The sequence below is a fragment of the Sminthopsis crassicaudata genome, chromosome 4 (genome assembly GCF_048593235.1).
Source record: "Sminthopsis crassicaudata isolate SCR6 chromosome 4, ASM4859323v1, whole genome shotgun sequence".
Classification (NCBI taxonomy): domain Eukaryota; kingdom Metazoa; phylum Chordata; class Mammalia; order Dasyuromorphia; family Dasyuridae; genus Sminthopsis; species Sminthopsis crassicaudata.
In genome coordinates this window covers 17074024-17143964 of record NC_133620.1, presented here as the reverse complement: position 1 = coordinate 17143964, position 69941 = coordinate 17074024, and the positions used below count along the sequence as shown (strand labels likewise).

General features: G+C 40.1%; 1 long non-coding RNA gene across 1 annotated transcript; it reads left to right on the top strand.

The window, feature by feature from the left end:
* Positions 1–10089: 10089 nt before the first annotated feature.
* Positions 10090–46743, top strand: LOC141540499 (uncharacterized). The gene is made up of 3 exons (XR_012481552.1): positions 10090–10167; positions 45181–45389; positions 46284–46743. It is a non-coding gene; the product is annotated as an uncharacterized LOC141540499 (long non-coding RNA).
* Positions 46744–69941: the final 23198 nt, after the last annotated feature.

Sequence of the window (69941 nt, the reverse complement as noted above, 5' to 3'; positions counted from 1 at the left end):
GAGCTGGATTTAAACCTGGAAGGCACTTTCCAATTAGACTTGTTCCACTTAGTCTTATAAAGCAGCACTAAAAAACAGTGTTTACCAAGGAGGATTCTGGTCCGATAGAAGGAATTGGGTTTTAATAAGCAGAATGACCTCAAGGGGGAACAAGCTCCCAACTCTGGGGGTCTTCAGGCGGGATTTGGATGACCCCCATAAGGGAGGAACAAGGTCCCTATCAACTCTGTATTCTGATTTCCCTCACCAGCCCCTTTCACAGATGAGGCAACTGAACTCCAGAGAGGCTGATGGGATTAACTGGGACCATTAAGGGAGTCACTAGGGGATCAAGGTCTTTAGTTTCTGGCTAGAATGTTGTCACTTCTAAATCTCTCATTTTTCACAGGTCATCATAAAAATCTTAGAGAAGGAAAGTACATTTCTATAAGTGACCCGGTTCTTTGGATCTGAAAGCCAACTCAGGCTCTATGTTCCATGCCAGTCAGCTGTTTCTGGATCACGTTGTTCATTGACTCACAGAGCTCAGGGGGACCTCTAGTCTAATCTACTTAAATCACTCTCCTGTGGGTGGTCATCCTTAACACTGCCTGAAGACCTCTCGGGGTGCTGTTAGAGGGGGCTGTTAGAGTGGATAGAATGCTTGACCTAGACACACTTATCAGCTCTGTGAACCGAAGTAACAACTCTCCTAGCTTCAGTTTTCTTTTCTCCAAAATGGGGATAATAATAGCATCTATCTCACAACTAAGGACCAAATGAGAGAGCATATTTAAAGTGCCTGAGGAACCTCAAAGAGTTAGATAAATACTGGATGCTATTGTTACTGCCCAGAGAATACATTTGTTTCTTCCCAGTAATGTGAATTTTATTGTTATTGTTCTTCATTGTTTGAGATTTGGTCTTATTTCTTCCAAGTTGGAAATACAGGGTCCACTCATAGGTCTGACCACACTGGAAATTTTGACCCTGTTCTATTTCCGGCTGCTTTGCCTTAACTCATGAAGACCACTCCTTCACTCATGAAGATTTACCATTTTGCTGGCAGACTCTGTTTTTCTTTTGTTTTTAGTCCTTCTGCTAAAAACTCCTGAGCTCAAGCCTTCCCCCAGCCGGGACCCCCCAACTGTGTGCCGCCATGTTGGGATAGCAGCATGAATCCTGCTGGAAGGGTTGGGGTTTGCAGGTAGTTGTCTAACTTAAGACTAAAATGGTGGATAGAACAATAAAGAAAAGATCCCTTTCTTCTCCCAGAACATCATTTTATCCCTTTTCACAGGGGCCACTTTCCAATGAACTCATAGCTCTCTGTGACCTTTACAAACTATGAAGCTCCTTTCCACAAGTGCTGGGTGGACTCTGAGCTCCAACAGTATTTGATTAAATAGTAATTAGTGAGGAGAGTGACTGTCATTAACATTTTCAAAGCTGCCTATTTGTAAATCATCCATGACTCTTCCAGCTGCTCCGGGTGGGCAGGGACCAGCTGTTTCCGGGGATGTTCGAGTGGGGAATAAACTCATCAGTTGGTCTTCTGAGGGGGCTCCTGTCTCCAAATGGTCCCGCTGGGACTTCCTGGGATCAGAAACTGATCTTGTGCTGACTGCATCCCTTGGAATAGGTCAACCTGTGGAGTTTGCTCCCTTTCCTTCCCTCTGCCACTCCCAGATTTGATTTTGGTACTCCTACATGAGGTAGCCACACAATTCAGAGGGTTTGGGATTAACAATCCAATGTGGCAAAGGGGATAGAGTCAGAGAGATGGGGATTGGAGTCTTGCCTATGTCACATAATAACAGAGATTTACCTAATGCCAAAATACCTTATAGATCTTATTTGAATCCTTCGAAGCCTGGTGAGGAAGGGAGCTTTTATCATCTCCATTTCATGGATGTGGAAACAGAGATAGGATTTAAAAGAATTGCCCAGGCCACTTGTCTGAAGCAAGATTTGTGCTTAGTCTGCCTTGTGGAGAAGATTTGGAACTTTCCTTTAGAGAATAATTCAATCAAATGGGTTCATCTGTTGATGGTTCATCATCAACATGGCAAGAGATGCTCAGTGTACCACCCCAGCACCTGTACTTGGCCCTAAGTTATTTAACATTTTTATTAATGGCCTGAATAAAGACATAGAAGCAAAGCTCCTCATATTTGCAGATAACACAAAACTGGGAGGCAGAATTGACCACTCAATTATAATCAAGGTCCAAAGGGATCTCTACAATCTAGAGCACTGGATCCATTCTAATAAACTTGGAAGGAAAATACCCAGGATTTTCAGTTCCACTCCTGATACTTCAGATTTCATTCTCCACCATAATTCAGTTGTTTTCTCAACCTGGAAGATATCCTTGTCCCTCCAGCCCCTTCCTCTGATGAGTTAGCTCTTTCTAGAATCTTCATTTTAAGAAACATGAGAAGACCTTTCACTTTCCCTCTTTCACCCTTTCCAAGCCACTGTTTGTAATTCTCCAGACTTATTTCTCCATGGTGCGCCATCTCAGTTACTTTCTCTCACCCAACTCACAAGTCACTTTCCTTTAAGTCATGTTTTACTCCATTAGAATGGAAGCTCCTTGAGGATGGGTCACATTGTATTCCATGGCTTAGCACAATGACTGGCATATAATAAATGTTTAATAATATTTGTTGTATGTGATTTGAAAGTGAAATTCAACGGAGATAAATGTAAAAGCTTACATTTGGAAACAAAAATCTCCCTCTACAAATACCAAATGGGAGAGTGGGGAGAAGAGATGATCATTGTTCTGAAGATCGCTGGAGGCTTGGGTGGATTCCAGGCTCTGGATGAATCATCTGGGTGCTGGAGCAGACAAAAGAGCTAAAGCCATCTCAGGATGTATAATAATACATTAGGAAGGACATGGCTTTTAGGAATAGAAATTTGATCGCTCTCTTTTTTCTGCCCTCGGCAGACCTCCTCTGAGGTTCTCCACTAGAAGGCCAGGGAACGTCCAAGGGAAGACCATAAAGGTCGTAGGCAATTGGAATTCATGGCATGGAAATATCTGTTAAAGAAACTGGACATGTATAGTCTGAAAAAATAGTGATTCAGGGGATGGTTACTTGTATCTACAAACTCTCAGGGTTGTCACATGGAAAAGTGACTAATTTTCTATTTTTCCCTAGAAGAAAAAATAAAGAGCAATAAGTGGCAAACTGAGATCAGACGGGCAGGGAAAATGGCCCAACAATGAGAACTGTCCCAAAGTGAAACGCTGCCTCCAGAGATACTGATTTCTTCCTCACCAGACTATTGCAAGCGAAAAAAGGATGACGATTTATTGGACATGTCATAGTGTTGATGCTTTGTTTTCCTGAATGGTTCAGATGGCCAATGAGATCACTTTCAACTGTCAAATCCTTTGATTTGGTGATTCCAAACCCGGTGCTTTCTCCAATATTCCCATCTGTTTATGAAATTACAGTCAAGACCCTTACCTTCTCCTGGTACAGACAAGTTCTGAGATTCTAAGCTAAGACTCTAAGACATTCTGTCTTCATTGATGAAGAGAGATTCCAAAATGGAAGTTCCCTTGCTAATGAAACCATTGACCTATATTCTCACTTCTCCCTCCTCAGTACTCTACAATTGATGGAAATGTGGATTGACTTCGGCTCTGCAGACTCTGATATTGTCTTTTCCCTCAGTCTTCTAGGACTCAGTTTTCTTTTCTGTAAAATTAGAGAGCTGTATTAAGCGACTATTGAGCTCCTCCTAATCTGTTCATTCTCAGGTAAACTTGAGGCCCATAGGAGCTAATGTCCACACTTGATTTAGCTCTTTCCTTTTTTGTCCACTCCCTCACCCCTTCATTCTCTCATCTTCCCCTCCACAAAATGGCCACAAGGGTGAATGGGTGAATAACTTCCATCCAGCAAGTTTACACAAAATTTATGAAAAGACAACCCGGAATAATGACATATAATTCGCCTTGGCCTTCTCTACCCAATGCTGGCCAGGGGGCAGCCCAGAGTCAAGAGGACCTCCAGGTTAAGTGGATGCGGCTTCTCTAGCCCTATAGAATCCAGTGTATTAAAGCTTGAAAGACCTTCAAAGGCTATCCATACAACCAGTAATTGGAACAAGAATCTCTTCTACACCATTCCCAATGAGGAAGATAGAGTCATCCAACCTCTGCTTGATAAATTTTAGGGAGAAAGAACTCACTATCTTCCCAAGGCAGTCCATTGGATAGTTGGAAAGCTCTGCCTACTAGGATTGTTTTTTTTTTTAACTTAATGGCTGAATCTGCCTTTTTTGCAACATGCGTCCATGGCTTCCAATTTCATCTTCTGCCAGAAGCTCTAGAAAAGCAAGGATCAGCCATCCTGGGAAAATTTCAATGGCAAAAACTCATATGGATGTTTCCGTGGAAGCCCCCAGGAATTTCCGTGATAGAAAAATACTCCCACCCTATTAGAACACATTGAAAGATGTATGGGATTACCTGCCATCAGGGGGAGGGAGTGGAGGGAGGGAGGGGATAATTTGGAAAAATGAATAAAAAAAAAAAAAAAAAAAAGAACACATTGAAAGAGAGTTGGATCCTCAGGCTCCTCTTAGTTCCATCTTTTGGTGTCCATTATCACCTGAGCTCATCAGGTCCCATTAGTTTGATTATCTCTATGCGGATGACTCCCCGATCCAAATATATTAACTCTCATTTGCATATGATTTATCTAACACAACCTTTAAATATGATTTATCTACCATTTTAAGATTGATATGACTCTTTACATATATCATCCCCTCTGATTCTCACAACTCTATGAAGGAGGTGCTTTTATGAGGCCCACTTTACAGATGAGGAAAGGGAAGCAAATAAATGTTGTGCACTTACTAGCTTTATAGTAAGTGTTTAAGACTAGATGAGAACTCAGGTCTTTCCGACTCCAGGAATAGCATTTCATCTACTGCAAGATTCTGCTGCTGCTGCTGCTGCTATTATCCCATTTTTCTCCCCTATATTTAGAGGGGTGCTACACTGACCTAGCCTTAGAAAAACATTGACCCTAATTCTAAATACAAGTGAAACTTTAGAAGAAATGAAGGCAATGAAGGAACAAAAAAGTAATTTGTTGTATTTCCTTATTTCCTGAAAGTTACTATTGAAATTATTAGTGCAAATGAAAAAACTACCTATTTCCTAGCTTTGTGTCCTTGGGCAGGTCCCTTAACTTTTATGGCTTACTCATATCCTATATCATAACCTATATCTCTTTACTCATCTCTAAAATGAGAAAATTGGACTTGGTGGCTACTGAGATCACTACTTTCAGTCAGTCTATAATTCTATTTCAAGAGAGAATCAAATTTCTCAAAACAGTTACATCCAGGAACCATTTCAATCAGTCTCGGAAGAGAGAGAGATCCTGACAGTATTTCTCAAACCATCTTTGAGTGATTACATGCAGAATATAGTCAAATATCACTCCAGCTCCCTTCCCCATCCCCAGAGGGATGCTTGCAGGAGATGAGAGTTTAGACAGCAGATAACTGAGAGTTTTAAAGAGCCCCGTTAGAGACCTCAACATTAGTCTGCTCCAGATGGGAGGGTGGGAGGAGGAGAAGAATGTTGAGGAGATGGACAGATCTTGTTGGCTCTCTGGCTCCTTGCCCAAGGAGAAGGGCAGCCACAGAACATCTCCAGCTCATGATGGAATCTCCAGCTGGATTATTTCTGTGTTTCCTCTAGAGAGAAGTAAAATGTCAGAAAATCTTACACTCACAATGGGAGTTGAGCCCAAATCTCAGGCAGCTCCTTTTAGAAGTCATTTTATAGATTTTCTCCATATTAGAGGGAAAGTTGAGGTTTAAGAATATGCTATGGAGAATCACAGCCAATTATATCTCAACAAACTCCAATCCTGATTATTTCCACAGTCTACCTCTTTCATACCTATTCACGAACTGCTGAAAGGAACTGGAAGAAGTTTTCAAAATGCTGACGGGGGCCACTAAAATTTTATGTCGTCTAATCTCAACTGGGCCCTCATGACAGTAAGGCAACCCTACTCTGCTCTAATTGATTTACTATCCCACTCAACACTATAGCTGTTCCAAGTCTTACTTTCTTTCTCAGCCTCCCTCCCACTACATCTCCCACCTCCCATCATCCCAAAGGAGTCATCACTTCCCGCTTCTCACCAAGAGTTCCTTTTTCTCCCCTTCTCCTCACCACACACCCCTCTAACACCAGGTCTTACACCTCCTCCTTCACACCATTCTCTGAGGAAGAGGTGGTTCTTGTCTTTGTTATAGACAGTCCTGATATTGACCTCTCTTGTCCTCTCCAACAAGAGCAGAGTCATTGTCACTACCTCAAATCTCTCATCTATTTTTATTTATTGGTTGCAGTGAAGAAAGCTAGTTCAAATCCAGTATCAGAATCTTCCTAGCTGTGTGACCCTGGGCAAGACACTTCACCCAGTTTGCCTCAGTTTTCTCATCTGTAAAATGAGCTAGTGAAAGAAATGGCGAACCACTCCAGTATCTTTGCCAAGAAAACCTCAAATGGGGGTCGTGAAGAGTTGGATACAACTGAACAACAAAATTGTTTTGTTCCTTGCTTCACATGCAGACACATACAGATAGTTAGGGTGTCTCCCCATCCTCCAGAAAACTTTCATTTATTCTACCATCCCATCTAGTTATCACCCTATAGCTTTTCTTTTTAGCTAAATTCCTTGAAAAAAATCATTTTGTTCCCAGTGCCTCCATTTTTTCCTCTCTCCTTCTTTACCCTTTGCAATTTGGATTATGATCTCATTCAACTGAAATTCCTCTCTTTAAAACTATCAGTGATTTCTTAATTATCAAATTGAAATTCCTTTTCTCAATGTTCATCCTTCTTGGCCAATCTGAAGCATTTAATCACCTTTTGAATATTCTTTCTCAGGAATATCCTAGAAAATAGCTTGTTAATTTTTAAATTTTCAATTGTTAAATTTTTAGTGTGAGCATGAATATTTTGAAAATTGGCAAATGCTACAAGACAGAGTTTAATTTACTGCTTTATTCTTCGTGTAGACTTAAGTAAGTGATGGAGAAAATACTTAAATGAAGATTAAATTTTAAAATGGGTCATAGATACATTTATTTCAGAGATCCACTTGTTACATACTTACCACTACGTTCCTGCTCTCTGCACTTTCCTGACACTTTTCCTTCTTCACCTCTTTTGTTGCTCTTTTATCTTTGTCATGCTCACTAACTATGGCTGTCCCTCAAGACTCTGTCTTTGGCTCTCTTCTCTTTCCTCTATTTTTTTCCTCTTAGGGATTTCATCATCTTCCATGGATTCAACTGACATTTCTAGACAGATTATTCCCAGACCTATATAATCATTCCTAGTCTTTTTTCTGAACTTCAATCTCACATCTCCAGCTGCCTATTGGATATTGTTAACTAGGCTCCATAGGCATAGAAACTCAATATATTCAAAACAAAACTCAGTATCCTACCCTAAAAATCCTTCCCTCTCCCTAGCTTCTCTATTAATGTCAAAAGCACAGCAATCTAGTCATACAGGTTTATAACTTCAGTTTCATCCTCTCTTTAATCACCCCACAGGTTCAATCCATTGCCAACTCTTGGGAAGTTTACCTTCACTCCTCTTGGATCTATTCCCTTATCTCTATTCCCTAGCTACAATCCTAGTTCAGGCCCTTCTCACTTCATTCCAAGACTGTTGCAAGGGCCTTTGAGTTGATACGTCTGCCTCAAGTCTCTTCCCACTCCAATCCACTCTCCACCCAGTTGCCAAAAGGATTTTCCTAATTTTTTGTTCAATAAAATTCAGTGGTTGGCTACCTCTTATTTCCAGGTCAAAACAAAGATCTCTGTTTGGCACTTAAAGCTCTCCACATCCTGTCCACATATGTTTCCTGTATTCTCACAATTTAATTCCCTCCATCCTTCCTTGACAGTCCATTGATGCTGGACCTCTTTGCTGTTCCTCACATATGGTACCTGTGTCCAACCTTTCACAATGTTGTTTCCCTGACTTGAAAGGCCTCCTTCCTCACTTAGGCTTTTTGACATTTCAAGCTTCTTTAAAGATGCAACTCAAATGCTACTTTTTGCAGGAGATCTTTGGCACCCTCAGACATTTGAGCCTTTTTGCTGATGTTACCTTCCTTCTGCTCTGCATGCATCTTTTATGTATCTACTTAATTTACATTTTGTCTTCCCTATTAGAATGTGAGGGTTTTGTTTTTGTTTTTGTTTTTTTTTTTAGGCTGGGGTTAAGTGACTTGCCCAGGGTCACACAGATAGGAAGTATTAAGTGTCTGAGATCAGATTTGAACTCTGGTCCTCCTGAATTCAAGGCTGGTACTCTATCCACTGCGCCACCTAGCTGCTCCCTAGAATGTGAGGTTTTAAGGTCAAGGATTTTTTGTTTGTTTGTTTTGCTTTTCTTTATGTCAGGTAAGTATTTACTAAATGTTTGTTGATTGATCACCCGATCCACATGTTTATATATGTGTGTTATCGGTTATTGGGTTATGAAAGAAAAGGAACAGGAAAGGGAAAAAATTCTCATCAATTAATCATTCTTTTTTTTGGAATTTATTTGCTTAGAGACTCACTTGGGCCTGGATGTGTAGAGGAGAAAGCACCAGACTAGGAGGTGGAAGCACCAGAATCAACATATATTTCAATCACTAATTGGGTGGTTTTGGGAAAATCATTGACTTTCTCTGCAACTCAGTTTCCTCATTTTTTAAGTTATTGAACTGGATCATCCCTTAGGTTCCCTTCAGTTTAAACAACCTACAATTATGGTGCTCAAAACATAATAAATGACAAAAGCAGGAGCCAAATTGACTTGGATTTAATAAGGGACATTCTAACAGGGATAAATGTGACATCCTATGTTTGGGTTCAAATAATCAATCCTACAAGTCCAGAATTGAGGAAGGATAGCTCGATAAGTTCAGTAGAAAAAGATCTGGGAGTTTCGGTAGGATAACAAACTCACTAAGATTTAACAGTTAGTTACTGTAGTAAAGAAATTGACTATAATCTTTGGCTGTATATAAGAGGCATAATTGCCAAGATTGGGGAAATTGGTGATGTGATCATCCTCTCTGTTGGGCAGAGAACATATGGAGTGAAGGACAATTTAGGAAGGACATTGGGAATCCAGAGCTTAGAAAAGGATGGCCATAATGGTGAAATAAACTGAAAATCCACTGGAAAGTCCTCCATGAGTTCACACAAAATGAAATATCCTGTGGGCAAAGTAATAACACTGTTAGGGTAAGATCAGCTGGGAATGATTACTCTTCTCTGAAGAACTTATGATAAAAAATGCTATCATACCCAGAGAAAGAACAGATTGTATCTGAATATAGATCAAACCACAATAAAAAAAAATGAAAAAAAAAAAACCCTTTACTTTTCCTGAAGGCTTCTTTTTTGTTTTGTTTTAATTTTTTTGGGGGGGGGAGGAACATAACTCTTAAGGAAATGGTTTAAATACCTTCACATGTGCCTTCTCAATGGGAGGAGGGAGAAGAGTGAGAAGGGAGGAAAGGAGAGAATCCAGAACTCAAAGTTTTAAAAACAAATGTTAAAATTTGTTTTACATGTAACTGAGAAAAATAAAATAACAAACAATTTCTCCAGATAAAATAAGTGTAAATATAAAAAAAGAAAAGAAAAAACACCCCCTGAAAATCCTGCCATACCCAGTTGAAGGAAGATGTTTTGCCTGAAGAAAAGCCCTTGAGGACTGGGAAGAGGTATAAAAGCTTGAAGTATCTGAAGAATTCTCGTGAAGATGATGAGGGATTAGAATCATTCTAAAGAAGGCAAGTAAATTGATGGAAGTTATAACAAAGTGGTTTGGATTTGATAAGAGGAAAATGCCTTAGCTTGGGATTCAAGGTTTTTCACATATCACCCCCAACTTATCTTTCCATCTTTATCCTGTTTTACTCCCCTTCACCTATCTTGTACATCAACCAAATGACAGTAGGCAATGCATCTAAAACTTGCCTCTTGCTTTTTCAAACGCTTTTTTTTTTTCAGAAAAGTCTCAATAATTGCCACATTCTCCATTTAAATTGGAACCATCTTTTGAAGGCCATCTTAAGTGTCCTGTTCTCTGTGAAGCTCCATCTGATTCTCAAAGTAAGAAAGACTTGAACTTTTGCTTGAACATCAAAGATAATTTTGTTTGCTTCTTTTGTTGTATTCTATAGATATATGTGTGTGTATATTGAAATTCTCCCATTTCCCTTTCAGAGTAAGGGATTTACCTTACCAGCCTTTCTATTTCTTAGCACCTAGGTCAGGGTCTGCACATAGTATGCAAATCAAATTGCTGATTTGGAAAAAATATATAGAAAGTTTAGTAGTAATAAGTAATGTTTGCATGATGTCTAATTTTTCAAAATTTTTCATAAGCATTAATCTGAAGGGTGCACCACTTCTGGGAGATAAGTATTATGTATGGTATTAAACCAGTTTTACAGATGAGGAAACTGAGGCTGAGGAAGAAATAACTAGCGCATAATCATGTAATATATATCAGAGACAATATTCAATCCCTGGCTTTGTTTCTTTGTTTCTTTCTTTCCTCCTTTTCTCCTTTCCTCCTTTCCTCCTTTCCTCCTTTCCTCCTCTCTCTCCCTTCCTTCTTTTCTTTCTTTCTTTTCTTTCTTCCTCTCTCTTCCTTCCTCTCTCTTCCTTCCTCTCTCTCCCTTCCTCTCTCTTCCTTCCTTCCTTCCTTCCTTCCTTCCTTCCTTCCTTCCTTCCTTCCTTCCTTCCTTCCTTCCTTCCTTCCTTCCTTCCTTCCTTCCTTCCTTCCTTCCTTCCTTCCTTCCTTCCTTCCTTCCTTCCTTCCTTCCTTCCTCAATTGTGGCTAAGTGACTTGTCCAGGGTCACACAGCTAGAAAGTGTTAAGTGTCTGAGGCCAGATTTAAACTCAGGTCCTCCTGACTTCAGGGCTGGTACCATCCCTAGTTTTCTTAGCTTCCCATTCAGCATTCTGTGTACATTATCATGCTTTCATTATAAACTAAGACCTAGAGTAATAATAAGTCCTGACCTAAGCTTCAACATGGTCTCTCTTACTTTATTCTCTCCACGTCCCATGGGAGACTGACTTCTCTTCATGACAAGGAGCTAATAAAGCAGACAAAGTTTAAAAAGTGGTATTAATTACTAAATCTATGAATAATTTTGGCATAAATACATAAACACAAATATGCATAAAATTGGTCATTTTAATTGAATTTTATTTTTTTAAAACTTTCCAAGTATTTATTTTTCCTCCCTCCTATCCTTCCTTAATTGGGGAAGGGGGAGGAAGAAATAGAAAACCTTAGTAACAAATAAGCACACTCATTCAAAACAAATTCCCACATGGGCTACACACCAGAATGTGTCTCATGCACATTTGTCCATCGGTGCTGGCAAGGGGTAAAGTCTGAGAACTTATAAATGGTTTTATCTCCTAGTCCTGCCCAATGTTTTCACCCTCATGGTTTCCCTCCAAGCCAACTATTCTTCTCCAATCTCCTGCGTTCCTTCTCTGTATACCCAATTTCAATACTTAGCACAGTGCCTGAGCTCAATAGACTAAGAGAAATAAGTGCTTATTGACTCCTTGACTTTGTTTAGGCTATACATGCGTGGGGATGTCTCCATCTTTCAAGACATGGGATAATTGCCATCACCTACAGGAAGTCTTCACCGATTGATCCTCTGCCCCACAGAGCTCTTTCTTTCCTCAGAATTCATTGTGGTTTATTTCCAATCTTTTAAACACTCTGTAAATACTAGATGGTGCCGGGGCTAGACTGTGGGACTTGGAATTGGAAAGTTCTGAATTCAAATTTGGATTCCGATATTTGCCCATTGTGTAACCCTGTCTCAACCTCAGTTTCCTCGTCTGTAAAATGGGGATTATAATAGTACTTACTCCCCAAGGCTCTTAGGACAAATGATATTTGTGAGAGGCTTTTAAATGCACCCTGTGATTAGTTTCTGTTTCCTTGTGTACTTTTTTTTTTTCCCCCTCAACAGGGTCAAAGCTTTTGGAGAATAGGAGCCTAGTATTAATTATCCTGTTTTTCTTAGCAAAGCCTGACATAAGATATTGCCTACAGTCTAGTGGTGAATGACCACTAATTGTTGGGTGAATGACCTGGCAAATGAAAAGGATATGGTAGAAGAGTCGCCATTGACCCCTGAATGAAATCCTGAGCTTAGAGGAAGAAAGATGCAATCAAATTTAGGAGGTTTAAACAGGTCTTTACTAATTTCCCAGAAGGCTTTTGAAAAAAAAAAAAAAAAAAAAAAAAAACTAGATCGAATTCCTCAGAGGGATAAGTATAGGGTTGAGAAGTATGAGAGACATTTTGTACTAAAGCACCAAGCCCAGAAAAATGCAAATTCTCTGGGCCTGGGCATCTCTTGCAGCTGGGGAGAAGGTGTAGGAGGGAGGACAGCCCTGCTGCTTAAAAAGAGGTACAAGTCTCCAAAGTCATGGGGCACTTCATGCAAATGTCCATGGGCGTCATGTAAATGAAGGGACTCCTTTCTTCAGGTGATAAGTCGGCCTTTCCCTGGAAAGGATGTGAAAGTGGGCACTCCCTGGCAGCCTGCCTGGTGGAGGGCAGGGGCATTCCCCTCTCTTCTCCTGGGGGATGCATTCAATCTCACTCTCAGGTGATCTTCTGTGATGATTCCACTCAATCCAAGGTTACCTTGAAAGCATGTCTTGAGTCCCCCAGTAAGCTTTTCCAAACAACCAGGAGACTTCATTTGTATTTGCCTTATATTAGTTTGGGGCAAGCCGGAGAAGGGCATTCAGGAGGCAGATAGCATTTCCTACAAATCTTGGTCCCTTATTACCTTAAATTGGGCAAATCACAACCTCCTTCTACCTCAGTTTCCTAATTTATTAAGTAAGGAGATAGGATCACATAATCCTGAAGGTCCTTTCTATTTATATCAATATATATTGTCTTCTTTCCTACTTATCTTGGATTCTTTCTCTGTTTCTTTCTGTCTCTCTGTCTTTCTGTGTCTGTCTTTCTCTGTGTCTCTGTCTCTCTCTTTCCTCTCTGTGTCTCTGTCTCTGTCTCTCCTCTCTGTCTTTCTCTCTGTGTCTGTTTCTGTCTCTCTCTCTTTCCTCTCTGTCTTTCTCTCTATCTCCTTGTCTCTGTCTCTCTGTCTCTATCTCTCCTCTCTCTGTCTCTCTGTCTTTCTCTCTGTCTCTGTTTCTCTGTCTCTATCTCTCCTCTCTCTGTCTCTCTTTCCTCTCTGTTTTTATCTCCTTGTCTCTGTCTGTCTCTATCTCTTCTCTCTCTGTCTCTCTGTCTTTCTCTCTGTGTCTGTTTCTCTGTCTCTCTCTCTTTCCTCTCTGTCTTTTCTCTATCTCTGTCTCTATCTCTGTCTCTCTTTCCTCTCTGTCTTTCTCTCTATCTCCTTGTCTCTGTCTCTCTGTGTGTCTCTGTCTCTCTCTCCTCTCTCTGTCTCTCTGTCTTTCTCTCTGTCTCTGTTTCTCTGTCTCTCTCTCTTTCCTCTCTGTCTTTCTCTCTATCTCCTTGTCTCTGTCTCTCTGTCTTTGTCTCTCCTTTCTCTGTCTCTCTGTCTCTCTGTCTTTCTCTCTGTGTCTGTTTCTCTGTCTCTCTCTCTTCCTCTCTCTTGTCTCTGTCTGTCTCTATCTGTCCTCTGTCTTTCTCTCTCTTTTCTCTGTCTCTCTGTCTCTCTCTCTCTCTCTCTCTCTCTCTCTCTCTCTCTCTCTCTCTCTCTCTCTCTCTCTCTCTCTCTCTCTCGCTGTCTCTCTCTCTCTCTGCTGTCTCTCTCTGTCTCTCTCTGTCTCTCTGTTTTCTTTCTCTCTCTTCCTCTCTGTCTCTCTCTTTCTGTCTCTCTGTCTTTCTCTCTATGTGTGTATCTCTCTGTCTCTCTCTGTGTCCTCTCTCCCTCTCCCTCTGTCCTCTCTCTCCTTTCTCTCTCTCTGTCTCTGTCTTTCTCTCTCTCTGTCTCTCTATCTCTCTCTCACTTTTTCTTTCTCCTCTTCTCACCCCTTCATCCTTTCTTTCCTCTTTCTCAGTTCTGGAGCAGAAAGAGCCGGTGGAAAAGACCACCCCCTGACTGAGACTTTTCTAAGACAATTCCCCTTCTGAAGAACAGAGTTCAAAGAAATGGGAATCGCTCCCTCTGGTCCAGACCTCCTCAGAGAACTAGGTGGGGTGAGACATTTGGGATGGTGGGTCTGTGGAAGCCTTCTCCATCCCCCCATTTGGGGAGCCTCTCCCGGGGGGAGCTGCCCCTTGGTTGCCCCTGTCCCTCCCAAGGTGCCACTGGCTGGATCTTGGTGCATCCAGCACTCAGCGTGGGCCGCCTGCTACAACCTGGGGTGACTAGCGAGCGGTGACTAATTTTTTGTTGTCTGGGCTTCCTGCCCGGGTCCCACTGATGGAGCGTTGGTGTAATTACAGCCCATGAGGACTTTTACTTGCTGCAGGGCTCATTAAAGTGTCCGTATTAATATCCACAGGAATACTCTCAAGAAAACCTTTTGTTCTTGGAGCAGGGGACTTACAGGAACTGTCTTGGCTCTCCAGATTTAATTGTCTAAATACAGTGCTGTCTCAGCACTTTCGATCATTTTTTTTCCCTATCAAACTCGTTGCCAAAAAGCCTTCTTTGGCCAACGCTGCTGATGAGCTTATATTTCAGCTGAGGGCCAGGGAAAGGGAGACTTCATCACACAGGGGGGTGAGGGGAGTTGAAATGCTGTCCATTTGAATGGTTGGAACCATTATTTATTGTAGATTAGCCTGGGGCAAGGATTGGGGGAGCTTGGGGGAAGGGGAACTAATAGCCCATTTTTCTTGGAAGATGTGGATCTGAACTTTTGTTTTACAAACAATGAGGTCTTGGGTCTTCTCTACTCCAGGAAAATCCCACTGTGGTTTTTGAGTCTTAATGAGGTGTTAGGAGCTGCAGGGCCTTCTTGGTCACTCTATTTTTGTCACTTTCATTTCATTAACACACATTTACTAATTAAAGTCAAGGCTGAAATTCAAGTGGACAAGTATTTTTCAAGTGCCAAGTGTGTGCTCTACAAATAAGAAAAAGAAAGTTCCTGCCCTCTAGGAACTTACGATCAAATGAAGGAAAAGATAAATCAAAGGAAATTAAGGGATACCCAATTTAGGGGCAGATGCAAAAAAAGATGAGTTACTGAAGAAAGCTCAGGGACAATATTTTCAGAAGAAAAAATAAAGTTCAGAAAAAGCCATCAGAGGTTCAAAGCTCTAGTGTTAGGAAGGAATTCTGAGGTCAACTAGTATTAGCCCCCCATTTTACAAATGAGAATACTGAGGCCCAGAGAGGTTAGATGATAGACAGTGTCCCAGATCTGCAGCTCAAAGGACCTTTGGAGGATAGAGGGAAAGGAAGAAACAGGAATTTATGAAGTGTCTACAATGCTCTTTACAAATAGCAACTCATTTCTTTCTTACAACAAACCCTGGAAAGTAGGTACTATCAGTATCCCCATTTTACAGTTAGGGAAACTGAGGCAGAGATTAAGTGACTTGACCAGGATCACATCTCTAGTAAGTGTCTGAGGCCAGATTTGAACTCAGGATTTTCTGATTTTTTTTTTTTTTTTAACCAAGCTCTTTATCCACTGCATCCCCATGGAGGCCATCTAGTTCAAGCCCTTTATTTGCTAGATGAAGAAACTAAGGCTCCAATAGGTGAAGGGACTTGCCTAATGTACATAGGTATTAAGTAGTAGCCTAGGATTTGAATCCAGGACTCTAGAACTCTTTTCACTGTGAATGAGATGAGGTGAGATCTTTCAAGACAGTTGTGAAAATCGAGTAAGGCTTCATCTACTTCAGAGTTCGAGTAGGCCTGAAGGACTCTGAAGTTAGAGCAAAGGGCATTGCCTTCCCCTCCTATGACATCTCCCTATTTCATCCAAATATGGGCAACTATGGACTTATTAGTCAAGTTCAATTTCAAGGGTAGATCTCGCGTTTAGAATGTAAGACTCTCAGCCAATGAGGATGAGGGTCAGTGGTGGGAGGGGGTGTTTTGAGTTAGGGATTAAAGGTGCTGTCCTGCCCACAGGAGGCGCTTCCTCTCTTCGATAGTCTACTCGAAGAGTGGGACGCCCGATTCTCGCGAGAATGTACAATAAACTTTGCTTTTCTCTAGAGCTCTCTCCAGCTTTTTTTTATCAAATGGTGTTCCTCACCATTTCCGTACCACACAACTGGACCAAGTTACTATGTTCTAGATGCTAAGAATAAAAAGGAAAAAAAAAACCTGAAAAACAAAAAAGTCCATGGTTTCCAAGTAGTTTATATTTTCCTGAGAAGAAAGTGTTTAACGTGGAGATGGATAAACAAATTAAAAAGCATACAAAAATACAGTGAATTAATGGAGGAGAAAGAGCATAAACGTAGAATCAGTGTTGGAATATGACCAAATGTAGGATGTCAATCATGGAAGAGGGCTCAATAATAATAGCTAACATTTAGAGAGCCCTCTAAGGTTTGCAAAAGCCTTTGCTTATATTCGCCCATTTGTTCCTCACAACCACTCTATGGGGTAGGTGCTATTATTATCCTCATTTTACAGAAATTGAGGTAAATGGGGTTAGGTGACTTGACCAGGATCACACATCTAATAAGCTTCTGAAGCTAGATTTGAATTTAGGACTTCCTGGCTCCAGGTACACCTCTTCAGGCTCCCAAAGGCTAGGCAGAAGCCAGATTATGAAGGCTTTCCATGCTAACATAGTATTTTACCCATAGGCAATAGGGCTGGGCAGCTAAGGGGCACCATAGTGCACAGAGCACCAGCAAGGGAGTCAGGAAGATTCATCTTAGACAATTCCCAGCTTCTTGACCCTGGTCTAGTCATTCACCCTGTTTGCCTCAGTTTCTTTGATTGTAAAATGAGCTGGAGAAGGAAATGGCCAACCACCAGATTCTTTACTAATGGGATCAAAAAGAGCTGGACACACTGAACACCAATAGGGATAGGCTGCTTTTTGCAGGACAGACACACGCTCAGACCTGTGGTTTGGAATGATCAGTTTGGCAGCTGTGGGGATGACAGATTGGAAAGGGAGGAGACTGGAAGTGGAGGCTGCAGCAGTCACTTAGGCAAGAAGCCAAGGGTTGGATCCAGGCTGCTGCTTTGGGAGTGGTCTCCCTCATCAGACTGTGAGCTCCTTGGGGGCAGGGAACTGTTTTTGTGTTTCTCTGTATCCCCAGTGCTTGGCACACAGTCAGAGCTTAATAAGTGCTGGGACTGCTGGAGAAGAAAACAGCTGGGAGAGATTATCAAAGTAGAAACATCGAGGCAAGGAAGATGACTGCTTCTAAGGGAAGGAGAGGGAATCTGTAAAGATGATTCTGATTCCGAGTTCCTAGGTGGGCAGAAGGATGCCCTCAAAAAAGTGGGAGACTGGGAGGGGGGGTTCAGAGGGAAAGATGAGTTCTCTTTTGTATACATTGGATAGGAGCCTTTGGGTTAGCAGGAAGATCCTGATGCAAGGTGAAAGCTTAAAAGAGAGATGAGGGTTTCATATGCAGATTTGGGGGGTAAACTTGGACTGAACATTGAATCCAAAGGAAACTATTGGGATCATCAAGATAAGCTCAGGGAGAGAAAGGGAAGAGCATCCGGGACAGACCCTGGGGTGTGCCCTCCAGCAAAGGGGATCTACACAAAGAGCCAAGCCACAGATAGGGAGCAAGCCAGGAGAAAGTTTTGTTCAAAACAGTGAAAGAGAAAATAGTATTCAGGGCCAAGAGAATCTAAATTATAAAAGTATAGTCTGAGGAAAAAAAATAGCAAAAGATTGTTAGGGAAAACAAATAAACAGGTGAGATACAAGAGCAATAGCTTCAGGGAATGGTAGCTTTAAGTGAAATTGCTTTTAAAGGATGGGACAGAAGGAATTGTGGAATAGGAGATATTGGGAATTAGAAGGGGAGGAATGATGATAAAAGAAAGGGACGAACTCCTAGCAAAAATGGACTGGATAGGAGGGAGAGGTTGATCTTGGCAAGGATTGAGGCTCTATCTGCCACATGTGATAGTCACAGATCCATAGCATTTTCAGGTTGTGGAATCTTAGAACTCACCCAGTCTAACCCCATTATTTTTAGAGGTGAGTAAACTGAGGCCCAGAATAGGGAAAGGGACTTTCTGCCCAAGCTCAAGCTCTTGGCTGACTTTTCACTGATTTTCAGAACTATTTAAATAACAAAGCCACAAATCCCTCTCGGGCCTAGTCAATTCTCCCTTAAATGGGAAGGGAAAAGAAAAGAGCTAAATAACAATGATGTTAATGAAAACAGCTGGAGCTGGCTTTCCTTTTCTGACTGATGGAAATGGACTGGGCCCAGTCAAAAGTTAGATGAAGACTATTCTGAAATATTCACCCGTCTAATAGAATGCCACCTTGGGTTTACATTTGGGAAAGAAGCATTTAACTCTTTCAGTTGTAAATGGTTTACCATCAATGGACACAGGACTTAGAGGCAGAAGGTTAGGAAAGATTATAGTTCTGGCTCTAATATTTAAGACTTATGTGGTCTTAGGCGAGGCATTCAAACACTTTCAGCCTCAGTTTCTTCATCTGTAAAAAGGGGATAATTTGGGACCAGATGATTTATAGCTAAAATTCTGACTCCACAAGAGACTTTATCACTTTCCTTCTTACCTCTCAGGGCTTGAATTAATACAAATATCAGACTGTGAGTCTCAAAACTGGCTTCTCTAAGCATAGAGCTGCCTGCTCCCTCTGTTCCATGTTCCCTCATAAGCTTCATCAGTTATCTGCTTTGTTTTTGTTTTCCTCCCCCAATCCTTTCCTCTTTCCTTCCTTCAATCCTGGCAGAGATTGTTTTTCTGCTACCCTGGAGACTGATGGGAAAGATAGGTACAATACAATTGTTGTTAGCAAGGAAGAAAAATGGGCTCCATTTCTTTGGGGTTCAGGCCATCCTGTGAACGGAAAGAAAGAACAATTCATGAAGGTATTTGATGCCCTGGATTACACGAACTAATGGCATCCTCTTCCCCTGTTTTCCAGTGAGGACCCTTTATGATCTCCAAAGTCCTTTTTCCAGAACCTTTGTATCAAGATGGGAGATCATGTTTTGTTCTTTTTCACAAGTTGTCTTGTGGACCTAACTGACCAGGACCTAATTTTAATCTGGATATAGCTGCTGACTGGCTCCATAATCTTGAACACAGAATATTCCCTCCTTCATTAAAAAAAAATGCCATAAAATGTTTGTAACAAAAGCTAGAGTATTAGAGCTGAAATAGACTTCAGAGCATAAGATATTGTGCAGAGTATTAAAACATAAATAAGTAGATAGCAGAACATAGAATATTAGTCTTGGAAAGAATCCTAGAACATAGAATGTTAAAGCTGAAATAGACTTTAGATTTTAGTGACTATAGTGAAGGGAGACTAGTTTGTGTACATTAAAAACAATCAACCAAATAAGACCACTTAATTAAAAAACCCAATTAACCAGGATACAAAAGCAGGTAATCTGATTTCTAACTGGAGGCAAGATCAAAGACTTTCTAAATTGGGGGTGGGATGGGTGGGGAAAAGTGAACAAAAACATTCCATGAAATTAGAAAAAGACATTTTCCATCCCCCCCCAACTGTCTATGAACAATCAATGGATTATGAAAATAATAAATGATTGATTAGTTATAGAGACAGATAAAGACATGTGGGTTGCTGGAGATGTACAATTGTGAGAGAACTTCTTATATTCATCTAGCTTTGGATCTGACTGGGTTTTTGGTCAACATAATCTACATCCTTAGTTAAGGGTCTCTAAGTAGCAAGTTGAGGTGGTCTAAGACATCAAGACTGGGTTCAACAATACAATCAAGTCTTCTCACAATAATATATTGTTGTTTTTCACCACAGAAATTGGATTAGATCTATAATTGAATAGAAAGGGAAATGAGCTAGTGCCAAAACTGAATCACGAGATGGAGACAGTATGGTTTGCTCAATTATCACTACTTGCTCCAATCCCTTCAATAGTATAAAGCATATTAGAATGTGGAAAGTAAGCAGAACATGGAATATTGGTGCTGGAAGTGACCTAGAATATAGAATGTTAGAGCTGACATAGACTTTAGAACATGTTAGATTATACAATATAGAATTTTCAAACATGGTATATTAGAACTTAGAACTCAGAATATAGAAGTTAGAAGGCACCCCAAGGATGTGGAATGCTAAAACATGAAATTTTGAGGGATTGAAAAGACATTTCTTGATCCTGGCTTATTTCCAATTTTCATTGGGAAAAATAGTGATTCATCCCACATATTTCTAATTCCTGGATGATGATGAAGATACTCAGGGTGGAGTGCTGTGTCATAGTTACCTTACTGTCACCCAACAGTTGTTGTTATTCAGTCTCGTCCAATTTTTCATGACCCCATTTGGAGTTTTCTTGGCAAAGAGACTGGAGTTGTTTACCATTTCCTACTCTAGTGGATTAAGACAAATAGACAAATTTACCTAGAATCTCACAGTGTATGAAACCAGATTTGAATTCGGATCTTTCTGCCTTCATATTCAGTGCTTTTTACTGGTCCACCTGGCTGCCTCTTACCCCACAATTACTAATTGACAAATTGCCATTTTTTCTAATGCTTCATTGAACAACTTCCTCTCCCAAAAAACCAATCAAACAAAACAACAGAATCTCAAAAGTTCTGTAAGTAGAACCCCTATAAGTAAATAAAGAAGTAAATAAAAATAAAGAAGTAAAGAAATATAAGTAATTAAAATGATCAATATTAATATTTTAAGTAAGGTCAATAAGACTACTTCAGCTTCAGATTATTAAGAGATGAATGGGTAAAGTTTAAAACCAATTTTAAGCATTGAAAAGCAGCCAGCATGGGAAACTAATTACTTCAAAATGATCCTGGGAAAAGAAACAATTTGCTGTTTGATGCTTCAGGTGCTAAAATTCAGCAAACACTAAGTATCACTTTTTAGTGCTACTTGCCAAAGAGCAATAGGACGTGATTTAGGCATATTAAGATTGAGAATTTTGGTGGTGACAACAGAGATAGTTTCACCACCAGAAATGGCTTATTTTGAATGGGGATGTTTTGCCTTTGAACTCACTTTTCCATCCCCTTGCTGTGTTCTAGAAATTCATTAATGTGTAAAACCCATAAAGAATCGAAAGAATTAAGATTTTTGACATGAATTACAAGACTGATTTTGCTAATGATACTGTATAAAAGTAAGCACAGTTTGATAGGCAAGACCAATTCAAATAAACACAACTTTTGAGTCGCTGAACTTAAATCTTTGAGCAGGTTCAGTAAAACAAGGCAGATTTTCTCAAACAAATGAGAGAAATCTTGTTTTAGGATAGAAATCTGGAAAATTGATCTGACCCCATATTCCTTACTCCTTGTAGGACAGATGAAAGAATCCTCCCAGAGTCTTACTTTCATCCCTAATAAATGAGGATTTGAACTAACAAGAATCTTAATTTCTTTCTCTGTAAAATAAGATTAAACAATTTAATTTAATCTGGATTAAATAATCTCTAATTTTACTTTTTTTTTTTTTTTTAACATTTTGTGGCAATTGTTTTTTTCCTCATCTTTTCCCAACTCTAATCTTGTAGCCTTGATATTTTTAATGTTCTAGCTTTTACAGACCCTTCTGATTCTGTTTATCCTATGTTCCAGTTCCTTCTAGATCCCACCATTTGATGTCCCATGTTCTAACATTGTGTTTTCACTTTTTTGTTGTCTAGAACCCCTTTTAGTTCCAGAATCCGTTGTTCTCTGCTTGAAATCTGGAGTTGGCATTCTTCTATAGAAGAATAAGGTCTATATTTCCTAATAGTCCCTCTATGTAACTAATTAACTGACTTTACTTTCCCTGACAACATATTCTTCAGTTTTCTCACCTTTAGACTGAAGGGATTGGACTAGAGATCTATGGACTAAAGATGAGATAAGTGATTTTAAAGATCTCATTGAAGTAGTTGTAAAAACAAACTCAAGAGTGAAAATATTGCAACAATGGCCAGAGGGGCCACTAGGTGGTCTGGTCAATAGAGCACTGGTCTTGGAATCAGAGAGATTTCTTTTTCTTCATGAGTTCAAATCTAGTCTCAGATACTTACTAGCTAAGTGATCCTGGCAAATCACTCGATCCTGTTTGTCTCAGTTTCCATATATGTAAAAAAAAGCTGGAGAAGGAATCTTTGCCCAGAAAATCCCAAAAGGTGTCATGAAGAGTCAAACATGACTGAAATGACTTCAGAACAACAAAATGGTAACCACAACCAAATGAATGCTGTCTGTGAGCAGTGTAGGCTATTTCCCCGTATTCAGGGAAGGAAAGGGACTCCAGGAATATCCCCTTCACTCAAAGGCAATGTGTTTCCAACCCCCATCTTCCAACAATAATAATAAAACAAAACAAAAAACTAAGATAAATTGGCAAATCAATTTCCAAGAAGGAGTAAAAGGATCCAGAATGGCAGATGGGGAAACTTGACCTTTGTCAGGAAATTGGAGGAAGAATGTTCCACTGAGGGGGAAGGGAAAAAAAAAGGACAATGTACTTGGAGCTAAAAAACAGATTTGCAGCCCTTCCTGGTGATGAAGGGGCTAACTACTCAGAGGAGGAAGCAGCTGTGTGACTTCCCTAGGCAGAATGACAGAGCAGAGCAATGGAAGCTGACAGGTGGGAGAACATCTAGTGAAGTTCAGAGGAAAAGGAAAAGAATAGGGGTGGTTACTCCCTCCTTGGGGCGACTGAGGCAGCTACAATTGAACATCAAAACAAGAAGAGAGAAGTCCACTGTTTTCCTAGAGTGTATAGCTAAAACGTACAATGCATTTCCCAAGACTTATTCGAACAGATGTCTGTTACCTCCTCCTGGTGATTCATGAGGGCATAAATGACATTGTCAGAAGGAACCTAGAAAGCATTATTAAAGATAACACTTAACTGGACAAAATACTGAAGATTATGGGGGCATGTGAGATATTACATAACCTCCACAGGCCTTTTGCAGCAAGGCAGTCCTTGTGGGTAGAGAGCTGGACCTAGAGTTAGGAACACTTGAGATCCAATCCTACTCAAAGACTGTGTAAACCTGGGGAAGCTGTGCAATCTTAGTTTTCCTCAGTTTCCATAAATGTAAAATGGACATCGTAACAGCATCTACTTTCCAGGGATGTTACGAAGATCATTTGATGTTGTTAAGGTTTTTTGAAATGTAAACTAGAAAGAAGATTGGTCCCTCTTTTCTCTGAAACACATTATACCTCATGGTATAGTGAATAGGACACTGGATTAGGCACTCAGAAGGTCTGGCTACATCCCACACCAGACATTTACTAGTAGGCAGACCCTACCAGGGATTCTCAAACTACGGCCCACGGGCTAGAGGCAGCCGCTGAGGACGTGTATGGGGCCCGCCGGGTTATGGCAAATGGGCTAAGGGATGGAGACAGAGTGGGAGCTTTTGTTTTTACTATAGTCCAGCTTCCAACAGTCTGAGGGACAGTGAACTGGCCCCCTATTTAAACAGTTTGAGCACCACTGCCCTAACCCTTAAGTACTAATCTCTGACTCTCAGCTTCTTCACATGTAGATGAAGGGGTTAGAGCAGACTAAGGTTCTTCTCCTAGCCAATGATCCTATTCCCAGCTGAAAGAGAGAAAGCAGGGATGATATGGTCCACGTGGTGAGAGAGGAGAATGCTTAGAACAGTTCTTTGGGATGGTGAGACAGTCTCAGGGGAAAGTTTTTTTTAAAAGCTGACTTTTGACAATGAGGACCTAATTGATATTAAATGATTCAGACTGGTGATGGCCTTTTCAGGAGTGAAATTCTGAAGACATAATGGGAAGAAATTTCAATGAGACAGAAAAATGGGAGTTTTCTGAAGAGAATGGGATGCACAAAGAATAGATCAAACTTAGATTTTAAAAAATATGTAGCGAAAAATGAAAAGAGGGCAGGTAAAACATTTTTCATTTTTTCTATGTATCATTGCCCTCCATGAACATGGAGCATCATCATTTGAACATCATACACGATATTCTTTTTCTTGCCTTTGGCCCTTTATACTGATTGATTCCTCACATGCATATGTGAATATGAAGTTATTGTAGTCTTGTAAGAATAGTTTCAGCAGTGTGAAAGCTCAAAACAACATCAAGAGAGAGGAAAGCTAAGGACAACAAAAATGTATTTTAGCTATATTAAGGGATTTTAAAGGATGCTCAAAGAAAGGATTGGAAGGAACAATGACTGGGTGAGATAGGACAATGGAAACCGACAACAGAGTGAAGGTAGACCTGTTCAGTTTTCATTTTAATTTTGTTTTACCTAACAATTAGAATGACTTCTGAATTATGCCTGAATAAAAGGAACTAATGAACTTGGTAGCCAAGATAAGTAAGGAGACAAAGAAGAGCTAAGTGTTTTCCGAATTCTAGACCAATTTTGGCTCAGATAAATGACATCCTCTGGTTCTGAAAGAGCTGATAGACATGATCAAGTCAGTGTCATGGTTAGGTGAAAGCTCATGAAAAACAAGTGTTACACTTCCTGTTTTGCTCTAACACATTTCTATCTCTCACACAGATTTTTTGGAAGGGTCGTGAGTGCTCCTTAGAAGCAGATATGATGGAGGGGACTCACCCCCCCTCCATTTTGAGAGCATGTACTGTTATCCTCTGACAGGTGGCCACCATGACTCAGGAGTTCATAATGTGTGGCAGTGAAAAGTCTTTTAACTGGCCAGACCTTTTTGGATATAATCAAGGGGCAATCCCTGTCCATCAGTCAATCTCTTCCTGTTGATTTTAAAGTTCAAGGACAGCTGTCTGAGATATTCCTGAGGTGAGGAGGGGGAGGGATGCACACGAACATTCTCCGTGACTTCTGTGATCAACTGTGAGCTCCTTTTCTTGGCAAAGGAATTCTTTACAACCTAGCGCCATTACATTTTTCATTTTTTCTATGTATCATTGCCCTCCATGAACATGGAGCATCATCATTTGAACATCATACACGATATTCTTTTTCTTGCCTTTGGCCCTTTATACTGATTGATTCCTCACATGCAATATTCTGCCTTCTTACCTTCTTGTCTTAGTCTCTAAAGGCTTTCTTTAAGATTTAATTCAAATGCCACCTTTTCCAAAAAGTTCTTCTAGTCTTCCTAGCTTCTAATGCTTTCCCTTATGCAGATTGCCTTCCACCTACTCTATATGTGCCTTGTGTGTGTGTGTATACATATCACGTATATACTTTCTCCCCTATTAGACTATAAGCAACTTGAGTGTATTTTATTTTATTTTATTTGTGTGTGTGTGTGTGTGTGTTAGCTTTTTCTTTGTGGTCCCAGTATATATCACAATTTCTGGCATGCAGTAGGCACTTAATGAATGTTTAATTGATAGATTGATATGGTAAAAGGAGATTATGAATCCATTCAAAAGAAACAAAGGAAAGTTTGCATGGTGGGAGCCCAGAAGTTTCTTCTTTCTCATTTGAGGCAGTGAGGGGAGTCAGTATATAGTCAAACTAGATCTGAGTGCAAATAACTGTCTCTGACTAAGTCATAGTTCAGGTTTCTTAATCTGTAAAAAGAAGATTAAAATTGTATCCACTTTACAATTTTACATTTTTTACACTCATCACAAAGATTATTTTAAAAATAAATGTTTATATATATATGATATATATGTAATATATATATATATATATATATATATATATATATATAAACTGCATATATACTTCTTCTATTACTGCTACCACTATTACAATTCCTACTACTTACTACTATTGGGCTGTACTATAGTTGTCATGGTGGTAGTGGTTTTAAGAAAGAAAAAAAAAAGAAAGAAAAGGAGAAAGAGAAGGAGAAGGGGAAGGGGGGAGGAAAAGGGGAAGGGGGAAGGAAAAAGGAAAGAGAAAAGGAAAAGGGAGGGGAAGAGGAAGGGAAAGGGGGAAGGGGAGGGGGAAAGGGATAGGGAAGGAGAAGACAAAGGGAAAGGGGAGGGGGAAAGGGAAGGGGAGGAGGATGGGGAAAGGAAAGGAAGGGGGAGGAGTGGGGGAAGGGAAAGAAAGAAGTGGGGAGGGGAAGGGGAAAAGGAAGAGAAAGAGAAAGGGGAAAAGGAAGGGGAATCTTTGTCTTGATCTATATCTTGTCACTGCATCCAGATGGCTCTGGAGGGGAAAGTGAGGTAGATGACCCATAAAGCAGCCTCACCTAAATCCAATTCACTTTCATGTCACCTCCCTGAGGTTATGGTCCTTTTCAAGAATGAAGGACAAACTACAATCTTCTCCAGCTCACTCCCTGGTCTCAAACCCCAATGTCCTGGACTTCTAAGGGCACAAACAATGAGAAAGGTCTTTTTAAGTCTTAGGAATCCATATCTGTAGCTGATACTTTCAATCAACAAAGTAAAACCCCAGTCAGCTATCCTTCCCATCTAAATAGGGCCAGACTTTTCTCAGCTCCAGCTAAAGCAATAAATAGGATTCATCAAATCTAGGTTAGAGGTTAATTGCTTCAAAAAGTTGCCTTTGTAGAGGTCCAAGGCTATATCCTGTATCAGTTTAGCAAAGCCAGAGAACAACAATGGAAGAGAAACACACACACACATAACAATAACAAAGCCAAAAACACTCTCCAAGTATTACATTTTTTTTTCTCTCTAGGAAATAAATCAGATTAGGTGTTTCTGTCAAATTCTTTAAAACCAGGATTAATAATAACTGGAACATTGGACTTTTCAAGGTTTGGCCAAACCTCCAATAGCTGGGCAGCTTGTGGCTTGTCAATCTTTCCCACTGTAGTAGTGAACAGCTGTCTTGGATTTCTTCTCCTTGAAACAATTACTGCTTCACAGAAGACATAGATAATTTTGGTTTTGATATTAAGAGCACAGGCAAGACTTGTGCTAACAGAAATTTAGCTCATATTCTTTCATCTTTCCCCTTCATTATTCTAGCATATATATGTATATATGCATATATGTTTATATTGTTACAATCAATTAATTGTTATTCAAGAGCCCTTGTACTATTACTATTCCCTAAGTTTGAAACAAGGATACAACTTTAATGAGGAAAGTCTTGCCAAATCTAAATCTTTATTAAAGGGTCTTTAATGAACAGTTAAGAATCTAGCATATTAATAGGTTCTAAAATGGACAGAATCATAACTTTGGGGGTGTTAGGGATCTAAGAAGTCAAATGGTGACCAACTAACAAACTTAAAAATGAATTTTTTCCCCAAATCCTCCTAATGATTTTGTTCTCATTCATCTCCCAAACAACAAGAATATATCAATGTCTGCTATATCATAGGCTCTGTGAAGAGGGATGGGGGTATAAGGGCAAAAAGGAAACCATAAAGAAAGTTTAACCCAGACATCCATTCTAGGTTCATGTAAGGGCCCTTTAAATGGGCAGACACAGTGCAATGGGAGATTTGAGTCCTCCAGGAATTAATCTCTGTGGATATTAGGACTGCCTTGTAGGTGGGATCTTGGCCACATTGAGATAGCTTTGTAATAGCTGCTTGGCTGTGTGTGTGACCTCACAGACCCTTTATAAGCCCACTGCAGGCAGCAGTCACTCTCTTTAACCTGGCGCTCTTTAACCTGGCTCCCTAACCTGGGTGGCCAAGCTGAGATGGATAGCCAAAAGAGGTAAGGAGTTTGGTAGTGAACACATGGGTCTTCTGACCCAGATGTTCGCTCGGGAACCAACAAGTCAGGGCATCAGTCAGGGCATCATGTGAGTAGGTATAATAAAGGCTTTTAAGATTACATGTGGCTGTTCTTGAGTGCGCTACCCGTTATTAAACTATAGATTCAATAAATCATTGTCATCAAAGACCTTTGAAGGCCTCAGAGGAGGCGAGCCGGGTAGAATTGACACTGCAAAGGTCAGTGGTCAAAGGTACTCTGTTGGGCCTAGGGCAGACTGGTAATTGTAACTGCCAGGAGGGCATACTACAAGTTCCTAGACATTGCTATTGAGTTTTAGGTCAATGTAGAAATTCATTGAAGATTTGTGAAATGTAGACAAGCTTTCAACCAATCCATAAACTAATATTTATAAGGGCCCACTGACTGCAAAGTACTGTGGTAGATACTAGAGATACAAAGACAAAAGTGAAGAAATCCTTGGCAGATTCAAGAAGTCTTCTTCCTACTCAGGAAAGGGGGAAAGAGATGAAATGCTTACAGTTATTATGATTCAGTCCACCAACAAGTATTTATTAAACATTTGTGCTCAACACTGGAGATGCCATGACAAAAAGGAAGATCTTAAATCTCAAGAAGTTTATATTCTTGAGCAATAAGAAAGAGCCCTATTCTTCTCTCATGTCTTATGGCTTACAATGTGCTTCTCAGAGTAATCCCTTGAGATATTAGGTGGCAGTTATTATTTTCCATTTAATAGGTGAAGTAATCGAGGATGAAGCAGTTAGTTGGCACAGTGTGATAGACTTAGAGTTAGGAAGACCCTTTTTCTGAGTTCAAATTTGACTTCAGACATTTACTAGCTTTGTCATCCTGGGCAAGTCACTTAATCCTATTTGCCTCAGTTGCCTCAACTGTAAAAGGAGCTGGAGAAGGGAATGACAAACCACTCAAGTGTCTTTGCCTAACAAAGAATTGGATGTGACTGAACAACAACAATTGAGGATAGGAGATCTAATGTCTCACCTAAAGTCACATAGCCAGTAACTTTTAAAGCCTGGATTGAAATTCAGAGTTACTAACTTCAAACCCAACACTCTTTCTACTGTGCCATACAGTAAAGATGGCGGAAACCAGGTATTTTCTTTGGAAAGCACTCTTTCCTCCCAAAGATGACAAATAAAAAAAAATTAAAAAAAATAAGCCCATGACTTAAACTCATCTGGATGAGTTTCTACAGAGCTATTACCAGCATGAAATAACATCCATCTCTCAGACTCCTCATGGCCTGAGGCTGTGGGAGCCAAAGATCTAAAAGCCTGACTTCCAAATATATTTATCTTTATCTTCCCTTTATCTACCAACCCTCTGAGCCCTAAGCATCTGGAAGAAGGTAAGAGAGGGACATGGGGAAGGGAGCCTGTCCATCCACTTAGAAACCTCATTTCTTTAGATGCTAATATTATGGTCTGCCTGGGCTAGAAATCCTCCAGCTGCAGTCAATCTGAAGAAATCTGTGAGGAGGGATTGATCTCACATGGCCAAATTAAAAAAAATACAAAAACAAACAACTAATAAAAGTAACTCTCAGGGACAGGGAGAAGCTCTGCAGAATTCCAAGAAGGAAGAAGACATGTCGCCTGCTTTATTTCTGCTGAGGTTCTGCCTCAGTTACATCCCTCTTATGATCCTGAGTCTTTCCTAGGCCTTGTTTCTTCTCGATGACATCTTAAATCTGTTCCTGTCCTGATCCTTCCATCTCTTACCTCTTATTGCTGTCTGGCTCTCTCCTGATGATAAGCTTCCCGGTCACCCTTTCCAGCACTAGCTGCACCTTTACTCATAATCGTCAGTTCACTAGGTGAGGCTAGGGAGTTGGAATACTCCTTGCTCCCCATTGCCACTTCTAGGTTCTTCCCCTCTCCTTCACTTAGTAAGATCTCTTTCATGCTTGTTTATCTTTGCCACACAATTAAAATCCTACATGCCTGCTGATTGGAGAAAATCATGCAATCATTCTGATTTGTGTCCACTACAGATTTATGTCACCCAACCTCAACTATAAATCTGGAGTTTGTCACCACAAACCCCTCAGTGGGTCCTCACTGTTGCTAGGCAATCCTACTCCACTTTTCTCATCAACTCACAATCACCCTCTCTCCCTAGTGCCCCTTCCAAATCTTTTCATCCTTTCTCAAGCATCCCACAACTTCCTCTCCCTTCAATCTCAAAGAGGAGACTTTTGTCTCGCTTTTTACAGACCAAATCGAGGCCATCCACCATGAATATAGTCTTATCCCTTCTTCTTCAACTTCTATCAGTTAGAAAACTTCTGCCATTATCACATTCTTGTCTCATATAATGAAATGACCTTACTTTTTACCAGTGCTAAGCCCTCTCTTTGGTGCTTCCACTTTTTTTCTTCTCACTCTTCTTAACTCCTTTTCACCCAGTTTCCAATTTAATCCAATGAAATTGTTCTTTCCAAAGTTACTAAGAATCTCTTGTTGTCAAATCCACTAGACTTCTCTCCATCCTCATCTCTTCTGCCCCTCTATAGCATAGATATTATGAATCATTCTCTCCTCCTTAATAATTTCTTTTCTTTAGGTTTTTAGGCCACTGTCCTGTTCTGGTTTTTGTCTTACCTATCTGACCTCTTCCTCTCTGTTTCCTTTGCTGGATCCTCCTCCTACAAGACTGTCCTGGGTGCTTTTTTCTTCTTCCTCTATACTGTCTCACTGAATGATTTCATTAGTTTCCATGGATTTAATTACCATCTTTATGCTAATGATTTTATTATTTTTTCTTTCTTTGAATTAAAGCTTTTTATTTACAAAACATATGCATGAGTACTTTTTCAACCTTGGGAATCCAATGGAGGTAGTGGTTGTGACTAGAACCTTAGCAGGAACCACAGAGATTTTTCACCTCCCAGACTGTTGTCAAATTGGAATCTGAGTCTGGGAAGACTGAGTGAAATTCAGCTAATTAGAAATGCTAGTTGCAGCTCTGGGTACCATCCATCCTACCCCAGCATTACTAATGCCTCTTATTTTAAAAAAATGAGCCAGCAAAAAAGAAAAAAATTCCACCAGAGTAACATACTATGGGAACATGAAAGACCCAGGTTCATCTTCAGAGGAGGACATTGAAGTAAAAAAAAGCTTCTGTCCCAGAGAATAATATGAAATTAATCCCTGCCCAGAGAGAATTTATCAAAAATCTCAAAATAGAATTTAGAAGTCAAATAAGAGACATTGAGAAAAACTAAAAAAAATCCAAGAAAAACAAGATGATGAAAAAAACATTAACCAGCTAGAAAAGGACATACAGAGTCTCAGAGATAAAAATAACTGAAAATTAGAATTGGGCAAGGGGAAATCAGTGAAGCTAGAAGAGACCAAGAAAAAAAAAACAGAAAGAATGAAAAAATAGAACAGAATGTGAAACATCTTATAAGAAAAACAACAGATTTGAAAAGAGATCAAGAAGAGAAAATATAAGAATAATTGGACTGCTTGAAAGTTGTGACCAGTAAAAGCTCCTTGACACAATAATGCAAGAAATAATCCAAGAAAATTATGCTAGAGTGATAGAACATGAGGGGAAAGTAGAAATAGAAAAAAAAATCCACTGATCACCACCTCAACTACATCCTTTGTGGAAAAACATAGGAATATTATTGCCAAATTTTGAAACCCCCAGATCAAAGAGAACATTTTTCAAGAAACAAGAAAAAAAACAATGCAAATACATTGGAACTACTGATAAAATTGTACAGGATTTATCAGCAGTCAAATAAAAGCCCGGAGATGTTGGAATCATATCTATTGACAATCAAAAGAACTAGGACTTAAGTAAAAAATATCATAGCCAGCGAAATTTATCTATAATATTGAATAAGAAAAAGTGGACATTAAATGAACTTGCAGACATTCAGGACTTTGTCAACCAAATCTGAATTTAATAGAAACATTAACATATAAGAGCCAATATCAAAGAACAATTTCAAGGAACTCAACATGGATAAATTGTTTGTTTTGTTTATTTTATTTGCATTAGAAATTTATAGCATATATTTAAGGTTGACATCAACAATATAACAGTTCAAAAGAAACTGGGGGATAAAAAAGGAAAATGACAGAAAAAGATGTGATTTGGAATTGAGTGACATTCAGAATGCATGTCCTGGATTCAGAATAGTTCCACCTTCCTTTCTCACAATATTCTTTCCTCAGCACCTATCCAAACTTTGGCAAGTCATTTCCAGCATACCCTGAACATCAGTGTTAGTCCACATCATCTCTCTGATTCCTTCTACTTTCTATGATTTTGATGGAAAGAACATGGAGTAATAGCATCTACCTCCAGAATTATTGTGAAGATCAAATGCAATGATATTTGTGAAGTGCTTTGTAAACTCAAAAGATATCTAGCTAGATATGTCAGGATATATATGTGTATGTGTGTGTATATAAAGATTTTATACACACATACATATATGTAATGTATTAATGTATGTATATAAAGATGATACATATACTATCTATTGCTATTTTTTTCTATCTTTACTTTTTTCCACTCTAAATCCTATGATCTGATTTTTCTCAGAACCTTTAGAATTATAGAATATGTAGAAAGACTTTTCAGTAGCCACCCAGTCCAATTTGTAGCTTAGTGAAAATATTCTACAATATACCCAACATAATTACCCAATCTTTGCCTGAAGACCTCTAGGGAAAGAGAAGTCATGACCACCTTAAGGCTTCCATTCAGTTTTAGAGTCATTTTTAACAGTTAGGAAAATTTTTCTGAAGTCACATCTAATTTTGACCCTGTGAAATTTCCCCTTATGAGTCTTTGACCCTCTTGGACCAAGAAGAAAAAGTACAAGTCCTATGTTCTTTCCACTTGCCTCAATCATTCCCTATCAGAACTTTGCTGACAAATAGATTTTTCTATTACAGACCCCTTTTTTTCTCTCTTTATCAACCTGAAACTACCAGATTTTAAGGAATCCAATAGTAAGCATTTTTAAAAGATCTTGCTAGTTTTATAAACACTGTGCTAAATATTGAGAATATATAAATATAAATCCTTGAAGGAAACTCAATCCCTGCCCTCAAGGAGCTTATGTTCTAATGGTGGAAGACAGCACATAAAAGGTACTTCTTGGTTAGGGCCATGATAAAGAGGGTCTAGAGAGTAATGAGTGAAACAGTTGATGAATGCAGAGAACTAAGAAAACCCCAATGGTGTGGGAGCCACCCCTGCTGAAATCCGGACCTTTATCGCCCATATGAAATGTTTTTTTTTTCGTTGGACTCCGAACCAGCCTGGGATTCCATAAGGCTGATATTGAAGCTGCCAAATTATGCTCCTTAATTGGTGACGTCCTGTCTTTTGGGGATGAATGTGAGCATGCAATGTTTAGTCTATTGTTTGATTCCTGTGGGTCCAGATTGAAAGCCCTTTGCTGAATTGTTTTGACTTAAGAATCCAGAATGAAAGTCCTTCCCCAAGCATTTCTGGCTATGTCTTCTAGGTTTCTTATTTCATCCCAAACTGATTTAGCGTTTTAGCCTTGATCTTGACTATTACAAGCACAATAAAGGTCAACACCAAGATTCCATAAAAGGAGGTTCAGAAGTACTCTGTGGGTCTCCTGCCTCCCAATCCAGTGTTTTATCCAAATTACCCTGCTATTTGACACACATTTTCTACTTTGATGACCTTGAAAATCTCACTTTACCTCTTTAGGTGAAGTCTCCTTATCTGTCAAATGGGGACAACATTATTTCACAGTACTGTTGTGAGAAAAATGCTTTTGAAAATTTACAAATTTTGATCTTGTCTTGTTAAATTTTATTTATTTAAAAACATGCAAGTTCATCTTGTGCCTCATAACAATCTTCTCTTTTGTTCTTTTGATATCAAAACAAAGTGTCTCCAAGCCTAACGGTCCTAGGATCCTATCTGGATCTGGAAGGGCCTCAGAGGTGACACAGGTGACCATCTGCGGAACAGATGGGTCAAATGACTTGTTCAAGGTCAATGACACAGTAACTGAGTTGTTATGTGAACCTAGACCTTTTCACTCTAGAGCTACTGTTCACTCTACTGCGCCATTTTGTTTATTTGATACATAGAGAAGTGAGAGCTAGAAGAGGCTTTAGAGACCACCTCATTCATTCCTCTGAGCCTCTTCCTTTTCTACAGATGAGGAAACTGAGGCTCTGAGAATTTCAGTGACTCAACCTTGATCGTGTAAATAATAAATACCAGAGGTGGAATCTGAGCTCATTGTTTTGAGAGCTGTGATCCTATCCCAGTGCACCATTAGGATCCTGTGTCAAGGGATCTTTGAATCAGAGATTTAGAGTGGGAAGGGACCTTCAAGATCATCTAATCCAGTGGTTCTTAAATGAAGCTCTGGAAATTTGTATTATGGGTGCTTATATATTTACACGCATTCATGCATATATATGTATATGTATATATTATACATGCACACATTTAACTACTTCAATATAATGAATTTCTTGTAATCCTGTGAATTTTATTTTATGTATTTAGAAATGTGATTCTGAGAAAGGATCCATAGTCAACAAAATGACAAGCATTTATTAAATGCCTGCTATTTGTGTATTTGTCATCACCATGATCACCATCATCATCATCATCATTATCATCACCAAGTCATAGATTGATGAGCTTCCAGGGTCAGTATTTGTAGTCTTCAGTCCTTTCTCTCATGATTTTTGTAGCATTTTCCTTGTTCTAACACTGCCTCCATTTCTCTTTCTGTTTCTGTCTCTGTGTGTCTCTGTCTCTTTTTCTCTTTGCTTGTCTCTCTTTCTCTGTCTCTTTGTGTCTCTTTCTCTTTGAGTTTCTTGGAGTCCAGATTGGATGAGGGATGGTTTCTGAGGTTCTTTCAGTTGTTCTGTGATTGGGTCTGATGATAATGACAAAGAGGAAAGAGGGAAGATTGGTACCTATCCTTGATGAAGGGGACACTGAAATGAACCTCCATATCAATGAGTGTACTCAGACAAGGTGGAGTCTTTTGGTACTGGTAATTCATCCATACTCTTCCTTGGGAGAAAACCAGCTAGACTTGGGAAGCTGCAGGGAAGTAGAGAATTCCAACGCTTCTCAGTCCCATGATTCTGGACATATCATCTGACCTTTTAGCCAGTTTCCATGGCTGTGAAATGAAGGCAATAATACTTTTGTCCCCAACTTTTCAGAGATGTTATGAGGAAAGAGATTTGAAAAACTTAAAGCTCTATAGGAATGTGAAGGATATAATAATAATAATTAATAAAGATCACATGGGAACCAAGCTAAGACCTTGGCTTCCAGAGCATCCCTGCCTCAGCCAATGGCTCCCTAGTTTTGCCTCAGCCTATTCCCTTATAGATAAGCATGTAATCACCATGTCAAGAGATGAAGGGGATTGTGCTTGGGGGGGTTTGTGTAAATAACTCTTTGGGTGGAGAGAGAGATTTGCAGCAGCTGGCTTGAGTTTTCTAGCAGTGATTGGAGCCACACGGCCGGGATCTCTCAGCTTCCCGGGTCTTATCCATTTACCAGAGTTCATTCACAGTTCAGAGGTCAATGGGTTTGGGAGTCTGGAAAGAATCTTGGAGGCTGAGAGGACAGTCCTAGCAGGCCCCCCAAATTCTAGAGCGGGATCTATCAGCCAATCTTCAGGTCAATTTAGTAAATAGTTATCAGAGAGTTACCACTTTGAGAGGAGTTTACTAGTTGTTGCAAGGTGGGGGTGATGGTTACAAAATTTAGGTAATAACAATTATTAATAGTAAAAGATGACATTTATATAAACACTTTAAAAGTTTGCAATGTGCTTTACATTCCTTCTTTGCTTTGATCCTCCCAAGAACCCCATGAAGCGAGTGCTATCATCATCCCCATTTTATAGATGGGACTCACACAGATTCAGTGGATTGCTCAGGGTCCCACAATGAGCTTCAGAGGTAAGATTTTAACCCAGGCTGGATCTTGCCTTCACATAATCTCTTCTCTAGGAGGGAAATAAAGCACCAACATAAACACCATGATGTGATACGTGCTCTAGAGAGTTGCAAAATTAATGCAACCCCGAGTTCCAAGGAAGAAGTTCATTTCCAATCAGATAGCCCACAGAAAGTTTGATGGAAGAGATGGTACTTAAGTTAAGCTAAAATCCCCCCTCCAAGCCATGAACTATATCTCATGGATCTTTGTAACCCTCACAGGGTTATTTTGCTGGTAGGCTCAGCAAACAGGCTTTATAATATTGTTAATGAACCAGACTGAGTCTGAGACCCAGATGCCCATCCTCATACCCCATCCTCTGGTTATTTTCCATGTGTGATCAAATCACTTACTTTGGAGGGGTGATAGAATTCTCCTTATCTGTGAAATGGAGACAATAATTCCTGGACCATCTAGGTAAACTGAGTAGGGAAGGCAGTCCTTAACTATTCTAAAGGTCCTGTTCTGAGACTGCATCAAGTCCTCGCATTCTGTGTTACATTTTCCAAAATGTTCTAATTTACATATTCTATGACTCCTTTCTAGTTCTGATGCTTCTTATTGGAATATTCCTTCTATACTCCATGTTTAGCATTCTATATAATTAAGGATTCTCCTAAATCTAAAGTTCTATGTTCTATGATGCTTTCTATTAACATTCCAGATTTGTTTTAAGAATAAAATGAACTAATATATGTAAAGTGCTTAGAAAATTGTAATGCTCCATATAAAACAAGCTATTATTATTATTCCAGGTTCAAAATCCCACGACCCAAAGCCGCCCCCTCTCCCGTCAGCTGTCGTGTTCTATGTTTCATGGTCCCCTCTAGCAATAAATTTCCAGGGTTGTGTGAAGATAAAGTTAGACCACACACCATCACATCAGAATTGGAAAGGATCTTGGCAGACAGATTGAAAGAGCTGGATAGCTACTCAGAGATAATGGAGTCCAACTCTCATTTTATTTGTAGAATTAAGTTTTACACTTTTTCAAATGATCAGATCTTTTTTTTCCTACTACTTCCTTCCTATTGAAAAATATAATGAAAATAAAATCCTTATAACATATTCAAACAAAACAAATTCCCAATTGGTCTCATCCAAAAGTGTGTCTCATTTTACATGTTGAGTCTATTGCTTCTCTGTTAAGAGAGTCAACTTCAACAGAATCCACTGGAATCATGGTTGTCCAGCTCCCTCCTTCTAGAGATAAAGAAGCTAAGGTTAGAGGAAGAAATGGTGAACTTTGACATCTTCCCTTTTCCAATATGGTGGGGCTGGACTCAAATATCCCTCATTCTAGAGCCCCATGTCAGTTTGCAACTTTCTAAATTTCTACAGAGTGCCACCTCTTGATATTTCCAACCCTGATAGGACTTGTCTATAGGGTGATGTCAAGTCACAATTAGAACAATATCATTGTAGAAATCTGGGATTCCTCGAGATCTGCCCAAGCATGCACACTAGCTCACCAAAAGGTTGCTGGTGACTGCCTGAGCAGCTGCATCTTGACCAGTTTTACGAGGGAGAAAAAGATCTAAGGAATTCCAAAGGAATTTCTTCCTAATCTCTGAGCCTTGGGAGATGTGGAGGACCCCTGGGTGTGTTAGATTTCGGGTCACTCGCCCTCCTCTGAGAGCTGGTAGTTGTTACAGAACTAGAGATCATAAACTTAGTTTGGAAAGGCACACTTCTTGTTTCTCCTTACAGGGCTCCCCTCCCTCAAAGCTCCTTGAAATGGAGAAAGGGAACTGGCATATTAGCACCTGGGGCGTGTGTTTCACTTGGAGAAAACAGGGAGGAATTCTCTTAAAATCAACTCTGTGATTCATGATATGTGAAAAATTCAAGACAATTAAGACAAATTCAATCGAGAGGGAAAGAGAATTAGTTATCATTGTAGCACACATTTGGAAACATCTGGTAACTTTTTATTTAATGTATTATTATGAATTGGGTGCTAATTTCTGTTGTTTCTATTTTCTTAGAGTGCACGAGAAATGTTTGTGCACCTTTTAAATTTTTGTGCCTAGAGGCAAAACATTGGTTGCTCACCTTAGTTTTGCTCTGTCTGGGACTAGGTCATTTTCCTGCTTCTCTCCTTCACAGACCCCAGCACAAGGTCCTACACACAGTGGGAACTTAATAACGGCTTTTAAAAGGATTGAATGAATTAAGTGTATCTGTCCCATTTCCACAATTAGACTGGGAATCCTATAAAGGCAGGAGTGGGTCCTCCTCATGTTTATATTTCTATGAATTGAATGATTTCACCTTTGAGGATCCTTTCAAATCATGAGATTCTGTGATTTACAGATAATTAAATTCCCTATATCCCATGCTGTTAGGAGTTTATAAGTGTTGGGTTTGTTGATCAATGAGCATCTGCTAAAGAACCGGAAACTCTGCTAAGTTCTAGGGGTGCAAAGAAGAATCAATTGCAGTCTTTGCCTTCAGGAGGTCACAATGTTCTGGAGGAAGCAATCTGCAGACATGTTCTCTCTAATAAGGTTCCTCCAGCTATAACATTCTATATTAAGGGTTCTTAGCTTTTTTGTGTGTTTTAGATGCCTTGGAGAGTCAGTCTAGTAAAACTGCACATTGTCTCTAGATAATAGTTTTTTTCTGGGGGGGCTGTTGAGGCAATCAGGGGTAAGTGACTTGCTTAGTTCATAAGTTTCTGAGGTCAAATCTGAACTCAGCTCGTCCTGACTTGAGATCCAGTATTCTTTCTTCTTTGTCAGGCAGAAAGGAGAAGCCCCTTGACCCCAGAAGTCTCCGGGCCCTTCCTTTTTGTCCTTTCTACTCTCACCCCCTCTGCACAGAGTTGCCTCAGCTCTGTCCCTCTCCCCAGCTTCTGATATAGGTTGATCTTATGGGCTGGGGTGCTAGAGCTTGAAAATAGATGGTTCTCTTTCTAGAACTTGAGTTCAAGTCCCAGTGGACAACTTCTAGGCCCTTTGAATCAAGAGTGTGGAAATGCAGAAGACAGGACACTGGACAGTCCCTTTTCTTGGGAGCCCTGGACATGTACTTACTTTCAGGGCTAGATTCAGCTTCATTTCAGGGTCCTGGTTCCTGAAAAAATCAAGTGGGGATTCATTAAGTCTCAAAACTGCTTGGACAAGATTCCCAAGTGCCATCTTGAGGGGGCATTACCGTATTTATTGGCAGATGGGCAATTGGATCTCACGGTTACTGCTCCAAAAAGGAGACTCACAAAATCCCAAGGTTGAGAAGGATCTCAGAGGCAGCAGGTCTACCCCGTAGGTAGACAAATCTCATTTCAAAATCCTGAACAAGGGCTCATTCAGTCTTTGCTGAAATAGATTAAATTTGGAGATTGCCTTACACCAAACTGAATTCCAGTCCTTAGCTCTAGGGACATTTCATACTTCCCTCTTAAGCCCTCAGTGACTGGTGATGGCCCAGGATACAGTGGATAACCTTGACATTTTTAAATTAAGGTCTTTCTTGGGTTGTTTCTTCTTCTCCTCCTCCTCCTCCTTCTCCTCCCTCCTCCTCTTTTTCCTCCTCCTCCTCCTTTTTCTTCTCCTCATTCTCCTTCTCCTCCTCCTTTTCTTCCTTCTCTTCCTCCTCCTCCTTCTCCTCCTCCTTTTCTTCCTTGTCTTTCTCCTCCTTTTCTTTCTTCTCCTCCTCCTCCTTCTTCTCCTTCTTCTCCTTCTCCTCCTCATTTTTCTGTTTCCTTTTCCTCCTCCTCCTCCCTCTCCTCTTCTTCTTTCTCCTCCTTTCCTTCTCCTCCTCAACTTCCTCTTCCTCCTTTCCTTTTCCCCCTTATCCTCTTCTAGTATTATTTAACAAGTAAATATGCCATTAGGTAATTTTTAAATAATAGGTTACGCATCCAATAAATGGATATTAGATATCACGTGGAACCAACTAGGCATGTGCGGAGAAATGCATTCCCAAAAAGGAAACTCTGCTCCAGGTGATGTGCACCAGCTGGCAGAGAAAGCTGGGAGGCTCCATCTATGGATGGCATATTCTGAGTGACTCCTACCCAGCTACCGCCCAAGGGGCTCTGGCTGTCTGAGTAATGTTGGGCAAGGTGAGCCCAAATTCATGCCATGGTGCTTTCTGATTGGTTAGGAATGATGTCAGGCTTTTAAATTGTCTATATCCATAATATTGACTTAGAAAGGGGGGGAAAAAAAACAAAACAAAACAAGAGGAGAGAGCTATGTCTGGCCAATATGGAGATCTGCACTCTAAATTTTATAAAAAGATAATGGGGAAAGAACATTTTCAAATATAGTGAAGTATTTTAAATGTTGGATTTGGAAGCAGGATAAGCTGAGGGCAGATTCTGCCTCACTTTCTAACCTCCCTGGCTTCTTTTCCTTATTCAGGGAAAAAAAAAAGGAGTAGATCAGAACTTCTGAGGTTCTTCCAGTTCTCACTCTGTGATTCCATGATCCTTCTCTGCCCAGGCCAGAAGCCGATGCCCAGTTTTTCTCCCATCCTAATAATCAAAAATACTAGAGAGAAAGTGATTTCTAAGACCCTGGGATGTTCTACCCAATTGCAAAGACAACCTTGTTTTAAAAAGGAAATTTAAATGAACAGCTCTTTATTAAGCCCTCAGTCACGAGGATGAATGCTGGACAAATGAAGACAAAATCTTTGCCCTCACAATGTTTAAATCCTATTGAATACATGAGAATCAGACTTCTGCTTGGCCCCAGAGATCAGAATTAGGAAGAATGGGTGGAAGTTGAAGCATCTTCAGTCTTGAAGTCAGAAAAAAAACTTCTGAATAACTAGAGTAATCCCAAAATAAAGGGGTAATAAGCTTCCCCTCATTGGAGATCTTTTTGGTTGAATGGCCTCAAGTAAGTTGTTAATGAAGTCTTGTTCAGGCATGAATAAGGAAAGATGGTTTCTTAGGTCCTAGTGATCCTCTGTGGTTCTGTAATGGGGAACTCACTACCTCTCAGAGCAACCCATTACATTTTTAGAATTGTAAGCTTTAGAAACTGTTTTCTTTTTATGAATTAAAATATAAAGGCCATGACTAAGCAAGGAAATGTCTGTCCAGTCCCTAGAAAGTCATCTAACCCAGGGGCAGCCAGTTGGTACAGTGGATAGAGCATCAGCACTGAAGTCAGGAAGACCTGAGTTCAAATCTGACCTCAGACACTTAACACTTCCTGGCTGTGTGACTCTGGGCAAATCACTTAATCCAATTGTCTCAGGGGAAAAAAAAGGAAAAAAAGGAAGAAAGGAAGGAAGGAAGAAAAAGAAGGAAAGAAAGAAAGAAAGAAAGAAAGAAAGAAAGAAAGAAAGAAAGAAAGAAAGAAAGAAAGAAAGAAAGAAAGAAAGAAAGAAAGAAAGAAAGAAAGAAAGAAAGAAAGAAAGAAAGAAAGAAAGAAAGAAAGAAAGGAAGGAAGGAAGGAAGAAAGTGTTTAATTAATCTAAATGTGATGCATAAATGACATTTCTATTTTCCTCCTCCTCCTACTTTTCCATCTCCCCTCCTTATGCTCCTCATCCTCTTCTTCTTCCTTTTCTTATTTACCCTCCTCCTCTTCCTCCTTTCTCTCTTCTTCCTTCTTCCCTTCTATTCCCTTCTCCTCCTTTTATTCTTCTTCTCCTCTTTCTTCTTCCCTCCTCTTTTTCTTCTCCCCCTCCTCTTCCTCTTTCTCTTTCTCCCTTTTCCCCCTTCTCTTCTTTCTCCTCTTTCCATATTCGTCCCCCCTCTTTCCCCTCCTCCCTGTGTCAAAGAATTGAAAACAATTATTCCTTGGAGTGCAATGGTGAGGTACATGGCAGGTACTGGGTCCAATGCCAAATAGAACCAAAGAGGAACTTCTGTACTTCAGAGAAGTATAGAAGTAATTATCATCAAGGAAATGGAGAAGCAGATGGTCTCACCAGGTGATTAGGGGAAATATCACAATGTCCTACATGGAGCAAATGCTTGTTGATGGATTGTTGACCAAATAGAGCCCCGCTCTGAAATGTCACTGGCTGCACCTTGACTATAAAGAACAAGGTCAGATTCCGTCCTTGACACTCTTAAGTCCTGTGCAATCAGCCACTTGTGCAAGAGCACCACTGGATTAGTTCCCTAGCTCTAGCGAGCCAACCCCAGGTGGTAAGCTCAGCCCAGAGTTCACATTCCATTTAGTTATCCACCTCAACAGGTTTGCCATTGTCACCTCTTCTCCCTCTAGAAGAGTTCCCTGGAACACATCCTTCTTTCTACATCTTGCTTTGCTCTCAGGAGCTAAATAATTAAATCAAAGCTACCTTAATGCCTTGTTAAAAACAAGGGCATGTCAATGGAGCATCTTTTGATTCACTTCACCATCTTGGTGAATTCTGAGATATGTAATACATGTATATATGTATATATATTTTAAAATGTAGATGGTGTTTTATTCAAAACAGTAAAAATGAAAATTATATTTATACAATGCTTTAAGAGTTACTAAGCACTGTACAAATGTTATAAACAGTTAATTGAAGAGTATAGATATATGTATATATATATATACACATAGATATTTATATATATGTCTTCCTCATAAAGTGACTATGAAGATCAGATACACACATATACATATATGCATTATATATATATATATATATATATGCATATATATATCTTCCTCATAAGGTCGTTGTGAGATAATATTAGAAAGCACACAGTAGGCACTTAATAATTGTTTTTTCCTTCTTTGAGGTCCATGCTTTTTCATTTTTGTCCCTACCACAGTGCCTATATGTGAAGGCGTGTTTAAACAATGCTTATCGATTGACTGCTGAATTTATTTGGATGTGTGACCAACTCTGTTGAAGAGGAGTAGCTTAAAAACTCAAGAAGAGAGTAGAGCGATGAGATGAGAGGGCCTTGAGATGGGGGCAGAGACATTTTAGAAGGCCAACAACTTCCTGCCAGTTCCAACAGATGGATTTTCAAGGAACTAGACTTCTCTACCCTGAAACGTAGAAGGAAAACTTTGGATTCAAATTGATGGCTACCCTCCTGAACTTATTTTGAAGATCAGTTCAGCAGAGAGAGACACAGTGCTGAGGAACATTATTTAATTTAGTGAGTTAGTTTCCAAGGAGAAAAAGCCTTTTGATTTATTTTCTCTTCATTCTGTCCAAGACTTTTTATTGCAAGAGCTGAGTGACAGGTTATTTCTGGCTGTCTATGAAAAACTATGAAATTTTAGTGGTGCATGAAACTTTCCAGAAAACTCAGTTGCTACAATTTGTTCATCAAACCCATTGATGACTGACTGGCTCCCTGAGGACTCTGCAGAAAAGGGGGGGGGGAGGATTGTATTAGCACAGGCTAGGGCAGATGCTACTTAGATACAAGAGGAGTATAGCCTGTTTTGGGGAAGGTATCAAGGAATAGTAAACCTCCAAGACACTTTAAATGAAAGATATTTAGAATAAATGATGTATAAAAATTGGATTGAATTGAACTCTAAACTGCTTCCTAAAACAAACGTCCATCTTTTAAATATTGATATTCTCTTGGAGATATTCTGTGTCTGTGATTCATGGAGTATCTCAATCTGTGAAGAATCAAAATTGTGAGTGATCCAAAGAAAAATGAATTGCTGCAAAGGCGTGTGAGTAAATTGTTTGGTATCATCGATAATTGCTTGCATATGAGAAATAGAGACATCCGCATGGATAGAAATGAAGTGGGAATGGGAGTTACAGAATATGAGTGAAGGGCAACAGATAGATCCCTAAAAAGCTGTGCTGATCTTGCAAAATATTTGGCAGAGAAGACCCCCTCCAGGCTGAGGGCCCTTCGGTTAACTAGCCCTTAATAAGCTCTTACTGTGGGGGGGGGGGGGCACTGAGCTAAGCTAAGCCAGTGGGTTGTCGTAGAGAGCTAGTCTCAGAGTCAAGAACTGGCCCAAGTCCTTCTTTTTTTTGCCCACTGGCTGTGTAATTCTAGACAAATCACTTAACTTCTCTGTACTCCAAGCAATTCTCTTAGACTCTCAGTTGCAGAGTGTGCGTCAATCATTTCTCTTTCTGACTTCACTGCCATGTTCTTGCATGAATAATCTCCCTTGACCCCAATCTCTGCTTTTCCATTCCATTTTATGTGTTGTTTCCCTTTTAAAAAATAATAATAGATTTTTATTTTCAAAATGTAGGCAAAAATAATTTTCAACACTCACCCTTGCAAAATCTTGTGTTCCACATTTTTCTTCCTCTCTTTCCCCTCTCTCCTCCCCTAGATAGCAAGTAATCCAATATAGGTTAAACATGGGTAATTCTTCTCTATATATTTCCACATGTATCATGCTGTACAAGAAAAATCAGATCAAAAAGGCAAAAAAGAAAAAAAAGAAAAAAAGAAAGCAAACAACAAAATAGGTGAAAAAATATATTGTGCTCCACATTAAGTCCTTACTAGATGCAGATAGCTTTCTCCATCCCAAGTCTATTGGGATTGGCCCAAATCACCTCACTGCTGAAAAGAGCCAAGTCCATCACAGTCGATCATCACATCATCTTGTTGTTGTGTACAATGTTCTCTTAGTTCTACCCCCTTCACTCAGCATCAGTTTATATGAGTCTCTCCAGCTTTTCTGAAATCAAACTGCTGATAGTTTCTTATAGGAAAAATAATATTCCATTTTATACACACACACACACACACACACACACACACACATATATACACATACATACATATATATACGTACATACACACACATATATATGTACACATATATAGTGTGTGTGTGTGTGTATATATATATATATATATATATACATATATATATATGTATATATATATATATATATATATATATATATATATATATATATATATATAAAACATTACTTACTCAGCCATTCTCCAACGAATGGGCATCCAGTCAGTTTCCAATTTTCCAGTTCCTTGACGCTACAAAAAAGATTTTATTTATTTATTTTTTTGCACATGTGGGTCCTTTCTCCTTTTTTAATGTCTCCCTTTTTATAGATGAAAAAAAAGTTCAAGAGAGATGCAATAACTTGTTCAAGATCACAAAACCACTGAGTGGCAGATCTGGGGATTTGAACCCAGCCCTCTGATTCTCTAGCCAGTGCCCTTTCCATTATGATTGAGATTTATATAATGCAATATTCAAAATTCCATCCAAATAAATGACCTGTTCAAGGTGACACAGTAGTGACTTTCTAGTTTGAAGCTAGCTAAAGGTTGAAGGCAGCTCTTCCTCTTCCAAATTCAGTATTCCCCATACTCTTTTTTATAATTAGAAGGCAAGCTTCCACCAGGCAGTCCTCCATGCTGGTAAACAATGTACTTTTTACTTTTCTTCTTTAAAGCAATGTATGGAGGAATAGAACTCTCCAAAAACCAGCACGGATATCATGTTTTCTTATCAAGATAAGGGGAGGACTCGATGGCCCTGAGATTCCTTTCCATTTGTGACCTAACCCTCCATGTTCAACTCACTCTCTGGATTGCTCCATCTGGATGCTGGCTGTCTTGCTCTGCTGAGGATGACTTCCCATTGAATTGTACTCTTTAATTGGTGAGTCCCTTCAATATACTCTCCTCCCCCTGCCTATTTTCTGGCCTGATTTACTACCTTCAAAATCTTCCCCTCCATTTTCAACTCCCATTTATGTTTTGTCTTCTTTTAGAATGTAAGCTCCTTGAGGTATGTTCTATTTTGTTTCTCTCTGTCCCTTTGCTCCTTCTCTCCCTCCCTCTCTCTTTTACTCCCTCTTTCCCTTCTCTTCTCTTTTTTCTTCCTCCCGTCTTTCTTGTCTTCCTCTTCTCTCTCTCTCTCTCTCTCTCTCTCTCTCTCTCTCTCTCTCTCTCTCTCTCTCTCTCTCTCTCTCTCTCCTTCATGCCCTCTTTTCTTCCCTATCTCTCTTTACTCCCTCCTTCCCTTTTCTTCCTGCTCTCCTCATCCTTTCTCTTTCTGTCTCTTTCTTGGTATCTCTCTGTCTCCCTCTGTCTCTGTCTCTTTCTGTTTTATCTTTATGTCTCTCTTCCTCTCCTTCTCTCTTTATCTGTCTATGATCCTATGGCATTTTGTCACATTACACATTAATGTCCTCATTTATAAAATCAGGGGTTCTTCACCTTCTTTGTGTCATGGATTCCTCTGACAATCTGGCAAACCCATAGATCCCTTCTCAGAATAATATTTTTATAATAGAATCCATAGAATTATAAAAGAAACTAATTATGCTGAAATCAGATAGTGAAATGTTCAAAACAAAACCAAGGGAACTCTGGATGTTAGGCTAAGAAGACCTGCACAGAGTGAGCTCTAAGATTCTGTCTCTTTCTAGAAAGTTTAGGATCCTATGGTCTTGGACCTCAGTTTCCCCTTCTGTAAAAGGAAGGACTTGAGTTCTATAATATCTAAGTTCCCTTCCAGCACAGAATGTCTGATCTGATGATCCCTTTATAGAGACTTGGATTGAATGAACTTTCCTGAGCGGACACTTCTGGAGGTGCAGAAGAAGCACACTTAGTCATGGATGATGTCGTTTGTGTCAGGACTAAGACAAGTATTGTCAGTAAAGGGAGCCGGTGCCCAGAACTGAAGCTGGAGGGAGGTCCAGAGGCCACCGAAAGGCTAAATGTGTGGGGTGACACAGCCCAATCTCCTTCTCCCCTGACCTTTTCCCTGAGCCATGGGTGTCTAAATGGGTCACCATGTCTGCATCCCCAGGCCTCTTGGGAGGCTGAGTCACAGGAGATCCATGAAATGTCAAAGTTGAAATCAGGCTCCCCCAGCCTGAATGTGACAGAAGCCATCCCTGAGCGGCTCGGTTATCATCATCAGGAAATGTTGGCAGGACAGCGACCGAGGTTTGAGTGGGGGTGGGAAGTGAGATGTAAACTTCTTTGAAAAAAATAAATTTAAAAACAGGCTGAAAAATAGTCATTTGGCTCAGGTTTTCAAGTTGGACTACCTAATTCAAAGGGTCCATCTCCTGCCTTCTCTACTGAGCATATTCAATTAAAAACTCAGGTAAGGAAGCACTAATGCTTTCCAGGTTGGTGTTTTATCGACCTCAACTGCTCCACTCCCACAATAAATGTGGGTCTCTATTTAAGGGTGATCCCCAAACTCGGGCATTTCAGCTTTGCAAAGGATTGAAGATGCCATCAAATCTAGCCCTTTATGCAAACCAAATTCCCTCCCAAACAACACAATCCATCAATAACCAATCAATGCAGGTATCAAATAACTACTTTGCACTAAGCTCTGGGGACACAAAAAGAAGTAAAAGATAACCCTTGCCCTCAAAAATCTTACATTCTAATGGGGAACTAACATCTTGGATGATTTCGACCAAAGACTTCTACTAATGGGTAACCCAGTCTTTCCAGAAATAGGTCATTTCACTTTTGGATCACTGCATTTGTTAAAATGTCTTTCCTTATATTCTTCCTTTCTGCATTTTCTTCCTAGTTATTACTTCTGTAGTCAAGAAAATAAATCTACTCCTTCCATGGGAAAGCCCTTCATATACTTGAAACTAGTTATTATGTGGGTCCTAAATATTCCCTTTTCCATGATGAACACCACTGGGACTTTCAGCTGATGCCCACAGGGTATGATTTCAAGTCCCTTCACTACTAAAGCCAATACCAAATACACATCCTCTTGCTTGTCAAGGTTCTCCTTAGACTGGGATATTAAAAAGAGAACAAAATATTCCAGATCGGATCAGAGCAACGAGGTCCAGTAGAACTTTCTCCTCCTTCATTCTGAATCCTGTATTCTTTGTCTTTTAAGGCAGCCTCAGATCACAGTAAATTTTGTGGGGATTTTTTTTTTTTTTTGGCTACCATATTACACTGTTGATTCATATTGGCCTTGGGATTCCAATAAAACCTATAGATATATTTCATACAAATTGTTACCCAGTAACTAAAAAATATCCATTTAATTTAATTATAAAGGCCAATTTTGAAAAAAAGTGAATCTAGATCTCAGAGGGATCTCAGAGACCAATGCCCTAATGTCCAGTTGAGGTCACACAGATTCATGTCTTTTGCATGATTTGAGTCTGGGTTTCTGACTTTTGAGGTAACATCTTCCTCTCCCCTCTGATGAGCCCTCCCATATTATGTTGCATGAATGAACCAGAGCTTTGTTCAGTGGTTCCATCCATGTCCCACTCTTCATGACATCATTTGGGGTTTTCTTGGCAAAGATACTGGGGTGCTTTGTCATTTTGTTTTCCAGATTATTTCACAGATAAGGAAACTGAGGCAAAGAGGTTTACAAAATGGCTTCCCTCCTGTTGAAATTCTTCTCTGCCTTCTAAGCCAATTTCTTGACCATCCCCAGCTTCTTTCCTCAAATCCCCTAATGGACTCTTTCTTCCCCTCCCATATATTGGCACTGGGGTCAGAGGACCAGCATTAAGATTCTTCCTCTTAAACTTGTACAAGTGACCTTTGATAGGTCATTTTATTCTCTCACTAGGAACTTGAATAGTGGACACTTCCAGATGAATCTGCCATTGCTGGAAAGAAGAAAACCAACCATCTTAACTTCAGTATTATAACTATGATGATGTAGAGTGAAAATTCACCAAAAACTGCCCAATGTAAGGAGCTGGGATCATTTCTCTCATGGTCTTTAGCTCTGCTGGAATTCATGATGTATGTAATTTTCCAGACTCAGTTTCTAGCTTCCTAACCAAGAATGTGAATGTGTAGGTCTGAATTATAGCTACAGCAAGTTCTAGAATAGTAAGGAAGAGGCAAGTAGGCAAGATTGTACTCTGGAGTAGAAGACCTCCAGCCTTCATCTGCAGCCCAGAGCACTCACTTTGGAGCATCCCCAGTTTCTCCCCTATCTCCCAGAATTGTTGTCAGAATAAAAAGGACATAACCTGTCAAAAGCTTAAAGTATTGCATAAATGCTGATTGTTATTATGTGTGTAGGTGGTGGTGGTGGTAGTGTTTAAAAGTGTATTTTTTCAGATTCAGAGAGCTAGTGATAGTAGTAGAAGTAGTGATAGTGATCATTGTCATTGTAGTAGAAGCATTTAAAATGTTTATTGGTTAGTAGTAGCTTTGATAACAGCAGCAGTAACAGCAGCAGTGGTCATAGCAGGAGAAGTAGCCATGGTAATAGTAGCAGCTCCGGCAGCTGGTAGTAGCTTCAGCAGTAGCAGCAGAAGTAGTAGAATAGTAATAGTAGTAGCAACAGTAGTAGTAGTAGCAGCAGCAACAGAAATAATAGCAGCAGTAGCAGCAGCAGCAACAGCAAGCAGCAGCAGCAGCAGCAATAGCAGCAGCAGCAGCGTAATAACAATAATAGCAGCAGTAGCAGTAGCAGCAGCAACAATAGTAGTAGTAGCAACAATAGTAGTAGTAACAGTAGCAACAGCAGTAGTACTAGTAGTAGCAACAGCAGCAACAGTAGCAACAGAAGTAGTAATAGTAGTAGCAACAGTAGCAGTAGAATAGTAATAGTAGTAGCAACAGCAGTAACAGCACCAGAAGGAGTAGTAGTAGTAGCAGCAACAATAGAAGTAGAAGCAGCAGCAGAGTAATAACAGTAATACAGCAGTAGCTGTAGTAGCAGCAACAATAGTAGTAGCAACAGTAGCAACAGTAGTAGTAATAGTAGTAGGAACAGCAGCAACAGTAGCAACAGAAATAGTAATAGTAGTAGCAACAGTAGCAGTAGTAGTAGTAGCAGCAACAATAGTAGCAACAGTAGTAGTAGTAGTAGTAGTAGTAGTAGCAGCTACAATATCAATAGCAGCAGCAACAGCAACAACAGAAGCTGCATGTGTATAACATAGATATATGTGTGCGCATGTGCGCGCGCACACACACACATATATATGTGTATTATGATGAAAGATTAGCTATGAATATGCTATCTAACCATTCAGGGTCTGGATTTCCTCAGTTCTAAAAGAAAAGGTTGGAACAGGTCATGGCCAATGTTCCATTTATTTGGCATCCCATTGATCTCTGCTGGTTCCCCAGGAAGGGGGAGTGGAGCTGTTTGTTTATCCCAGTCTTCCTGGGTAACAGGTCAGGTTCTTACTCCACAAGGAAAATTCATTATGGGGCATCTAAGTTTTGGACAAGATCCCAGAAGATATATAATTTCTTAAATCATTCCAGGGACTCCAGGGGACTGGGCAATGTCTTTGGGAAAGAAAGTCGAGAAGCCAGAAGGCCTGAGAGGTTGACAAAGCTGTTGAAGGAGAAAAGGAGAATGGGAGAAGAAGGTAATCTTTGACATCTCTGACCCTGTGGGTCTGAAAGTAATTAAAACTCCAAGGGATCTGTAGCATGAAATTCCAACAAGCCAGTCCCAGGACGTTTTGTCCTATCTGAGAAGGGCCTGTCCCTTTCCTTTCCTACATCACTGAGTCTATATTGGGGAGCTAAGCTCCCTGAAGGCCCTCTGAGGTTCTTTCCATCTCAGATTAATACAGGCTATCCAAGAATGTGGGTGGCAGCTGGAGAGAACTGATCCACTCCCTTTAAACCAAGCCCGCGGCTCCAACATAACCTCAAAGGGCATCAAACAAGGGATCTCAAAGTCCTCGCTCATGTAGAATGCCATTTCCAAGAGAAGTCACCTGACTTTTTTATTTACCCTCCCCAAATATCTGGGCAACCTTGATGAGCCAGATGAGTGATCTCCTCTTCTGTGTTTTTGAAAATTCTACCAATTTCCCATATTGACATGGATTTGAATGGAGATGGAGGTGGGAGAGATGGGAGATCACGCCATGGAAAAATGGATTGGAAGAAATGGGAAATTTTTCCCTGGAAGAAAAGACAACTAAGAGGGCATCAAAGGCATCAGAAAGGAATGCTGTATTTGAAATGAGGGAGGTCTGGGCTTAGAGATTGTCTCTGGCACTCATGTGACCTTGGGCAAGGCACTTAAATGCTCCCAGCCTCAGTTTTCACATCTATAAAATGGGATAATAGCAAGATCTACCTCATAGGGCTGTTCTATCAAATATCAAAGAAGATATTATATGTGAAATGCTTTGCCAACCTTAAAGGGTTTTATGAATGTGGGCTGCTATTACTAGAATATGTGCTCAAATTTCTGAAAAACTATTTCACATTTATCTCCCTGCTCTCCATATTTGCTGACAGTGATGGGAGACTCACTCTTTGTCTTTTATGTTGGGAGCTGACTCAGGCATCTGTTTGGCAGATCAATCCTGGGGGTTTCTCATCTCCAACGTGTTCATTATTTCCCACCTTTTGAGCAACCCAGCCTTAGGCAGCTACACCTCTTGAACCTCTTTCCTACTTCTACCAATTTGCCTTCCCAATATCCTCTCTTTCTCCTCTTCCATTTCTTTCTCTTTGAGTCTGCCCCTAGTACTCCAAGGGCCCCAAATTCTTATTGGTTTTTTTTTTCTTCTGTGGGTTATTCAACATCTCTTTTTGCTCTCTCCTCCTTCTCTTGTACTTCTATTCCTCCTCTTTTTATCACCCTTTCCTCCAATTCTGGTTCTACCATTTCTCCTCCTCCTCCTTTTGTTCATTCTTCCTCTAAAATCTTTTTTTTTCCTAAAATCTTTTTTTTTTTATTTTTTTTTATTTTTAATTTTTTATTTTATTTTATAATTATAACATTTTTTGACAGTACATATGCATGGGTAATTTTTTACAACATTATCCCTTGCACTTACTTCTATTCAGATTTTTTCCCTTCCTCCCCCAACCCCCTCCCCCAGATGGCAAGCAGTCTTATATATGTTAAATATATTACAGTATAATTTAGATACAATATGTGTGTGTAGAACCAAATTTTTTTTTTGTTGCACAGGAAGAATTGGATTCAGAAGGTAAAAATAACAGTTTACATTCATTTCCCAGTGTTCCTTTTCTGGATGTAGCTGGTTCTTCCATCATTAATCAATTGAATTGGATTAGCTCTTCTCTATGTTGAAGAAATCCACTTCCATCAGCATACATCCTCGTACAGTATCATTGTTGAAGTGTATAATGATCTTCTGGTTCTGCTCGTTTCACTCAGCATCAGTTGATGTAAGTCTCTCCAAGCCTCTCTGTATTTCTCCTGTTGGTCATTTCTTATAGAACAATAATATTCCATAACATTCATATACCATAGTTTACCCAACCATTCTCCAATTGATGGACATCCATTCATCTTCCAGCTTCTAGCCACTATGAAAAGGGCTGCCACAAACATTTTGGCACATACAGGACCCTTTCCCTTCTCTAGTAGTTCCTTGGGGTATAAGCCCAGTAGTAGTATGGCTGGGTCAAAGGGTATGCACATTTTGATAACTTTTTGGGCATAATTCCAGATTGCTCTCCAGAATGGTTGGATTCTTTCACAACTCCACCAACAATGCATCAGTGTCCCAGTTTTCCCACAGCCCCTCCAACATTCATCGTTATTTGTTCCTGTCATCTTAGCCAATTTCCCTCTTCTTCTCAAGGCTTCTTACTAGAAGCCTTCTCTTCCTTCAGCTTATGTCCTCTCCTTTTTTTTTGTTCCACATGCTCTTTCAGTTTGAACTTTGTTCTTCCTTCACTTTCAGTCTTTTTTTTTCTATTCCTCAAGTGCTCCCCAATGTCCCCTCCAATCTCTGTCATATTGGAAAGAAATAGATCATTCTATTCGTCTCCTGATGTCAGAATTAGAAATAACAGAAGAAAATTTTGGGTCAAATTAAGGAAGACTTTCAAGCTTAGGCCTTTGAAAATGTGATGAGTTGCAAGGGAGGCACTGAGCTCCCCTTTTTTTGGAAATCATCAAGTGGATAAAGCAAAAGTACTTACTGGAGATGTCAATTTAGGTTTCATTGAAGGATCCCTAAAATCCTTTCTAAGTCTGATTGCTTGTAATATCTCTATCTTGCGGACAGCCGGGGAGTAGAGGGATGTCTATAATAACAAAAAAATTAAATAAATAATTAAAATAAATAATAAATTAAATTCAAATATGCAATGTGGGATAGTTGATAGAAAGTTGGTCTTAGAAGATCCTGGGTTCAAGTTTTGCTTCTGATACACACTGTGTGATTCTGGGCATATTACTCAACCTCTTAGTGTCCCAGGTCATTCAGTAATTACAGAGTAGGAGTAGATTTACATTGGTAGAGAGATCCTCCTCATCAGGAGTTCCCTTCAACAATTAAAAGCATGTCAATGTAACCTTGGGCATAGATTCTGTGCTTGTGGAACTCCACAAAAAGCATCGGTGTCCAGATACCCGTGACTCCCACTAGGATGTCTCCAACAGCTAACAAGATTCCTCCTTGGCTGTACCCTGTGCTCTTGCAGAAGGTTCACCAATTTTTCTTCAAATGGCCTCCAGTGTGATCCATTTAGACCTGAAGGAGTCTCAGTGGCATTGAATCTAACTACATCATTTTATAGAGGAGGAGCCCAATCCCTACAGAGAAGGTTCTTAGCCAACATCCCACAGGCAGTAATAATAGATGCAAAATTTTGTCCTCCATCTCCAGGTCAGCCCCCCTTTCCTTTGTGACCTACCACCTCCCCGCCAGTCGGCCTCTTCCTCACCATGTCTAAAGTGAATGTTTTGAGAAAGATCTTCTGTTGGGTTCCTGGTCAGCCGCCCAAAGGCAATGCCCTCCTCTGCCTATTCTGCTCCTGATCTGCAGCAAAGGGCTCACTCTGGGGAAGCCTTAGCCTTGACCCCAAGAAAGATGCTAGTCTTGCTTCCAGGGACCTTCAGAGGCCTGCAAAAGTAAACTCCAAGCCCTCCACATATGTCAGTGGGGAAGAAGGAAGGGAAGGGAGTGAAAGTCAGGATTGTTGTGGCTATTTTTAAAAAATATATATTTCTTTTAAACTTTACCTTTTTGGTTACATTTTAAGTTTTGAATTATCATCCTCCTTCCTTTCTCTGATTATGACTTCTGTCCAAGTTGGAAATCGATACTCTCAGGATGCCATCTTCAGTACCACAGAGAGAGACAGAGACAGAGACAGAGAGAGACACAGAAATAGAGTCAGAAAAAGAGAGAGACAGAGACATAGACAGAGACACAGAGATAGAGAGTCAGAAAAAGAGAGAGACAAAGATAGAGAGAGACAGAGACATAGACACAGAGACAGAGAGAGACAGAAAAAGAGAGAAACAGAGACAGAGAAATAGACAAAAAGAGACAAAGAAACAGAGAGATAACACACAGAGAGAGACAGAGGGACAGATAGAGACAGAGAGAACCAGAAAGAGAGAGACATTTGTAGATCTCAGGAACCAAGATGTCCCTCCTCCCTCACTCTCCTGACCCCTTCTCCCCTTCCTTTCGTCCTTCCTCTTCCTCTTCCTCCCTCCTACCCCCTCCCTCTGTCCTCCCTCTGTCTCTCTGTCTCAGTGGCTCTCTCTTTATCTTGGTCTCCTCTCCCGGGGGCTTTCCCTCTCCTTCCCAGGCACTGGCCAGCTCCCCTGCTGCCACAGTTTCTGCAGAGCAGACAAGGCCCCACCAGCCTGTCTGTCTGGAAGAGCCAAGTGTAATCCAATCCAGTCCCTGCGAGGCTCCCTCTGCCTGGCCTGGGATTTACACAGGCAGATTAGGATGTGTCACACTGCCAAGGGAGGGGGTCACCAGGGTCACGCAGGGATCAGCCTGGCCCATTTCTGTCTCTTTTGGAGTCTCTTTTTTCAGGACTCCCTCTAAGCCCCCCTTTTGCCCAGCACCTCCTTCCCAGCAGAAGGTCAAGGCCAATTACTCAGGAGCCCCTGGGGAATCTCCTTGGGAAAAGGGAGCCCTCTCACTCCATGTCTGGAAAAGGCATCCTTCCATTGGAGCCAGCACATTCTATTGCCATAACCTGGGAGTCTGGTTGTCAGCAGCCTGGGCCAAGGAGCCTCCTGACTCAGGGACTCTGACGGCCTCTGCTTTGGGGGTGGGGGAACTTTCTTCCCAACCTGAACTTTGTAATTGCCTTTCCTGACTAGACTGTCTGGAGAGTCCCTAATTTCCCGGGCTATATATATTTTTTCCACCTTTTTTCTTTCCTCTAAGACGAAAATCACAGTGCAAATATTTTGGGGCTTTGGAAATCACATGACCACAGAAGTTTGGGGCTAGAAAGAACCTTATCACTTAGAATGTCAGGGAGGGGCTTCTGAATGGGGACTCTTATGGCTGGAGGGGTCTTTGGAGATTAGAGAATCATATAATATATGATTGTAATATAAAATATAAATATATTTTGTATAATATATATATATATATATATATATATATATATAATTTGTAATATAAAATATCAGACCCAGAAGAGAGCTCAGCACATAGAATGTTAGAACCCAAAATGTTTGTGCTGGAAGAGACCCTAGCTCAAGGACTGTTAGAATGGAAGGCGTAATGCTTTAGAACTGGAAAGGATGTTGGAACATTGGCTGTCGGCACTGATGGGGGCCTTAAAATGGGCCTTAAAATTGAGAATAATATTCTAAAATATTAGAACAGAATGCAGAATGTTAGGGTAAGAACCTGCAGAGCATAGAATATTAGAGATACAAGGTGATTAATAGGGAGTGAATTTGGCTATTGAGCCTCAAATGGGCCTGGAAGGGCCCTTTCTTTACAAGGGAAAAGGATGTGACTCATACTCTGCCCGAAAAACTGCCATTATTGCTTCCCCCCCCCTTCATCTCCTTTTTCTGTGACCCCACAGAAACCCTGTTTCTTTTTGAAAGCTTCAAAAGAGGGAAAAAGACATTTCAAGGCCATCCTTTGATGGAAAGTCAGGAGTTTCTTTGGCTGATTTCTTAATTATTTTAAAGAAGGGATGTTGACAGGAAGATTTAAAGCACTATTGGAGAAGGGAAAATTTGGCCATCCACCTTCCTAATCAGCTCTCAATGATTTCTCATGTTTGGAAACCCATTCCAACTGTCTTCTCATTCATTTCCTGCCCTTTCCCCTCCCTTCAGAGTTCCATTCAGTACCCTGCTGTCTCAGTTGGAAAGCAATAATCTCCATGGTACTATATGTCTGGCACAATAACCCTGTTAGTGTTGAATTATCTCTGTAAAACCTGGATGGCTTGAAGAGGTAATGACTTTCCTGTTGCTGGATATCCTAAAACAGAGCTAGAATGACCCCTTATGAGGGGTGTCCATAGTCTCCAATTCATTTAAAAGGATGCGGAGGATGACAATGGTAATGATAGCCAGATAGATAGACTGATAGGTAAACAGAAAGATAGAAAGATAATACAAAATATTACATTATACTTTAGGGTTTTCACAATGCTATCTAACTATCTATACATAGATATATATGTATATATGTTTCTATCCATCCATCTATTCATCTGTTGATTGATCAATCTATCTTTCTATCTATGTCTGTCTGTCTATTTGTCTTTCTTCCCTTTCTCTCTCCCTCCATCTATCTGTCTGTCTTTCTATCTATCCATCTATCTATCTATCTATCTATCTATCTATCTATCTATCTATCTATCTATCTATCTATGTCTTTTTCCCCTTCTTCTCTTACTCCATCTATCTGTCTGTCTGTCTGTCTGTCTATCTATCTATCTATCTATCTATCTATCTATGTCTTTTTCCCCTTCTTCTCTTACTCCATCTATCTGTCTGTCTGTCTGTCTATCTATCTATCTATCTATCTGTCTATTTATCTATCATCTCATTTGATCCTGACAACAATCCATGAGGTGAATGCTTTTATTATTTGAATTACACAGATAAGGAAACTGAGGCGCAGAAGTTGTCAATGAGTCAGTCAGCACATATTTAAGTGCTCTGTGCTCAATTCTGTGAATACAAGAAAGGTAAAAAGGTCCTTTCCCAGGATCACACAGTAATTAAATATTATAGGCAAGATTCAAAATCAAGTCTTGCTGACTCTAAGTATAACACTTTAACCCCCTGGCTGAAAGTATCTTAGGAAATCTTTTTTACAGATGAGGAAACTGAGATCCAGAAGAGAAGTGGTTTGCCCAACAAATCAGTGGAAGAATACTGGTCCTATGGAAAATCTTCTGGCTTTTGTCAGGAATTGCTCTAGGTCAGGGGTTCTTGACCTTTTGATGTTCTGGATAGCTTTGGCAGGCAGTTTGGAGATGTTGAGGGACCCTTTCTTGGGAAACTATTTTTAAGTACTCTGAAAGAACAGAGGAAACAAAGGTTTGAATTTCTAATCATATTATTAAGCAATGTATGCCAATTGCATAGCAAATTGGGACCAGGCCTCCTGAGCTTGACACTGGATGCCAAATACAGGGGATGACAGATTTTTATGCATTAAAAGGAAAAAAATGACAGGATATAAAGCAAGACACAAGATTAGGTAATCTGATTTCTAATTAGAGGGAAAATAAAGAGCTTTCCAAATTTGGACTAGGAGAATAAACAGGAGAATAACTGAAATCAGAAAAAGAGATGTCCTACTCCCTTGCCACTCCTCCTTCCTCCCCAAGTATTCAATTCTGTGTTCCATCAAAGGAACAAGGAAACAGTGAGTGATTGGCTAGTGCCACTTTTCAGACAAATTGTTTCGTAGGTATTGGTTGAGATGTATAATTATGAGACCACGTCTTGCATAGGTCTTTGGATCTGACTGGGTTTCTGGAGCAGAAGGGTCTCTAAGTAGCATGTAGAAGTGGTCCACCTTCCCAGAGGCACAGGGCTAGGTTCAAACAATGCAATAAAATCTTCTCCTAATTCTTAAAATTGGATTGTGTTTTCTCAACACAGGCATTTGACTAGACTCATAGCTCAATAGACAGGGAACTGAGCTAGATCCAGAATTGGAGTCAGTGTAGTTCGCTCAGTTCCCACGATGCATAAAACAAAATACATCGGATTACAAAGGAAACCAATTATAGTGAGGCCCAGTAATTCAGATATTTTCAAAAGATGCAAACTCATACACTTCAGCTTAAGAACCCATCAGAGAAAGAAGGATCTTTAAGCTTTCTTCCATTTCTAAGATTCTCATTCTATGATGTGAATAAATGAATTCCTAATGGAAGCATTTCAGGCACATTGATTGGCAGGGGAAGGAGTTTTGTTTTTATTCCAAGGACTGTCCCATGTTTCAAACAAAACCCTTCCAGATGACGAGGTCATTTAGGGATAAGCTTAATTTGCTGTCCTTGATGTCACAATCTGGACACTAGGCATTCTCTAATTCATTCATCTATAGTGCTGGATTTTGGGGTGCTTTCACTTTTGAATGGTTACTGGTTTCTCTCAGGACAATGTAAGGATTCACATTATCCACTGGGAAACTCTCTCTTTCATTTGAACTCTATGTTAGATCTTTGGGATCATGCATATTTCTTAGGATCTCAGGAGAAGTGACTTGTCCAAGTTCTCCTCCATGAAAAGTGACTTGTCCAAGTTCTCCTCCATGAAAATGGAAAATATCTTTTGAGAAAGAAGATCAAGAAACTAGAAATATATATTGCTACTGATTCTCTTTACCCAACCAACCCTAATTGTCCAACTACCAACTTTCCACCACGCACACACCAGCCACTGATTGTTGAATGGGAATCCCTTCCTCTGTTGGAAATACATAAAAGTCTCAATAGACTTATAATCCCTAACCCCACTTGCCTCTTGGTAAGTAACCCAATCATGTGCTCTGTTATATGCTCACTAAGATCCTCTGGGCCTTGCCATCTGCTCTGCTACTTTCTATGTTTAAGAATAATCTGATTGCTCTATCTGCCAGGAACTAAACATGAATATGAAGTCTCCTTTATATGTTCTGCCCCCATTTAGAATGGGAGCTTCTATCTACAGCACATAGTACAGTCTTGATATATAGTAAGCATCTAATAAGTGTGTTTCCATTCTATTCCACATTAATTGCAAAAGAATCATCAATAAAGGTCATCTCTGTTGCTATAGTATTCAAAGAAACTTACAATATTTTGATATATTTATGGAAGACACTTTGGTAAAAGAGAGAAAATGTGAGGAAATATTTTGTCCTGCCAAATAATTGTTTTATTATAAGTTCTTGTGTTTCATGCATCTATCATTCTATTGTGTAATGGTAAAGATGTAATTTACTATGGAATATCATCTGTGCAAGACAATTTGTTCTTTCCTATCACCCCTGATAAGTCTGCTTTTACTGCACCAGTTGTTTATTTTTCTAAAATTTTTATGTTAATGAAAAATTGGGAATATGGGTCAGTAGTTGTTGATATTCACTTAGACATTTGTTTGGATTAATGTTAAATTAAAAAAAAATACACAGGAGATATTTTCCTCTCTTCTAGATACCTCCTGAACCTATGTCTAGGTAGCACAGCAATGTATCCTTAATACAGATCACCATCACCTACACCTAGTTTAACTCATTTGATGTTTCCCATCTTTTGTTTCTTTAGAACCATTTACAGCTTTCTCGATAAGCCTACAGACAGCTTTGACTCCAAGTTGGATGGTCATCCAGTGCTTAGTGGTGATGAAACTTTGTTATGAGATACTTGGCAGATCTTTTCCATTTTTCTTCTGATCGTTGTCATCTTTTAATCTTCAACCTTAAATTCTATCTGGAAGACTTCTTAGTTGAGTTTCATACTTTTTTTTTAAAATTGGTTTTATCCTCTGCTACTTCTCTCTGTTTTATGAATGCTATTATATATAATCTTCCCCCATTTATCCACACATATGTATATATATATATATATATTTTTTACAAATGAGATGGTTTTCTAAGATGATGTTGCTCTTGACTGCCTCCTCTCTCTACTTGATAAATCATTTCAACCCTTGTTAAATGAAGGATTTTTATGCTCTTGTTTCCTTTTATGCCAAACCTTCTATATTAAATTATTGTAGTCTATATCTATGTCCTTTTCCCTCATCCACATCCCTTTTTAATGTAAAGAAAAATTCTTGTTTATTGTATGATTTTTTCCCCCTTTTTTTAAATTCTTTTTTCCTAGGTTTGTGCTAATTATGCTCTCTTGGTCTAATAAGTAAGTGGTCAGATGATACATGGGCAGCTGATTCAGCCATGACTCTCACATCAGAAATGAGTCGTTTCCTGTCTGTTAAACTATAATCAATTTCATTCTTTTTCTTTTTTGGTGATTTGGTGACTGCCATGTCCTTCCCTTTCATATTTACTCTTTTCTGTGACAAAATATGCATGATTTATCGACATGAGGTTCCTTTGGGGTCTACAAGTATTTTACCTCTCTTAGTGATCCAGTTTTCCAACATTTCTAACTTCGAAGTTAACCGATATCAAAATCTATGTTAATTTTATTTTAATTGGGTTGCATCAATTTTTTTATAGAATTTCTCTGCCTCTTCATCCTTTGCAACAGATGTTGATACCTACACTTCAAGTGTTCCTGTGATGCTCTTTTTTGGCAAATATTTATCTTAAGTTCTACAACTGGAGAAGACTAAAGAAACTGATGTTTCTTGTTGTTTGGAGGGCATACATGAAGCCAAATTGTTCGTTTCTTCTACTTTCCTTTCCAAGGAAAACTTAGCTCAGATTTCATTGTTGTTTCTGTTTTGCTTTATAGTAAAATTGTCGAGATTGAAATGATTTTACCCCTTTCTCGGGCTGTATACTTGTTGGCCACTTGATAATTAATATGCCAAAGTTCTGTAATACATCATAGATAGCCTGGAAAATGGGTTCTTAGTGTTCTCTTTGACCCATTCTGTCTCTGTAGCCCTGCCACAGCAAATGAAAGTGAGATGTAGAAGACCAGGAGACATTTTTGTTTTTGTCTTTGTTTCAGGGATTTAAATGGTCAAAGAATTCATTTTCTCCTGAAGATGGGCTCTTCTGTATATAGCTAGGTTAGCCCTTTGACAATGTATACTGATTATTGCTGAGAATACATTTAAGGCTACATAAACAGGGTAGGACCTTCCAGGGCACAAGTTCTAGTATAGCCTTAGAGGACCTAGAGACATCCCTAAACCATCATGAAACATCAAAAGAGGACTTTATGGAGACTCAAATAACTAGAACACCCATAATAAAAATAAATGTAAATGTATGAGAGAGAATGTGGAAGGGAAATTCTCAGGAATCTTTCCAAGCTAAGAGAATCAAGGGAGATTTCTTGGAGAAGTTAGCATTGAACTAAATCTTGAGGAAGGGTAAGATTTCAACAGTAAACACTGGGAAAATATGTAAAAAAGCACGGGGAATAAGTTCAATCAAGACACAGTGGTGGAGATATGAAGAACATGTTTTGAAAGAATGACAAATAATCAAGAAAAAAAAATTCCCAGGTGCCAGGCTCTGCTAATCCCTGGGGATACCAAGAAAAGGGAAAACCTCCTAGCCCTCAAGAGGCTTGCATTTTAATGAAGTGATAATATGTAAATAATTGTACTTGGATAAATTTCAAGATCAGGCAATCTCAGAGGGAAAACACCGGAAGGGGAAAAGGGAAGACTGGGAAAGACTTTCTTTAAAAGTGAGATATGAGCTGAATCTTAAGGCAAGTCAGGGGATCCAAGAGTCAGAGTTGAGAGAAGGAGAATATTTAAAATGAGGGACACAAAAAGTATAAATGAATGAGATATCTGGGTGAGGAGAAGCAAACAGATCAGTTTATCTGGAACATAGAGTTCATGGAGGGGATTAAAACACAGGGACATGGGAAAGACAGGGAGGGCTTTAATGGCTAAGGAGACGATTCTATATTTGATCCTGGAGATGAGAGTCATTGGGATATTTCTTGGAGGGGAAGAAGAGGGCACATTGGTAGCCATTTCCTTTGAGAAGATCACTTTGGTAACCGAGTGAAGGAGAGATTGTATGGGGAAGATAATTGAGGCAGAAAACCTAGTGAGAATACCATTGGTGCTCATGGATCTAGTGACTGTGACTTGAGAGAATAGGATGCATAGTAGAGATGGTATGAATTTGAAAATGACAGGATGTGAAAACAGATTGAAGAGATGGGTGAGTGCTGTTGAGAATGACATTGTTTCCTTTATTTATAAGGTTTGAGCCTTCTCCAAGTTCGTCCAAGAAAATATTGGAAAGTTGGAAAGGTTCATCTGGGCTAGCCAGATGAATGTTTATGTACCTCTGTTCCCCCAAAATCTCAATGCAGTTAAGCAAATGGGATTCCTCAGGGTTGGGAGTGGAAGGAAAGGGTGAGGAGGAGGGGAAAGGAGAGGAGAGGGCTCCCTGTCAAGGTGCCTCCTGGATCCCAGCCCAGCTCAGCCCTCTGACTCAGCACATTGTCCTGTGACTACAGGAAGGTCCGGGTTTCAGCAGCTGAGTCACATGAATAACTGGAATAGTTGTTTAGATCAAAATTAATTCCCAGAATCACTCCAAGCCAACCAGCAAGCACATGTTCTCTACCCTCATTCTTTTCCAGATTAATGATTTATCAGAAGGGACCACTTCTAGCATAGGATTTGTGGAGGGGGCAGGGGCAAGAGAGGGGAAGGCTCTTTTCTGATCCTTGCTGTGCTGCCCTTCACTAGCCATCTTTGATTCATTTTATATCTTTTTGTATTTGTTGTTTTATTTTTTCTTACACGTCTTTTCCCCAAGATAATGGAATGCAATCTCCTTAAGGGAAACTCAAAGCACATTTTCATTGTCACTTTCTATTATCAGCTCTTAAGCAGCTCAGGGTCTGGTACACAGTGAGTGATTAATAAATACTTGCTTGGATTGAATCGGAAGGCATGGGGTGCTAATTAGAATAGCATCAGGCGTAGAAGTAAAAAACACCATGTGGCAAAATCCAAGAAGTTAGATTTGAGGCCACAGGAACTGAGTTCAAGTTCTAGTTCTGCTACTTCCTACTCATGTGTTGTGAGCTGTGCCTCAATTTCCTCTTCCATCCAATCAGGGTATCAGGCTAGTTAATCTCCCAGATTCCTTGAAGTTTCAAATTTTATGATCCCTTATATCCTAGTTTAATCCTCTATTATCTGTGTGATTTTGGCAAAGTCACTTTGTTCCTTAAATCTGTTTCTTTCCTTTTAAAGTAAGAAGTTTGATAATCTCTCAAGTTTTTTGTTGTTTCAAATTGTATGATTGTGTATGGTTGAGTTCAGCTACTTGGGATTCATGTCCTTGGCCAACTTAACTGTAGCTCTTTCTTTCTCTGCAAAAGAAGATTATTTGTACCTTCCTTAGTACTTGTACCTTGTACTTGGTAGAACAAAAAAAGAGCACTAGATAAAATAAAAGTAGTATGTGATGGCTGTGATTATTTAACCATTTCAGAGAAAATGTGGGAATCACTTGGGTCAGGAAGGGGCAGTTCATGTAGATCTTTCACAGCTGTTATCCCAGTTCATTTCAACTCAAATTCATTGACTCTGATCCAATCCAAACCAACCCAATGCACATTTATTAAGCATCTTAGCATGTTAGGAGCAGGGAAAATGAAATCCCCCAAAAGAATTAGTCTCTATCTTCAATTCTGTTAGAGGGAAATGATATTTACATATAAGTAAGAAGAAAGGAAATTAAGGAGAAAATTCAGGAGGATTAGGAGTCAGCACCTACCTGAACCTTGAATCCATATTCTAAAATGAGGAAATACTCCAAAAAGAGGGAGGACTTGCTAGATGGCTCAGAAGGTCTCTTCCCTGTCTACAACTAGATTCCCATAATCATGATTCATCCTCCAATCCTGACTTCCTTCTGTTGATCAAATAACCATTTGTAGATGTTGGGAACGTCTTTCTTGGTATGATCTTGCCACTAGAGAAAGTCTCTCCAGTGGTGCACATAGCTACTCATCTTCACTAAATTGAGCTCCACAAGTATTTCTTTGGCATTGATTGTTTGCAGGCTTTAGAAAGTAGAGAAGGGGAAATGAGATAGCTCAGTGGTTAGAATGTCAATTCTGGAGTCAGAAAAAATTGAGTTCACATTCTGCCTCAGATACTTACTAGCTATGTGACCTTGGGCAAGTCACTTAACCGGTTTCCCTTAATCCACTGGAGAAGGAAATGGAAAAGCACTCTATTCTTGCCAAGAAAACTCCATGAACTGTATGGTCCATAGGGTCATGAAGAGTTGGACAGGACCCAGTAACAGCAAGTAAAGACTGGTTGTCATTTGAGCAAGAAAGCACATGAGACATTATCTACCATCCTGATCTTTCCAAGTGAGGGAACTACCTAGAGACAGAAAGTAGCTTCCTCTGAGTCCCACAGAGCCTGGATGGCAAAGCCTGGACATGGGTTTGGGGATCTTGACTCTCTCTCCAGTGAGCTTGTGGCCATTCTGCTCTAGAATAATCATTCATAACTTACATTATGGTGATATAATGGATTAAGTCAGGGAGATGTGGGTTCAAATCCTACCTTTGTGCCATCCTGGCTGTATGGCCCTGGGCCAGTCACTTAAACATTCAGTACTCTGATACTTCTCTAAGGCCATTAATGTTAAGGCATTGCAGGGAGTGCCCTCACCTGGAGGTTTCTATACTTTCTAATTTCTTTCCATCAGGAGTTTTGAATCTGGGTTCCCAGGCCCTTTGGGGGTCCATGAACTTGATGAGAAAAACAATTCTGGCTTTATTTTCATTAACCCTTACATGATTTCAATTATTATTACAGGCAACAAACAGGATTCTAGACTCCTCAGACTTACCCAGCCTGCCAAAGATGACCGTGACATGGACAAGGCTAAGAACTCGTGCTGCCCATGCTTGAGCTCCCATGAGCCCGTGAGCTGGGCCAGAGAAGGGGCCATGATTTGCTCAGGGTCACAAAGCTAGCAAGGGACAGAAGCAAGATTTGAAGCTAGGTGCTGCACTCTATCCCCATTGGTATGCCCATCTTGCTAACTCAGTGAGTTGCCAGCTGCTCAATGGCCTGCCTTCCCAGAGGCAGCTTTTGCTCCCTTGAATCACAGCAAGTTGTCAGGCTGTGTGCTCCGGAGGGAAGCTGGGAGCTGGACAAGCAATCTGGGTGGCTAGCTTCTGAGTCGGGAGATGAGGGGAAGGGCAACAGGGAAGGGAAAGAAGAGGCTGAGCAGGCCGGGGCACTCTGGGAATCATGCCATTGGGCAAGCCTGTGGCACAAAGCTATGAAGCTCTGCTGGTCACCTCCAGGGCTGAAGGGCTATCTTTGGAAATTCAGCTGAATCACCTGCCAGGAACTCAGCTCCTACATGCCAAAAGGAGGAGCCTTGGCTGGCCCGGGGGACTGGGCCCTGTCCAAGGCTCAGAGAAATGACAGCTGACATTGTCATACCCAGGACCAGTTCACAGAGCATGTTCCTCAGAAAAAACCTGGGACCTAGGTATAGATACAGAGATCTGAAAACAATGGCTTGATTCTCAGATCTCTCCTGAGCATCTGAGACTCAGTTTCCTCATTATCCTAGTCTTTCCGTAGGACATATAGAGATTAAATAGAGGGATGTGTGTGTGTGTGTGTGTGAGAGAGAGAGAGAGACAGAGAGACAGACACAGAGAGAGAGAGACACAGAGAGAGAGAGAGAGAGAGAGAGAGAGAGAGAGAGAGAGAGAGAGAGAGAGAGGGAGAGAGAGAGAGGAGAGAGAGAGAGAGAGAGGGAGAGAGAGAGAGGAGAGAGAGAGAGAGAGAGAGAGAGAGAGAGAGAGAGAGAGAGAGAGAGAGAGAGAGAGGGAGAGAGAGAGAGACAGAGAGAAAGGGGGGAGAGAGAGACAGAGAGAGAGAGAGAGAGAAAGGGGGGAGAGAGAGACAGAGAGAGAGAGAGAGAAAGGGGGGGAGAGAGAGACAGAGAGAAAGGGGGAGAGGGAGAGAGAGAGAGAGAGAAAGAGAAAGAGAAAGGGAGAGAGAGAGATTTTAAACAATTATTAATGAATCAATTAAAAAATTATCAAGTAGCTACTATGTGAGGGCCACTTTACTAAGTACTAGGTGAAACGGTTCCAGCCTTCAAGAAGATTACGCTCTATCAGAGAGGGGAATGGATAGAGTCAGTATGTTCATTTAGCACTGGTCATGTGTTGGACATCCTTCTAAGGGCTGGAGATACAAAGAAAAACCAAAGCCTACAGCTGCCTTCAGTCAGCTTGTGCTCTAGTGGAGAAGACAACATTAAAATAACTGTGTACGGGCAAAAATATATAGATCAGAAGCAGCTAGGGGGCACAGTGGATAGAGTATCAACCCTGAAGTCAGGAGGACCTGAGTTCAAATCCAGCCTCAGATGCTCAACACTTCCTAGTTGGGTGATGCTGGGCAAGCCATTTAACCCCAATTGCCTCAGGAAAAAAAAAAGAAAGAAATATACAGAGCAAAAAGCAGTTCACTTCAGAAAGGAAGGAAAACAAAAGCAGTTAAGGAAAGGGGGGACCGAGGAAGACATGAAGAAGGTTGGATTTAAGTTGAATTTTGAAGGAAGCCAGAGAAATGAAGAGAAAGAAATGAGACAAGAAGGCATTCAGGTGAAATTGATGTTCTGATTGTAGGATGTTCCAGTTTAGAAGAGGAGAAGGTTTTAATGTTCCAAATGAGGGACCCAGAAGGCAGCCAGAACAATGGGCCAATAGGAGCAAGGAAGGAAAGGATGTGGCTATCTTGGTCACTTGGATCCCAAGTAAGATGGTATTGGGGTATTAGAAGGAAAGGGGATCAGTGATAGTTCTCTGCAGAAACTGGTTGCTGGACTTGGAATGCTCAGATCCCTCTATGTGTAGTGGAATGGGCGGCCTCAAAGGCCCAACCTTCCCTCATAGGGATCTTACCAACACTCACAGATGTAACACCTGTATGTTCAAAAATTTTTTTGTTTGACCATAAAGTCAATTCTCCCTCTTCCCTCCCTTACAAATTCTCACTCTTTGTCCATGTCACAAGCTCTTCTCTTGAGTCCCTAGCCTCTTATTCACTAATCCCACCCTGCCAAGCCTCAGCCTAAGTCACTTCCACCATTTGGAGCTACACACACATTGCCAGATGAAGGTGGATCAGGCACATAACTGACTGGCTCTGCTACAAAATTATGTTTCACAACCTTGGCTGGGCCCTGGCTGTTTCTAGGCAATCCTATTCACTACCTCTCATCTCCACAGCAGCTCTTGCAAACCTTCCCATCTCTCTTCTAACTCCCCATGGATCCCCATTTGCCCCCCTAGCGCTGATCCTTGCTTCATATTTTACAGAAAAAATTGAGGTCTTTGGCTATAAGCTCCCTCTTTTCTCCTCTTCCTCATCTCCTTTTACTCAGATGCTTTTTTACCCTTGTCTCACATGAGGTGACCTTACTCCTTCCCAAGACAAATCCCCTATGTGATCAAATGATCTCATTCCATCTCATCTCCTCCAACAGATTACTACTCTGTGATCCTCGTTCTTTCTCTTATCTTTAGTTTCTTCCTGTCTCCTGGTTTCTTGCCTACTAAGTACAAAACTTCTCCCATCCTGAAAAACTCTGCCTTGATTCTTCTACCTCATAACTATCATGGTCTGTCTCTTCTGCTCTCTGGAGCTAACCTCCTTGAGGAGTCACAATGGGTGCCTTTTGAACGTCTTACTGTCCAGATTCCAACTTTCCACCAAAACTTCTCTCTCCAAAGATACCAATGATTTCTTGGTTGCTAAATACGATGATCTTTTCTTGATCCCATTTCTTCTGGATCTCTCTGTGGCCTTTGATACTATCGATCACCTTCTCTCCCTGATACTTTCTTCTATCTAGATTTATGAGACGCCACTCTCTCCTGGTTCTCCTCTTAGCTAACTGGCTCCTCATTCAGAACTGGCCTTCTAAATTGTAAGTGCCCCACTGGATTCTGTCTGGGGTTCTTTTATCCTTCTCTACTACTTCACTTGATGATCTCATCAGCTCCTCTGGATTTAAATCCCTCCTCTATGCTGATGATTCTCAAATTTCAAATCTCCAAACTTTCCATTTTACAATTTCAACTCCCTTTCAGACATTTGAACAGTAGACTTAACTAGTTTAAGAAATTCCTTATCTTTCTCCCTCAACCTTCCCCTCCTCCTGTCTGGGTGATGGCAGTACCATTCTCCCAGTTGTAGGAGTTATCCTGGACTTCTTCTCTCTCTTACTGCTACCTTCTGTCACACCTCTCCATGACCTGTTGATTTCACATCTGTAACATGTCCTCTCTGACATTGCCCTTACTGTGGTGCAGACCCTCATCATCTCATCATCTGTACCAGGGTAAGGGCAATGTCAAAGAGATGAAGCGAGGGAAAGGTTGAGGAAGAAAGATAAGGAACTTCTTAGCCTAGTTAAGTCTACTGCTCAAATGTGTGACTGATAATTTGCCTGCTTCAAGATTCCCCCCACTCTGATTAATCCTCCATTCAGCCACCAGTGACCTCTCTAAAGTGCAGATCTGACCACATCACTTCCTTACTCAATAAACTATGATGGCTCCATGTTGCCTTCAGGATCACTACAAAATGCTCTGTCTGGCATTCAAAGCCCTCTGTAACCTAGCCTTCTCCTGCCTTTCCAGTCTTCTTACTCCTTCCTTCCCAAGGTGTGTCATCTTGGATCCGGTGCCACTGGCCTCCTGGCTGTTCCACAAAAAAGCTACCCTGTCTCTTGGCTCTGAGGATTTTCTCTAACTGTCCCTCTTGCCTGGAATTCACTCCATCTTCGTCATTGCCTCTTGCCTTTCCCATCTTTCTTTAAATCCTAGGTAAAATTCTATCTGCAACAGGAAGGGTTTCCCAAGCCTTCTTTAATTCTAGTGGTTCCCCTTGCTCAATTGTTTCCTTTGGTAGCATATAGAGCTTGATTGTCCATATTATTTGTTTATTATACCCCCATTTAGATCGCAAACTCTTTGAAAACAGAGATTGTCTTTTTTTTTTTATTCTCAGCACTTAGCAGTGTCCCTAGCACATAGTAGGAGCTTAACAGATGTTTATTGACTATATTGGATGTCTAAAAAAAAAAGAATGACCACTTACACCATAGATTTAGAACTAGCAGAAACCTTTGATCATCAAGTCTAATCTCCTCCTTTTATAATCAGAAGGATGTGAACTGACTTGCCTCCATCGCACCCCACAGCTAGTCTGAAATGGGAATCAAACTCAGGTGAGGAGATCATGCTGTTGTTCACCTATGCTAATGGAGATATGAGGATGGAGATCTCCTTCAGATATGGGTTGGATTAGATGCTCTCTGGAACCAATTCAGTTCTTTAATTCTGTCATTTTTGTCAGTTCTAGTCAATGCAGGATTCCTATATCAAAATCCCCTTCCCATTAAAACAACTACTGAAGGTCATGGATTTTGTAGGAAAGGGATGGTCTCTTGTTTAAGCAAAGCTGGTTGGTTTCCCATCTCTGATCTCACAGCGAGGGAGCCACTAGGATTTGAACAATGCAAATAAGTAGCGAATATAAACATGAGGTCTGGGCATTGCCAGGAAATGGCAGGCTGAGAGCCAAATGAGAGCAGGGCAGGGATCCAGAGCAGAGGCAGCTTGAAAAAAGGAAGGGTTTTAACTCTCCGAGAAATTCAGAGTTTCCTTGACTATCACAATTATGTGTCAATTAGGGATGATGGCACTCACACCAAAATATCATTAGTTAGTGTTTAATGTTTTAACATTCACAAAGCCTTTCCCATACATCATCTTATTTGAGCTTTAAAATCTCTATAAAATAGATGCTGTTATATTTATTATATCTTAATCGATACTATTATATTTATTATATCTTAGTAGATATTATTATAGTACAGATGGAGAAATAGAAATAAACAGGGCTTAAGAGACTTGCTTAAGGTCATACGTAAGTATACAAGACAGGATTTCAAATCCAACCCTGTGTCTTGTATCACCTAACTAGCTATTTCTATTGTTTTCATAGGGTTGTTGAGAAGCAAGTCATATGAAAATGTAATTATTTTTAATATCTCATCTCCCAGATAAGGACACAGACACTGAGAAAGTGTGAAGTCACTTGTTTAAGGTTCCACCAGTTGTTAATGTCAGGACTCAAACTCAAGCTGGGGACCATGAGTGACTTGAGGGTCTAGATTATTCTTTAAATATATATATATACATATATATATATATATGTGTGTATATATATATATATGTGTGTGTGTGTATATATATATATTTATTTTAATAGCCTTATTTTTTTAAACAAATACATGCAAAG